The sequence below is a fragment of the Hevea brasiliensis genome, chromosome 13, assembly GCF_030052815.1.
Source record: "Hevea brasiliensis isolate MT/VB/25A 57/8 chromosome 13, ASM3005281v1, whole genome shotgun sequence".
Lineage (NCBI taxonomy): Eukaryota > Viridiplantae > Streptophyta > Magnoliopsida > Malpighiales > Euphorbiaceae > Hevea > Hevea brasiliensis.
In genome coordinates, this window is record NC_079505.1 from 50607456 (window position 1) to 50679544 (window position 72089).

A 72089-nucleotide genomic window follows, 5' to 3' on the forward strand; every position below is an offset into this window, starting at 1 on the left:
TTAAGTAGTTACCGGTGAATTTCTAGCTAATAGCTCTTTTCTCTCTCTCTCTTTTTTTTTTTTTTAATTTTTAATTTTATATTTTCTTCAAATAACTCTTAGTTTTATGTCTGTTTGATAGGATTTTGAGAATTAGTTCCTCTGATACACCTTTGCTGGTAGATTTGGAGTGTTTGGTTTCCCTTAGAGGGGTTGTGTTGATGTTTTGACTCTATATAAAAGTGTCTCTCCTTGTTGTAAATTTTGTTTTGTTGAATCTCCTTAATTACTTGTAGATTTATGTCCGTTTTGGAATAAATATTGGATATAGAGGATTATAGTAAGAGGTGAATATCCTTTTTTTAGCAAGTGATTTAAATTTGAATGTCCTCTGATTCACTCATAAAAGGACTTTTAAATAAAATGTCATATAATGGCTTACCACTGAGTGGAATGGAGCAAATTTCCTACTGTTTGACCAAGTACAAGTTTTATACTTTGTCATATTATACTTTGTCAACTCGATTAAAATCATTAAATTATCTTTTATCTTATTTTTTGTACAAATAATAATCACAGTGACAGACTCACATAGGGGCAAGGGCGCCAAATTTCCAAAATTTCTCCATATATATAATACTTGCATCTTTCCATGTTCATATATTTAATTTTTAAGGTTTATATTGAATGTATTTTATAAGATTTTTAATAGTATGAGGACTAGTATCTCTGTTTCATATTGTTCTTCATTTTCAATAAATCTTTTATTTTACCTTTTCAAAACAATTTTGAAACTATCATTTGGTTCATAATAAAAAAAAAAAAAAAAAGAATGATCATAAGGTTTTATTATATTTTCTATAATCATGTGTCTCCAAATATTTAGGGAAAAATAAAATAATTTATATAAAAAACTAATTATTAATTTAATACTCAACATAATGTATATTCTAGTATATTTTCTCCTTCCTTTTCTGTTTTTTATTTTTTTCTAATAATAAATCTGTCCTATCAATAGACATTAAGTGTGTGTGCTATCTTTTTAGTAGAATTTTGTTGTGCTTCTCTTCTTTGATAAAGTTAATCCTCCTTGTTGAGGAGTTTTTATGTGTTGTTATTGATGTGTTATTTTACTTATTTTTGGATAAGAGTGCTCTAAAGGGGGCAAATCATTCTTTTAGCAAGAAGTCTAAATTTAGAGATTCTCTTATGAGACTTGTGAAAGATTATGGAGTTAAAAAGTCAAGTGCACAGTCTGTTAATTTTCAATTTTTTAAATTCTTTATATTATTTTTTTAATATAAATATTTAGTTTCTTTTATGAAAAATATTGGTTAAACTATAATTTAATTTTTGATATTTGACAAGACTTACAATTTATGTCTCTGAAATCTAATAAGCCTGCCACTTAGTTCTTGTCAATAAAATTTTAATTAAGTTATCGTTACCCAAATGCTTTTAACTCTATTTTTAATCTAAAAATAATTTAGTTTTTCAAGTTATATATATATTAAAATAATAATGATATAAAGAAAATTTTATAAAATTATAAAAAGCTTATTTATAAATAGTTATAATATTTAAAGATTAATTTTTAAGATATATGAATAATTTTGTAATTAACTAAAAATTTTAAAGACTTTAAAGTAATTAATCCATATTTTAATAATTTAAATTAAAAATTTTTCAATTTAATAAGATTCATATTTTAAAAATATAAGAATTAAATTATTAATAAAACAAAATCTAAAAAATTAAATTATTAAAATAATAAAACCTTAAGGACTAAATTATTTTTAAATTAAAAATAATGATAAAGATATATTTACTATTTTTACTAAAATTAATGGTAGTTTAACAAAATTAACTTAACAAAATTCTAACAACATAAACTAAATTATAAGTTTTATCAAATTTTAAAAATTAAATTACTTAATTTTGAATATATAAAGATTAAGTTATAAGTTCGGTAAAACCTAAATACAAAATTATAGTTCATCCAAAGATATAATATATTAGATTATATTTCACTTTTTGTATTCTATTTTCGATTAATGAACCACCTTTCTTTTTTATAAAAAAATAGTTTTTGTTAAATGATTTGGATTTCTATTTTAGAGCGAAAGGTCATTTTTCTTTATGACTCATTTCAAGAAAAATATTTTATATTAACAAATTTCATGCATTTTCTAACATTTAAAATTATAGAATATTTTTTCTAGAATAATATATATATTTTTTAAAGTTAAAAATAGTACATGGGAAATTATCTTATCTTTTTAAATATCATATACAAAAACTATGTTATACATATATAGCCTTAGAACTTTATTATTATTATTATTATTATTATTATTATTATTATTATTATTATTATTGATCTCAACTAAAACTGAGACAATCTAAAAGCAAGTCTAATACCATTAAACTAAAGGCCATTAATAAATATATTATTTTCCACTTTTGTTAATAAAGCCTTTTATTGCCATAATAATTTGAGTGAAAAATGGTAAAATATAATTGAGGTGAAAATTCTGTTGAAATATTATAATTTGTTGTTTGGAAAAAGAAAAGAAAATTGACTTTTATTTGTTGATCTTGGCACCCTCTTTCAGAATTTCAAATTTACAAAAAAAAAAATGATAAATAAATTAAAAAAAAAAACAACAGTGTTTATTGCTAGTTACAGAAAATGGCATTCCTTGTATAAATCAAATACAGGAATTATAAGTCCTAGCCAGTAGCACTGGAGTCTATTAGGAATGTGAAGTCTCAAGTTTAACTTTCAATGTGATCTAAATGAATAAAAAAACTGTATTCAAGTATAGAAGGCCTAATATTATGAGCAACTATCAAATAAGACATGTTTCAAATGTTACTATATAAAATGAATTCATTCCAAAACCAATCATAGAAAGAATAAAGAGAATCTTTTCTCCAATGCCCAGAAAGAAATACAAAGATGCTTTACACCTGCCAGTTTCTATGAGAAAATGCTCGCAAACAATGTAAAGATCTCAATGAACAAGCTGAAGATATAGGTGGTCATATAACATTATGAACAGGTCAATTTAAAATGCTGAGTAGATGGGTAACAAAGAAATTAGCCAAAAGCATTATTACAAGGTTAATTTTGAAAGAATATTTCAATGAAAGAATCTGCTACTCCACAATTTTTCCTCCATAGTTAGACTCGGTCTATCCAAAAAAGAAATGGAAAATGCCAGACCAATATCCAGCCAACTGAGAGAAAAATCAATTAGTCACATGTGTAAATAAAGATTTGAAAACATTACTAGTTAGTCCTTGCATTTAACGAAGCTAACTATTTAGTCCTACTTTGAAAAATACACTACTTAGTTCCCCTATATTTAGTCTATGAACTGCTTAGTCCCTCCCATCAACTCTTTTGTTAGTCAAGTTAGTCAAAGTTAAGAGAATAGTCCTAGATAAAGACTAAATAGTTGATGGATTTAAAATTACAGAGATTAAATAGTTGTATTATTCAAATTACAGAGATTAAATAGTTGAGTTGAAAAAAAATTGCTTTAAAATAACGCAAGGGACTAAACATTTCACGAACTAAAAAATAGAGAGTAAATAGTGCATTTTTTAAAATAGAAGGACTAAGTAATTAGTTTCATTAAAATGCATGGATTAAATAGTAATTTTCCCTAAACATTTAACACAAGTGTTTGTGTGTTTGTGCGTTAGAATCTCATGTAAGCATGCCCTATTAAGTAAATGCTAAAGGAATGATTAACTGTACCTGATCCAGTATACTTTTCCCAGTGCCACCTTCAATTACCAAGCCTGCCGTGAGACCAATCATTGCCCATGCACCATTAATTGCCTCAATTTGATGTCGTCTCTAATGTAAAATAAAACATTGTTAGCGACAAATTTTTGGAGTCAGCATTGTTGTTGATGTACATTAAAAGTTGACCTAAGCATTTCAAAATTAAATTACAATAACAATACTTCTTTGGCAGGAGGGAAAAACAAACAGAAGAAACATCAGGTACTTGGACAATTATCTGCAGCTGAACCCTGCTTGGGGATAAAAATATCATCTATGTATTATGGACCAGTTATTCCAGGTCTATACCATCTTCTACCCATGTTTAATGTCTCATTTAGTTTCGCTTCTTCTCCTTCAGTTGAGGTGTGTGCGCGTCTGTGTTTTGGGGGCCTGGGATCAACAGGACAGATCAATGGCTCCCATGGCACCATTCCCAGCAAAGTTTAACGAAACCTCCAACCTCATTTATTATCATCTCTTGGCACTCGGCCGATTCAACCCACTCGTCATTTTTCTTTTTCAAATTCTCCTCCCAGTTTGACTTGACCTCATCCAATTGCTGATGCAACCAACTGAAACAGTCCTCTCTTCACGTTGGTGAGACAGATCCTCAATAGATGCCATGGCTGGAGCAGGAGGTGACATTCTCGCTAATGTCACTTGAACGAGGACAGGAGAAGCAGGGCAGGCTGGGCTTCCTCTCTTCCATCCCGACAAGGTTGGTGCCATAGAGGAGCCTCCAATGCCTCCTCCCCCCTCTTCTCCACTTACAAACCACCCACCACACCCCCACCCACCACAACCCAACCCACACCCAACACCCCCCCCTCCTCTTCTCTCCTTCCTTTTTCTTCTCTTGAGACCTCAAACAAGATGTCAGATCCTCTTTTGGGCACCACTAGGTCTTAACAAAATAGATAAAGACTTAACTCACTTCCAAAAGCTAACTTATGGGAGAAAGAGTACCTAAGGCCTTATAAGGAGCATATTACCTTTATCCCAAATCAATGTGAGATATTAAAAAACCCCTTACGCTCAGGATCAAAACTTGGAGCATGAAACATATGGAAGGCCCAAATATTAATTGGGAAGACTCTGATGCCATCTTCAAAAAAGAGGCTAGGTTTAATTCACCCTCAAAAGTTAACTCAAAGGGGGAGAAGTATCCAAAACCTTATGAGGGGTACATTACCCCTATCCCAAACCAATGTGGAATATTAACACTAGGCTGAACAACATTTGGGCCGGCTATAGAAGTGACCATCAAAAGATGTGATGCTCTAGTAGCCTGATATTCCACATTGGGACTAACACCCTGGCCCTCTACAATAGAGGGATCGACTCCTCCAATAGCAGGAACAGTAGCCAAATTCAATTCCTTCATAAGGGATCCGGTCAAATTACCTACATAAGTCCTTACTAAGCCTTGAAAATTAATCCTTTGGGACTCCTACATCAGGGCAAGCCCCTTAATTAGCCCAAGTTGCCCATGGGCTACAACAATGGCCTCTTCAATAGAAATCCCAAATTTTAATAATGGTTCTGTTGGTCTAGTACCACATCAAACAAGAAATAGAAAACACCACGTTAGCATGAAAAGAAAAGAAAAACAAATCAATAAAAACCTTTTAATGATTTTTATACTACTCTCAACAAGGGAATCACCCTTTGATAGATCATATGCGTTGTACCCAATTCCAGCACATATAAAGAAAACCACATCTGACAATTCGCCAATGGTTAACAATGGCACCACATTTACGTTAGTGGGAGTCAAAACCAAAACCCCAATAAATGTTTTGATCGTTAGAAAACAATCAAACCCTTTAAAAATAAAATAATAAAATAATAAAAAATAAAAAATAAAAATTCCAATCTTTGTGGAATTAGGCAACCCACAAGTCTCCTATGCTCTCGATAGCTAAAGTTATAAAATTCCCTAATCTTTTCATATGAAAAGCTAAAGACACGAACCAATGGTCTCACATGACAACGAAGGCATAGATTTTCAAACACTGAGAAAATGGAGATTGCGTTAGGAGAAATAGTAAGAGGACAACAACAATAAGCATAAAAACGTTAGCATGAAAAGGAGTTGGTGTAAGCCAAGTGCTTTACGAAAAGTACAAGATCATTTTTGTCACTTCTTTCTAAAGTGTAAGTGGAAGAATGAACATCTACTTCCAACTCTTATTAGTGGAAGATTTGACGGAACTATTAGGGGAAAGGGAATACCTAGCAACTATTTTGCATGGGTTGTCAATATGTACCTTATAGAAAAACTTAGATAAATATTTTGAGAGTGACATGAAGGAAAATGAAAAGAAATATAAACCTTAAACCAGTTTAGGAGAAAAAGGAAACAACAATGTACCTTTAAGATGAGAAGAAAAGTCTCAAAGAAGGGAACAATCTTGCGAAAGCAAAAACATTTGCAGAAAACCCTTGTCAAATCACAAGAGATGGTGATGAAAAAAGGAAACAAAAGGGAGCAGCAATCCTCATACATCAACTGCCTTGAGATCCAATGGATATGGTTATTAGTGAAAAGATACATATCGGTCAACGACAGAGATTTGCCATTGGAATTCAAGAAGCTTCCTTTGACATGAAAAAGCCATGCACACTCTACGAGGCATCTCAACAAATGAAAGTGCATCCCATGTTTAATCATTCCAACTGTCTTATAGGAAGGACTAATGAAGAGGCCCCTCCACCTTCTTAACAGAAGGATTGGTGATTCAAAGATAAATGAAATCAGTGAGAAAGATTCTGAAATTTAGAATTAGCAACCGGCCTCACGTGGTCCGACCTACAACAATAATGGTTTGTTTTAAGCCCTAGACTACTCAGCAAAATCTTCTCTACATCATAAACCATTTGTCTTGACACCAAAGAACTCCCATTGAGTTCTCCCATGAGAAATTCAATCATGGTCCCTCTAAAGTTTTGATTCTTAAATTGAACCTTAGAGGGGTACACATAATATGATCTAAAATAAGTCAACCCATAAGATACTATCATATGAACACATACCCTTACCCACCGACCTATATGAATGCCCGAATGTCTAATTTTAGAGCTTTTAAGATTAATGACCCGACTAACCCAATACGATTAAAGGCTGCTAGGCTTGAGGTTAAATTAGCAAGATACCAATGACAGAACCTGAGTTTGACTACTATTTGAATAAGAATCTAACAAGGCATTAACCTCTATGGCATAAAGCATCCATGGTTTTCCTACGGAGTCCCTCTTACAACAAAACATCCATCTGTTCGTTAACTTGACTAGTCTAATGCGAGACCGAAATCAGTCAAAACCATGGTTCACTTAAGCCGCGATTGAACTAGACTAAAATTGGCCGGTTCAATTCCAGGCCAAAATCGAATTTTTTTCACTTAAAAAATTTTAAAAAAAATTGAACCAATGGATTGATTAAAACCGAATCACATCGAAACCATGGAAGAACCTTAGGTATTGGTCCAAGTTCATACCCCAATGAACCGAAATTGTTAGTTTTAGGTTGGTTTCAAACCATAACAAGCCCATGGCCAGGCTTGGCTATTATAGGGGGTACTCCAGGCATAAATACTATCTCTTTCGACAGCTCAAAGCTTAAACCATTTGTAAAACTCATTATTACACATATTCTTAATCAGATAGCTTCTTATTGTTATAAATAGGAAGAACCAAGAATCAACCGGCAAAAGGGAGGGGGGGTGGTGTTGCTAGATCCATAATCTAGTATCAAACACTAAATTCTCTTAGGTCATGGAACTAACTCCATCTCTCTACAAGTCACTAACTTGTGCATCTAAGATTCATCAATGGGGAACCATCCACCTTGTTGTAACCTTTTCCTGTCTTATAGGTACCATTTGGCAATCATCTATAGAGCATCCACATTTTCAACTCATATCTATTATTATTATTATTATTATTATTATTATTATTATTAGAACTTTAACTTCATACCAACCGCACTTAATTGTTACCCTTAACATTTTAACCTCAATCATTTACTCTCTTAAATTACTCCCTTAAATATCACTCCTTTTCACCCACATCCTGCTACCTCCACAACAAACACACCCCATATAAGAATGCTGAGAAAAATTTTGAAAAACTACAGGGAGTTTTTTTAATTAGTTCCAATGTTGAGAGAAAAAAATCAACAATTAGTTATCAACAACAGCTAGTGATACCAAATAAGCAGGACAAATCATTTACACTAAGCATCTTAAAATGATAAGAAATTTCATTGACCTTGAGTTTCTCTTTAGCTTTTATCTCTCGCATCTGAATGGCAGCTAATCGCTTAGCTTCCAGAGGATCAACCATGATTACCTGATCTTTTGAATCTCCTTCACCTGACACCTGTATGATACACCAAAAAAATAAAAAAAGAAATGGCAATGTTGTTAATTATGAATTTGTATCACAAATAAGAATTTCCACCTTGTTAACTTTAAAGAAAGCATTTGACAAATCATGAATCTGTATATTGAAAATGACTAATTGACATTATTAAAAGAAAGTGTTGGATGGGAAACATAAAAATAAAAAGAAAAAATTTTGAACACATAAAGTACAAGGGGATTAAAAGGGTGTTTTGTTTGGTTACTTACTTTTAATTTTTGACTTAAAATATTTTTTAACTTATAAGTCAAATTAAAAATAAGATGGTAAAATCACTTAAAAATAACTTTTAAGTAGTTTAAATATTTGGTTAAAAGATGGTTAAAAGTAATTGAATTAGTTAAAATGACCCAAAAAGATAAGTAATTAAGTGTTTTAGTTGTAAATATGAGGATAATATTGATATTTTTAAAAATTATTAGAATAATATAGCCTTTTACTTGGCCATAGAATAATTTTAAAATAAGTTGACAAGTCATAAGTAAGATATCCTTACTTATGACTTTCGACTTATTTTAAGTAGAATTTTTAATTTATAAGTCAAATCAAACACTAATTTATTTATGAATTTCTACTTATAATTAGGTTTGCCAAACTTATAAACCAATCAAACATCCTCTAAGTAACAAAGGAAACAAATAATATGCCCAAAAATGTAGGCATGCAAGTTGCATGTCTGAATTTTTATAAGATTCAACCAAAGTTACTTCCACTCTTTTTCCCTGAAGTACCCATATTGGACATGGATGCGTACAGCATTTTCATGCTTAAAATAGTGTGGAAGACTGAAATTTAGGTAAATAGGCAAGTTTGAGGTCTGGACATGTATCCAGATAAGACACTTATATCCAAGTCCAATTAACATCAATTGAATGCAAATAACATAGTATAGCATGTAACAATTCACTAATTTGAATTAAATGCATACAGTTTTCATTGCCACATTCACATGCAATCTCTCAATTTTGATGCCCATAAGATAGACCTAATATCTAAGTCAATCATTTGACCAACATAGCTGCCAAAGTGATGCGCACCAAACATGATATTGCATTAAAAGTTTCTGAGAAAGCAAAAATATGCTTTGCTACATTGAGGCAAAGAATTTTTTTAAAAAGTTGGTATCTAAATTGCATCTCACTTATCCATAAATGGAGAGGGAAAGAAGAGGAAACATGGAGAGAGAAGTATCAGTTAAATGCCAGTTTCCTACCAAAGCATGAAAGAATTTATTAGTCTCTTAAAGACACTGACTTTCTAGGCTTTGTGGTATACAAAAGCCAATTAATCACCAATAACAAAGGTCAGTATTTCAATGCACAAATTGCATGTCATGGTGCTTGATTAAAACTAGACATGTTCATCATGGAAACAAGCAAACGGAAAGACATAAGTTGCTATAATCTGGAAACCAGTGATTCTTTAGCCTTCTGACTTAAATTATAGCTACTTTTATCATTCCTTGCACAGTGACAATAGACTTCTCAAAGTATCCAATAGAATATAGATTGAGAAGAGTCCAGTTCTGCTATAGAAACTCAGACAAGGAGAGCAACAAACAGCCCTCAAACAGAAGAGCTCTTAGAACCAACAAATAATGCCCGAGTCCAGTTCCACTATAGTAACTCAGACAAGGACAGCAACAAACAGCCCTCAAAAAGAAGAGCTCTTAGAACCTACAAATAATGCCCTCAGGAGTCAGGAATTATGCATAAAGCCCTTGCTGAAAGTAAATTTAGACTTTAGAGGAATGCTTTTCAAATGGACAACCAGCATAGATTTTTGCCCTTATGCATGTATTAGAGGGGGATATAACATTGGTTTAAAATATAATCATTGGGTATGACTACTGAAATGGTGTAGAAAGTCCTATAGGATTCAGCAAAAAGGGTTGTTGAAGAATAATAAAAGACAGCAGGGTGTGCTTTTACTAAATATCAATGAAGAATACTTTTGAGTTCCTCTTCTGAAGATTTTGATACGTAGAAAATTGTCTGACCATGGAATTTCAGTTATATATAAATCATGAAGTCAGGGTTGCTAGGACATGCAGCTGTCAGAGTCAAATAACAGCTCTTTCTTGGTTGCACTGGTCAGAGTTAACAGGAAGATTTTAATGCATATTTTCAATGTGCAGTACTTTTCCATATTATGTTTTAGTTAAAATGCAAAACGCATTAACAAGAATGTGAAATTTAATGTGGATTGGCGACATACCCACCTCATAAAATCCACTATCAAACAAAATTATAATCTTCTCAAATAGTTCTTATTCACAAATTGAAACCCCAACTCACTAAATGGTGCTTTTCCTTTCACAAATTCCATTACGAACATGCACAAACTTTAGGCCAATCCGTGTATTTATGGTATGTTAAGACTTCAAATTTCAAAAGGTAAGTGTAAGCTTCCTCAACTAAAAGACTACTGAAATCCTTCCCCACAACCCCCCCCACCACAACAACAACCCAAAAAAAAAAAATGTCAGCAGCATCAGAGATCCAATTTCTTAAACATTTGACCTTCAAAGTAAGCTAAAAATCAAGCAGAAGTTATCTTTGAGAATTACACTTCAACAAGATTTTACGGATAAATTATATTTGCACTGTCATTCAATGTTGTTGAAGACCATTACAGAAACGTCACACCAACAATCCACAACTGAGCTAAGGCAAAAAGCTGAAAAAAGGGTCTAAACTACATAGTCCAGTCTCTTCCTATAGATATTTGGAAAAATGACTATATCAATATATTATGCATCAGCATAAGCAATTCGAGCCATATCAAATTAGAGATATCAAAACTTTGAGATTGTGTAATGCCACAAGGCACTTGTTGACTAAATCATCAATCACATACCTAAAAAGACCTTTGATTATAATCAAACCACACATACTGCCATTACAAATGAAGAGGCCTTGGTTTTGAGCATACATTAGGATTTGCCAAGATTCTGAAAGCTTGGCTCTTGGTTCTTCTGGTAACTGAGCAGCTGTCTTTGTCCCTGTTGAATCCCCACCTGAAAACAAATATTGGTTTAGAACATCACACTAAAAAGCAAAAGCAACCCATTCAACTAGGGGGATAGTGGAGTTGAATAAATACACTATATTGCTTGAACTTGCAAAAAAAAAAAAAAAAAAAAAACAAAGAAAAAAAAGAAAAACTACTCGAGGCTCAAAACTTGATTCAACCTAGCTCAACCTTTATTTGTTTATTTATTTATTATTATTATTAATTTTTTTTTTTTGTACTTGAAGTTCACATGAATCCTTGATATGATATGAAAATCAAATTCAATTATTACTAAAAATTCAAGTAAAACTCAAATAAACTCTAATGAGTTTGAATTAGCTATAATTTTATACATTTAGGGAGAAATAGCATATATCATTTATTATTATACCATATCAAAATTTCAAAATTATATGAAAAACTAGTTAGGCATGGTTTGAGTGGCAAATCACATTACTTGAACTTGGCACTACTTGTTACTCGAATTAAATCCCATTTTAATAAGGGCCCATATAGTTGATTATGTTGCTTTACACATCAAAATTAACTGACCAATTTAATTTTGCAATTCAATCATTTGTATTTTGCACTTTCATTTTGTAAATTCCCAATGTGGGACAGGTATTCCCAATAAAATTCCAGTAATAGAAAACTAGCTTGACTTTTTATTCCCCTACACTCAAACACTCTGTTTTAGCACAGATAACCGCTTCATTCAACCCATTTTCGTTTCTGACCACATAAGCAAATCAAAACAGCTATATCAATCAAATAATAAAAGCGTACCCCTAACTCAGTATTTTCCTCTTGCGATAGAGTTTCCCAGCAACAAAGCAGACGCATAAAGAAAATTCAAGTAAATAAACAAGAAAACTAAAAAAAATATATATGAAAGAACAAGAGTACATGGACAAATGGTATGCGAGATTGAGAGTTGGTTCTTACTTGAGGATAGTCGCTGAGCGATGAAGATTAAGGGAAAGAGATGTGTATTGAGAGGAGAGAAGGAGATTTCCATTGATGGGTAGCAGAGAAGATGCGGGAACCATTTACGCGGCTCTCTGCTAAATTGTGAGTTCTTGCTTCCTTCGCTATCTGTAATGTGTGGTTGTGAGATGCTTCTTTTATTTGGACATAAAAGTCATTTGCTTGGCAATAATCTCTTTATTTTGGATTTGGTGGTAAAGCAATCTTCTAACAATTTTTTATGAATTTTCCGAAGGCTCTAAATATTTTTATTTTTTTATGAGAAATTAAAAAATTAAATAATTTGTCTTAAATAAATTTACCTTTTAAAAAATAAAAAAATATTATTTAATTTTTATATTTTAATAAAATTAATATTTGATTCTTGTATTTTAAAAGAGATATTATTTAATCTCTGTAAAAAATTTTATTAAATTATTTAGTTCTTAAATTAAATTTTTTATTAGTTAATATTGGTCAATTTATTATTTAATCTCTTTATTTTAATAAAATTAATTAATTAATCCTTATATTTTAAAAAACATATTAATTAGTATTTGTAATTTGACTTTATTAACTATTTAATTTCATAATTATTTTTTTATACTTAAACTATCATAATTTTCTTAGCTTCATTTTTTTTCTTATTATTTTTTATTTCTCTCTTTATATTTTTTTCTCTACACTCACACCTTTTCCTCATTTATTCTCTATTTGTTTTCATCTATCAATCAAAATAACGTAAGCTGTCTACACAAAAAAGTTAATTAGTTTCTTTAAATTTTTAAATAATTAAGAAAAATTATTTCTAAGTAGAAAAATATAAAAATGATGTCCAAATAATTAAAATTTTTTAAAAAATATAAATTAAGATTTAATCTCTACGTAGCATAATTTTTATTTTTATTTAAGAATATATTTTTTAAAATACATGAATTAACTAATTAGTTTTATTAATATAGAATGATTAAATAGTCATACTTTTCAAAATACACAGATCAATTAATTAATTTTCTTAAAAAAAAAGAATTAAATAATAATATGAATAGTATGGGTAATGAAAAATTTAATGAAGTGACTAAATAGTTTAATGAAAATTTTTACAGAGACTAAATAGTGTATTTTTTTAAAATACAATGATCAAATAATTAGTTTTATTAAAATACAATGATTAAAAAATAATTTTTTAAAAAAAATAAAAAAAATAATTTTTTAGACTTTTATGATTTTATTAAAATATAAATTTACTTGTATATATGATATAAAAATATATTATTAATTTAATATTATAATTAAACAATAAAAAATATTTTCATGAAAAATATTTTTTAAAAAATTATTTCAAAGGTGCTAACAGCTTAATGGATTGTAATTAACTTAAAATTAACAATTTTAATTTAAGAGTAAATCACCATCATTATATAGTTTATTAAAATTAATTATTTAATTTTTATTTTCTTAAAACTCAAATTAAATGTACTCGTATTTTATAAAATTAAATTATTTAATTTTTCTATCAATAAATATATTAATTAATTTATTTTAATTTTAAAAATTTATATCATTTGTAATTTTAACTGTCCATATTATTTAATCCATTAAAGCAAGTTAATTAATATTTTCTTCCACATAAATCTAATAGAAGGAATAAAGAACTTAATTTTACAAAATACAATAACGTTTCATCGGGTTTTAAAAATATAAGAATTAAATAATTAATTTTAATAAAATAAGGACATGATAATAATTTATCTTAATTTAAAGTTCAAAAAATAAAAATCATGAAGTTTCTCTCAATTTTGATTTTCATCATGTTTTAATTTTACTTTGATTTCAATTTGACAAATTTAAGATTAAAATTATTTTTTAATTTTTTAAAATAACAATTTAATTTTGAACCAAATCATATAACTTAGGTCTCATTTAATCTATTTTGATTAAGGATCTATTTAACATTATTGCTAAAATTATTATTAAGAAAAATACATTTTTAAATATATTAATTAAAAAATATTAAAAAATAATTTAAAATTAAATTTAATAACTTTTAATTTATTACACTAAAATAATAAAATAATTATTTATAAATATTTTTTTTATAAAATTTAAAATATTACTTTTATTTAAAAAAATAATTTCAACCATCTAAACAAATAATAAAACATTTTAATCAATTTCAATTTTCAATTAGATTCATTCAATTATAATTTCAATTTGACCCCTAATAGAGTCTATATATCTCTTTTATATTGAAATCATTTGCAGGCCATTTTTTTCCTATTGCGAACAGCAATGAACGAACAAAAAGAAAAGGTGATGTGCAGCATCTGCACGAAGAGCTTCGGCCTTGCAGTCTGGCACACGTCTACGAAACAGCAAAGGACCGTCAGCCCATTCAGAAAATTGTACTTAGTGACCAATCATAATATATTAATAAAATATTTTTAATAAAAATAATATAAAATATCAAATTATAAAAATTATTTATTTATTAAAAAAATTATAATAAAATCTCTACAACAAATATAAATATTATAAAATTATATTTTTTATTATTATATAATTTTATAATATAAATTATGTTATTTAAAAAAAATAATATCAAAATATTTTGTCAAATTTTTATATAAAATTCATAGATTTAAAAGTCAAAAAATAAATATAAACTACAAATAACTAAATTATATCACATGATAGAATAAGATTAAAAAAATAATAATCATTAAAATTTTAAAAAATGAAAAATTAGAGTTTAGTAAAATAATAAAATTTATCATATATATATATATATCAATCCAAATTTGCATGGAAGTTGAAATCACTAATTTTATCTATTTATAAATGTGTAAATAAAATAATTTTTTAATTAAAATGAAATAAAAGAGAGAAAGCAAAATGAGAGGAATAACAAAGAAAATGATATTTATAGAAATTATTAAAGCAAAAAAAAAAAATCTCATCTAATTTAAAATTGTTTGATAGGAAATTACCAGACAAACTTTTATTTAATTTTCATCAAATAACAACTATCAATAAAAATTTTAAATAATTAAATTTTAATTGAACTTTTGTTCTTATTAATAACAACTAAATAATTTTAATATTTCAATTTAAATAATAAAATATAAATCACTAGAGACCATAAAAATTTTCAAGGGGCCAATTAATAAAAATAAAACTTTATTGCAATTATTTATTTTTTCATAAATATTTATAAAGGTTATTGCAAATTTTTGGAGATTACATAATGTAAAAACAAAATTTATTATGTTTATAAAATAATTTTAAAAATGTTTTGGGGGGCCAAGGCCACCCCTAACCCCCTATGTCTCTGCCCTTGAGGACAACAGCCATTAAGTGAGCAAAAATAGCCAAAGAATGGGCTACCTTATTCACTTTGCAACACCCAAACTCAATACGATAAGAAGAGAATTGCAGCATACTCAAATGAATGTAATCAACTAGCACCCAACATAGGTGCTATAGATTGGATGATAGACACAAGATCCTTGGAGTTAGATACAATAAGCAACTCTTGGAAACCATGTTGACGAGCCAAGTCCACACCTAACAACATAACCAGACCCTTTGCAAATGAAATATCATAAGCACTATCAAGCTATTTACTTATTGTGAGCAAAACACCACCAACTGCATCCCTAAAAACACAACCCAATCCTGTAAAGTTAGCATTAAAAGCCACAGACGCATCTATATTTAGTTTAACTCCTGAACCAAGAGGAACCCAATGCACATTCACTCTAGTAACACCCAACCCCCTCTCTTCATGGTTTCATAAAAGCTCATATCACATTTTCTGAGCTAGAGAAGCCAATTTCAAGGGTCCTTTATTAACTTTCCTAAACACCATGCTATTCCTGTCATGCCAAACACACCACATTAATGTCTCAAAAAAACACCAAGTCATCCCTATCATTAGATTGAGCTATGCAACAAACAATTCCAGGCTAGACTCTTGAGTGAAGCAATCAACCCGAGCACCTAAAGGCAAAGCAAATCAAAACGGCTCTAACCCATGGGCAATCACAAAACACATGTAGTGTTGTCTCTAGGGTATAATTACACCTACGACAAAACTTAAATAAACTACAACCTCTCTTAACCAATAACATTAGAAGGAAGACCCCTAGTTAACAGACGCCACACAAAGGTCTTAACCCATGAAAAAACATTTAACTTCCACATAAAGCCCCACCTATCTTGATGCAACCTAGGAGATGGCATGGAAGGGGCACTCAAAGAAAGTGAGCAAGCAACATAATACCCTAAGTAAATAGTATATAGCCCATTACGCACCATGGGCCAAAAAAGACAATCTAAATGCGAGAGATGGCATCCTGCTCTTCTGCCAAAACACTAAGCAAAGAAAAGGAAAATTCCACATCATTTAATATGGAAAATTAGTTATAAAACCTTAGCTTCCAAAAAGTGAACATGACTGTAACACCCTCACATTGGATAATTTCGTACATTCTGCTGTTTCGGTGACTAAGGTCTGTCCAGACAGCTAGAATGTTGAGAACCATAATTAAATTATAGAGAGAAGTCATAAACTAAATTGATAAAGATCAAAAGAAGTTAGATAAAAATAAGAGAAATAAATGAGCCGAAGGTCCCGGCAATGGGTAACCGACCCGAGAAGTGATTGTGAGCTCAGTTGTAACCCTATATTCGTATGGGACCCCATGAAAATCTTTAGTTAAGGGATAATTGCAAAATTATTGGGAACTAGAAAATCATGGAAATAAAAAGGGAACAAGCACAAATAAGCAAACCAGAACTTTAGGACTCATCGGGCATTATAGAAAAGATGGACTATACCCGATAAGGGGCATTTTGGTCAATTCACTTCAAAAGGTGACTTTTGACCTAAATATCCATTAAAATGTATGAGATTAAATTATTGAAAAAGAATTAGAAATATAGATGTGTATAGAAAAGAAAAGGAAAGAAGGGGAAAAATTCAATTTTAATTACCTTTATGATATAAGCAAGACATCATTGTGACATAATTAAAATTATAATTTTTATTTATGGAATTTTAGGGATAAATATCATATTAAGAGATAAAAAAATTTAAAAGAAAACAATTGTCTTCTTCCCCACAAAGACTTGGACGGCACATGTAACACCCTCCCGATAGCACTCCGTACATTCTACTGTTCCGGTGACCGGTGCTGGTTCGGACAGCTAGAACGTCCGGAAAAATATTTAAACTAAAGTCAGGAACCATAATTAACTCAAATATTAATAAGAAAAATTTAGTAAAAATTTTAGAAACAAAATACAACCAAGTCAAATGAGCCGGTGCCCAAGCGATGGGTAACCCAGAGGGAAGTTGCGGTTTCTCGCAACGAGGAGCCCTAGACCCGGGGAAAAATTCATAAAATAATTTTTGAGACTCCAGAGAAGGGTCATTGAGGTTCCTATGGCATTAGAATGCTAAGAAAATATTTAAAAAAATTTTATAATCGGTACAGACAATTTTGACCCGTTAAGCCAAACGGAGGGCATTTTGGTCATTTTGCCTTCAGAGACGATTTTTGGCCGACTTGTCCAGTTGAGTAAATAATTATTATGACATAAAATATGAATTAATGTTGATGAAAAATTAATTTGAAGTTAGTAGAAGAGAAAAGAAAAGAAAATACAATAAAATGTCAATTATGACATATTATGAGGTCATTTAAAATTGTCCACCAATCACAATTAAGTAACCATCAAATTAACTAATAAAAAGAGTCAAAAGAGACCAAAGAATTAAAAAGCAAACAGCAGCCCTTCTTCTCCTTCAAAAACGTTTTTTCACCTCCTCCCTCACTCCTCCATTAACAAACTTTCTAAAGCTTCAATTTCCATGCTTTCCTCACCCCAAAACCCTAAGTCCCTTCACTAAAAACTTGTCTCTACCTCTTGGGAAGTGTTTGGCAGCCTAGAAAGGGAAAGAAAGTGGAGATTAATTTGGGAAAATTCTGCCCTACAAGAGGTTAGTGCACATATATACTTAAAACTCTTTAATCCCATGCTAGAGACTTGAAACAAGTATGAATTTGTAACTTAAATGAATAAAAGTTATGTGTATGTCCACCATGATTTTTGACCCTAAAGAAGGAACATGATTGAGTGTCTTGATGGACTTAGAGTGAACTAGAGAGTATGTTTAAAATATATATATATATATATATATATATATATATATATATATATATATATATATATATATATATATATATATATATATATATATATATATATATATATATATATATATATATATATATATATATATGAATGAAAGTGATTAATTAAGGTAAGTTGTGAAAATTCATAATGGGAATTAGGGTTTTAAGGGTGAAAATTGGACTTGGCATTTGAATTGATTAATGGACATTCTAGTGGTCAATTAGTGACCATTTAAGGCAAGTTAATCATAATTTTAAGTGAGTTAATGCATGGCAAAGTGAATGTGTAGGCTGCCTAAAGACAATGCGAGGTGATCAAATTTCAGTCCACTTGGACTGCCATATCTTTGGCTGTGTTGGTCCAATTGGTGTTTGGACAATTGGACATGAGACTAGGCTTATAATGGCACATTTTTGCTGAAGAAACCATGCCCAAAAGACCAAAGCAAGTGGACCAAAAGTTGGCCCCAATCCGGATACCCTGCAACAGCACCTGTAGAAATGACCAAATGAACAGTAACTGTTCATTTGGCCATAACTCACTATAGATAAGGTCAATTGACCTGACATTTTTACAGTAACAAGTTAAGACATAGACAAACAACTTTTATGAAGAAACCTACCCCAAATTATGACCAGAACCTAACCCAAATGGCAGTGGCATTCACTGTTCATGTTACTGTAGATATGGTAATTTCTGCAGAATGGAAATCCGGCCAGCTGTGGTTTTTGGACCATATCTGAAGTTACAAAACTCCAAATGGAGTGATTCAAAAAACGAAATTCAACTAGACAAAATAAGGAACAACTTTCATGTTTGCCATTTCTTCAAATTCCCACTGCAACAGTGCCCAATGGAACAGTAAAGTTGGGCTACAAAAACTGAAAATTCTGCCCTCTTGGTTTTAAACTTAGAAATGGTAATGGCAATCAATTCCAACAAGTTTTAAATACAAAATGTGGTATGTTTGGGGTGTTAAAACCAATACACCTATTTTCTATGCAAAAGTCAACTTTTTGTTGACAAATAAAGTGAATAGTGACATCAAAAGTTGAAATTTACAAATTGAAGAATTTTAAAGTATCAAATGCCCTAGTATACCTAACAAGATTGGTTTGGATAGTTTGGCATGCCAATAGGGTATTGTTTTAGCAGTACTGCGAAAGGAAAGGCTTTATGCCTGTATTCATGGCTTTATGCCCGTATTCATGGCTTTTATGCCCATATTCATGACTTTTATGCCGATTATGTGATATCATGGCTTTTTAGCCATACTGACTGCATACGTGGTTGACGTTCTGCGTCCCATGGTATGACGGCCCGAGGCACCGCGGTGTCCAGTGCCAACGACCCGTTACCGATCCGATCGTCAAGATAGGTTACTTGGGCAACCAAATGAATGGAAAAGTATAACTGTGAACTGATTATTAAAGAAAATACGAAAATTAAGTATCAGAAATGATTACAAAAATACAAAGAAGTTCAAGATCATGAAAAAAAAAAATTAACGAAATGCATGAAAAAGTTAATATCATAAAACATGATTAGCCCTCGACTAAACAATAAGTTAGTAATTACTCATTTCTTATGAACACAATAGCAAGGAAATTATTATTTTTATTTGCATATTATATTTTCTTGTATTATTGGCACCACTAAGCTTTATGCTTAGCGCGTCGCTTTTGCAACGCGTAGATACTGAAGATTTGGACAGAGGGCCCAGTAGACCACAGATTCGGTAAGGCAGTTCACAGTTCTGCATAGTGTCCGTGTCACCTCACCGTCTACAGTGCATTGGTAGGACACTAGGTGTCATTTTGGTATTTTGTAATTGATTTTATTTTCTCATGTGTAAATGAACTTATGAAATGTAATTTGATGTTCATGTAAATAATGAGAATTGTGTTTATAAATGGAAAAGTGAATGTTTATCTGTAATTTATATATGATTATCACATGTGATGAATGATTGAGAAACGAATGGTTGAAAAATATTGAGATTTTGATATTGGAGTTTGTGAATAGATGAATATGATTATTAGAAGTGTTTTTCATAGGTTTCGAAGAACTGTTTTCTCCATTTTTAGCCAGTCACTGGGATTTTCTTTAAAATTTTCTAACCTCAAATAAATTACAATTTCAATAAATGAATTATATTTCACAAGTTATATTCAAAACTACGATAAAAATGAATTAAGATAAGATAGGGTGCTCCAAGAATGTAGCACACTTTGCTCGCTACTGTAGTCGGGTGAGGTGTCACATTTAGTGGTATCGAGCACGGTTTAGGCGTTCGGGCCTAGATTGAGTCCATACCATGCATTGCATTTGTAAGAGTCGAGGTGACACTAATGCAGATCTGTTTGTCTTTCTTATTTTGAATAGGATATGGACCCTTCATCACGAGAGCGATCGATGAGGAAGTGGAGAGTCATGCTCCACTGCGGCAGTGAGGCGGGGGTAGGGAGAACCTACTCCACCGGCTCAAGCGAGCACCTTTCGGCCTCCACGAGCCATGTTCGACAAATGGCCGATTTCTTTAGACAAATGGCCGGGTAATGCGGCACCACCACCACTCCACAGTAAATCACACTGGAAGGCTAAGAAAGTTTGGGCGGTGGACTTCTATGGTAAGAGAAGATGATTCATTGCGGTAGAAAATTGGTTGAGCAGGCAGTCTAAAACAACTCCATTGCACTCCAGAGCAAAACTTGGAATCTCTGTATCTCTGCTGCAAGACGATGCATATGAATGGTGGGACAACGTGTCGATGAAGTGCAACGGAAGTCAGAATTGGGACTTCTTTCTCTCCGAATTCAAGAAGAAATATGTGGGTATTGTATACCTGGAAGAGAGTTTATTAACCTGAGGCAGAGACAGCTGTCGGTGGCCGAATATGAGAAGGAATTTGTTCGATTAAGCCGCTATGGAAGGGAGATAGTCCCTAATGAAGCTAAAAGATGTAAGAGATTTGAAGAGGGACTAAATGACAACATCAAGATCCAGCTCACTGCCCTGGGAATCACAGAATTTACCAAGTTAGTGGAAGCTGCATTAAAAGTGGAGAAAGTGAGAATAAATGAACAAAATAGGAAAGACAGGCAGCGTAAGAGGGAATTTGGAACAGGACAGTCAGGTATACCAACTGATAGTAAGAAGTTTAAGGGTTCTAGTTCACAAGATCAGACACAGGGCCACAGAGGCTAGATTGGAATATCTATAGCTAGTTCCCCGGGCACAATAACAAGAGGATCAACCCCAATGCCTGAATGTATGCATTGTGGTAGAAGACACAGAGGGGAGTGTCGACTGTTAACTGGAGAGTGTTTCAAGTGTGGGGCTACGGATCATTTCATAAGAGATTGCCCTCAGAGGAGTGGTTCAATAGCTCCGGTACAAGTTGATAGACTTTCCCCTATAGTTCAAAGGGGTAAAAAATCGGATAGAGCAGAAACGGCTGACATTACACAGAAGATTGTTTCTGAGACAGTTGAAAAGCCCGAAGTCATGGTGGCACCACAAGTATATGCTATGGAAGCTCAGGAAGAGCCAAACCCAGACACTGATGAGGCGATACAAGGAAGTGAAGAAACAAGGAGGTAGTAACTCCCCGATTACTTAAGTCAGGTAAATTTCGAGGACGAAATTTAAATTAGAGGGGAAGAGTTGTAACACCCTCCCGATAGCACTCCGTACATTCTACTGTTCCGGTGACCGGTGTCGGTCCGGACAGCTAGAACGTCCGGAAAAATATTTAAACTAAAGTCAGGAACCATAATTAACTCAAATATTAATAAGAAAAATTTAGTAAAAATTTTAGAAATAAAATACAACCAAGTCAAATGAGCCGGTGCCCAAGCGATGGGTAACCCAGAGGGAAGTTGCGATTCTCGCAACGAGGAGCCCTAGACCCGGGGGGAAAATTTTAAAATTATTTTTGAGACTCCAGAGAAGCGTCATTAAGGTTCCTATGGCATTAGAATGCCAAGAAAATATTTAGAAAAATTTTACAATCAGACAGAGACAATTTTGACCGTTAAGCCAAACGGAGGGCTTTTTGGTCATTTCGCCTTCAGAGTCGATTTTTGGCCGACTTGTCCATTTTATTATATAATTATTATGAAATAAAATATGAATTAATGTTGATGAAAAATTAATTTGAAGTTAGTAGAAGAGAAAAGAAAAGAAAATACAATAAAATGCCAATTATGACATATTATGAGGTCATTTAAAATTGTCCACCAATCACAATTAAGTAACCATCAAATTAACTAATAAAAAGAGTCAAAAGAGACCAAAGAATTAAATAGCAAACAGCAGCCCTTCTTCTCCTTCAAAAACGTTTTTCACCTCCTCCTCACTCCTCCATTAACAAACTTTCTAAAGCTTCAATTTCCATGCTTTCCTCACCCCAAAACCCTAAGTCCCTTCACTAAAAACTTGTCTCTACCTCTTGGGAAGTGTTTGGCAGCCTAGAAAGGGAAAGAAAGTGGAGATTAATTTGGGAAAATTCTGCCCTACAAGAGGTTAGTGCACATATATACTTAAAACTCTTTAATCCCATGCTAGAGACTTGAAACAAGTATGAATTTGTAACTTAAATGAATAAAAGTTATGTGTATGTCCACCATGATTTTTGGCAGCCCTAAAGAAGGAACATGATTGAGTGTCTTGATGGACTTAGAGTGAACTAGAGAGTATGTTTAATATATATATATATATATATATATATATATATATATATATATATATATATATAAGGAATGAAAGTGATTAATTAAGGTAAGTTGTGAAAATTCATAATGGGAATTAGGGTTTTAAGGGTGAAAATTGGACTTGGCATTTGAATTGATTAATGGACATTCTAGTGGTCAATTAGTGACCATTTAAGGCAAGTTAATCATAATTTTAAGTGAGTTAATGCATGGCAAAGTGAATGTGTAGGCTGCCTAAAGGCAAAGAGGTGATCAAATTACAGTCCACTTGGACTGCCATATCTTTGGCTGTGTTGGTCCAATTGGTGTTTGGACAATTGGACATGAGACTAGGCTTATAATGGCACATTTTTGCTGAAGAAACCATGCCCAAAAGACCAAAGAAAGTGGACCAAAAGTTGGCCCCAATCCGGATACTCACACCTGCAGAAATGACCAAATGAACAGTAACTGTTCATTTGGCCATAACTCACTATAGATAAGGTCAATTGACCTGAGATTTTTACAGCAACAAGTTAAGACATAGACAAACAACTTTCATGAAGAAACCTACCCCAAATTATGACCAGAACCTAACCCAAATGGCAGTGGCAATCACTGTTCATGTTACTGTAGATATGGTAATTTCTGCAGAATGGAAATCCGGCCAGCTGTGGTTTTTGGACTATATCTGAAGCTACAAAACTCCAAATGGAGTGATTCAAAAAAAGAAATTCAACTAGACAAAATAAGGAACAACTTTCATGTTTGCCATTTCTTCAAATTCTCACTGCAACAGTGCCCAATGGAACAGTAAAGTTGGGCTACAAAAACTGAAAATTCTGCCCTCTTGGTTTTAAACTTAGAAATGGTAATGGCAATCAATTCCAACAAGTTTTAAATACAAAATGTGGTATGTTTGGGGTGTTAAAACCAATACACCTATTTTCTATGTAAAAGTCAACTTTTTGTTGACAAATGAAGTGAATAGTGACATCAAAAGTTGAAATTTACAAATTGAAGAATTTTAAAGTATCAAATGCCCTAGTATACCTAACAAGATTGGTTTGGATAGTTTGGCATGCCAATAGGGTATTGTTTTAGCAGTACTGCGAAAGGAAAGGCTTTATGCCTGTATTCATGGCTTTATGCCCGTATTCACGGCTTTTATGCCCATATTCATGGCTTTTATGCCGATTATGTGATATCATGGCTTTTTAGCCATACTGACTGCATACGTGGTTGACGTTCTGCGTCCCATGGTATGATGGCCCGAGGCACCGCGGTGTCCAGTGCCAACGACCCGTTATCCAGTCCAGTCGTCCAGTATAGGTTACTTGGGCAGCCAAATGAATGGAAAAGTATAACTGTGAACTGATTATTAAAGAAAATACGAAAATTAAGTATCAGGAATGATTACAAAAATACAAAGAAGTTCAAGATCATGAAAAAAAAAAAATTAACGAAATGCATGAAGAAGTTAATATCATAAAACATGATTAGCCCTCGACTAAACAATAAGTTAGTAATTACTCATTTCTTATGAACACAATAGCAAGGAAATTATTATTTTTATTTGCATATTATATTTTCTTGTATTATTGGCACCACTAAGCTTTATGCTTAGCGCCGCTTTACGCAGCGTAGTGCGAAGATTTGGACAGAGGGCCCAGTAGACCACAGATTCGGTAAGGCAGTTCACAGTTCTGCATAGTGTCCGTGTCACCTCACCGTCTACAGTGTATTGGTAGGACACTAGGTGTCATTTTGGTATTTTGTAATTGATTTTATTTTCTCATGTGTAAATGAACTTATGAAATGTAATTTGATGTTCATGTAAATAATGAGAATTGTGTTTATAAATGGAAAAGTGAATGTTTATCTGTAATTTATATATGATTATCACATGTGATGAATGATTGAGAAACGAATAGTTGAAAAATATTGAGATTTTGATATTGGAGTTTGTGAATAGATGAATATGATTATTAGAAGTGTTTTTCACAGGTTTCGAAGAACTGTTTTCTCCATTTTTAGCCGGTACTCCGCCGGATTTTCTTTAAAATTTTCGAAACCTCAAATAAATTACAATTTCAATAAATGAATTATATTTCACAGGTTATATTCAAAACTACGATAAAAATGAATTAAGATAAGATAGGGTGCTCCGGCACCGAATGTAGCACACTTTGCTCGGCTACACTGTAGTCGAGTGAGGGGTGTCACAGCACACTTATCTCTTTCTCTTTTTTCTTTTCATTTCCTCCATTGATGAATATCCAAAGCTCCAAAAAACCTTGAACATGACCTTGGTAGAAAGATTGGGAGCAAGAACAAAATAAAAAAAGTGAAGATTTGAAGGGCACATAATAGGCTCAATAAGGTGAGTCACTTTTCCAACTTAAGTTGATGTGTACTCATAGAAATAAGATTGAATAAGTGGGAATAACATGAGAAATTAAAAATTTTGCATGATTAGAAGAGTAGAGAATTTCGGCTAGCATGGGAGGTTAGGGTTTTCATATGTTTTAAATGAATTGAACATGATTCCTAGTTTAGAAGATGATGTATGCTTGATTGGTGTATTAAAATTGTATGAGTTGCATGAAATTGGGAAGATGGAGAAATTAGGGTTTATGAAAATTATAGTTTTATGATAGGTTACTAAATTGATGGTAGAAATAATAAATTAAGGTCATATGATGTGCCATGAATGTGTATTAATGTTCAATTGAGGAATGGAATTAATGGATTGATGGTGTGCCATATGCTGGAATTCTGGACAGCTTGAGTCTAGTCCACTTAGATGATTATAAGTTGAGTTATATAACTTCAATTGGTGTGAAGCCAATTGGATATGAAACTTAGGATATAAGGATAAATTTTTATTGAAGACACCTTGTCCAAAAACTTACTATAGGTTTCCCTAAAATTTGCTTGAATTCGGAATTGGTGTTTTGGACCTGACCAGAAATGACAAAATGAACAGTACATCTTCAATTAGGCATAACTTACTCTAGACACCTCCAAATTAGGTGATTCTTAAACCAATGGAAACTTGAAACATATTAGAACGCTTCTTATGAAGATTATAAACCCAAATTATGAACCTAACTTGGTCAAATTGCTAAGCAAAGTTAGTCCATCAAATCTGCCTAATTCTAGACTAACCTAGAAATCTTGGACAAATGGCCATCCGACTAGTTTTGGCAAAAATGCCATAACTTAGGCTAACCTAGAGATTCTGAAGCCAAAATGTTCATAACACATAGAACTACAATTTTTGTGTTTTGACCAGAACCCATATCCTAAGGTAACTTAGGGATATTGTTAGGACAATTCAAGAACTCTAATTCTGGAATTCCTGGCTTTGGAGTGATTGGCCAATTGACACCCGGATAGTAATTAAAACCATAACTTTCACTAGAAAATCCGAAATAGGATGAACCAAAATGATTTGGAAACCTAAGAATTAGGGCTACAACTTTGGTTTAGAAACCCTACTCAAATTCTGAGTGTAAGGACTTCAAATGTGAATTGCAAAACCTGATCTGAAACCTGGAATTATGGAGTTGTAGGGTTTATGAGTCCAGGTTGATTAAATTACCCTAACTCACCCTATATAGCCTCAAATTTAGAAATTCTTGAACCTGTGTAACCGTGAGACACAGGGGAACAACTCATATGAAGAACACCAAGCTAAATTATGACCATAACTAGTCCAATTTGCTTGACAAATCTGAGTTCCAGAATCTGCCCTGTTCTGGAACAGTATTGACTACTAGACTAGTACTTAATTAATTGACTACAACTAGAGCTACAAAACTCCAAATTAAGTGATTCAAATTGGAAGCAAAACTTAACACATAGAGGAACAACTTTCATTTATATCATATCACTAAATTATGACTAGAACTAGATTGAAATTGGGTTCAAAAGTCAGGGCATAAAACTATCCAGAACCCAAACCCCTGAAATTACATAAGTAACTTAGGCATTCATTTAATTAGTTATTAGAGATAATTGGGATAAGAATTGAGACATTTCCATTGTGTATTTTCAATGGAAAAAGAAGCCTCCTAAAGAGGGGAAAAGTTGAACTAAGTAAGAGGAGTATAAAGAAGTTTGTTCACAACTATTCTCTTTTTCTATGTTTTATATTTGGATTTGACTTGAATGAAATTTATATGTATGAGTACTGTTTTTATTCTGTAATTGTGAACTTTAAAATGTGGAATTGACTTTATATGATTCAAATATGATTACTTTTATGCACTTAAAAATTTTATACATTGTTTTGAATATTGTGAATTGTAAAATGTATTTACTTGATTTGTAATGAGATTCTTTGAACGGAAATTATTTTGAATATGTTTTGAAATCACAATTAGGATGGCAATGTGATTGTGTTCCTCATTAGCTTGTCTAATGGGATGATATTTATTGCGATCTCCTCCATTCGTGGGGTTGAGTTTTCCCTCTCTGGCTGAAGTGTTGAGGTGTGTGCCAGTTGAGGAAGGATTGAATGAGTACTCATATTTGCTAACTAGCCCGTGTGTTCCCCTTTAGCCTTTGGCTATTGGGAGGATTGGCTTTGTAGTGGTGTACAACCCAACATTGTTTTAGTGTCATGCTTTGAATTGTGCGAATGTTTTCAACACCCTGAAATTGTGCATATTTTGCTAAAAAGGTAATTGAAACAAATGCTTGAAAATATTATATTGTTTTCTTGGATTAAGAAAAATGTGAATATTTTAAATGCTTTATTAGGATTTGGTAAATTGTGAATATTTGATCAAAATGTTATTCAAGCAACTGATTTGTATGATTGAAAATATTGACCTAGATTTTATGAATTATGAAGAATTATTGATATTTCAAGCTCTTTGTTATGATTTGTCAAAGTATATTTTATATTGAGTTTTAAATTATTAGTTGTGGACCACTGAGTTCACCACTCAGCGATAGCTTTATATGCTGTCGCAGGTGAAAGAGAAGATAGAGCAGCTGAGTGAGATCTCTTGAAGGGCTGTGATTTAATTAGCTGCGGGTATATTATAGGTATACCCTTCGTAATTTCTTTTTGATGTATTTTGTATCTATTTGTACGTTTGGACAAACATTGAGCAGTTGTATAAAAAGCTCTGTAATAAAAATTTTGAGATTGTAATTAGTGTAATATTATTTTAAGATTTTATTTACATGTAAATTTTTGTACTATTAATTTTGTTACCTCAATGTATGCAAATGTTTAAATTTCTTTCTGAATCTTGTAAACAATGAATTATTTTCTTATGATGAATTTTGTTGAGGCTGAACTAAGATGATACAATGTTTGATTGAGTTGAATTATGGATTATATATTTTTAAAAATTGATTTTCACAGGTCTAGAAGAACTGTTTTTATCTAATTATAGCCGTAACTACGTGGACTGCAAAATTTTAAAAATGCCTATTTATTTCTAAATAAATTTTATGACTTGTACTTGAATTGAAAACACCTAAATTAAATTTTTATCACCATGCTAAACTCTAAAATGAAATTGTTTTGCCAAAATCTCTTGTAATATATTTAATGGATTACCGGTAGGCAAAGTTTGATAATTTATTAGGTATGCTACGGAATCATGCCACATCTTACGGAAGGGTAAGGTGTGATAATGACAAACCAAAGGGCATCCACACAATAAGTCAGGAAGCTAATTATTTGACCAAACTTTTATATTCTCACTAGTACCAACTCTCCATCGAAGACGTTTGAGTAAAACCTCACGACTAGCAAGAATAGAGTGCCAAATGAAACTAGGCCGAGCATCCCTCTTAGCATTCATGAAGGAACCATCAAGTAAATACTTGGCCTTAAAGACCCAATCATAGAGGGAAGAAGGATTCTGAAGAATTCACCATCCTTGCTTGGCTAGAGGGCAATATTAAATGAGTGAAGATCACAAAGACCCAACTCACTATCCTTCTTAAGAGAACATAGCTTTTCCCAAGACAACCAATGAATTTTCCATTTATCATCACCCTCACCCCACCAAAAGGATACTACAAGATGATGAATCTCCTTACATAACCTAATAGGCATCATAAAGCAACTCATAATATAGCTCGAAATAGACTACACGATCGATTTGATGAGTAATTCCTTACCAACCTGAGTAATAACCTTTCCTTCTAGCACTTGACCTTTTCCAGACCCTATCTTTTAAGAAAGAAAATATTTCCCTCTTAGATCGCCCAATCATTACAGGTAACCCTAAATAGCATTGATGGAAATCAACCAATTGAACTACAAGGAGAGTTTTGAGAGAATTACAAACATTCAGTAAAACTCCATAATTAAAAGAGATTGTTGACTTCTTAAAATTAACTTGTTGACTCGATGCCACTCCATAGGAATGAATAATGTGCTTGAGCATTTAACATTTACTGGTACTTGCTCATGAAAAAATAATGCAATCATCTACAAAAAATAGATGAGAGACAAATGGGCTAGACTAACAACCCAAACCCATAAATAGAATTATCATTCATAACTTTTCTATAACAATGCAGAGAAACCCTCAGACTAGAGAAAAAATAAGTAAGGGGATAGAGGGCCACCTTGGCGAAGACCACGACCAGGTTGAAGGAAGCCTGATAGCTTGCAATTGATAAAAAATGAAAAAGAAGTTGAAGAAACGCAGGTCATAACTCCACTAGAAAGCTCATCTTAAGCATCACCTGTTTGAGATACGGCCATTCCACCATATCATACACCTTACTCATATCCAATTTTAGTGCCAAATACCCTTTTTACCCTTTAAATTGAGCTTTTAAGGAGTGAAAGTCCTCAAACACAGTCAAAACATTATTGTTAATTAATCCGCCTTTAATAAAAGCACTTTGAGTCTCACTAATCATTTGAGGAAAAACTCGTTTCATTCTATTCACTAACTTTTTCAACATTAATTTATACAATGCATTGTATAAACTAATCAGTCATAAATCTTTCATAGAAACAAGATTTTTTACCTTAAAAATTAAAGTTAAGAAAGTGTGGTTAACATTTGGGGGCATAATCCCCAAATTAAGAAATGCCAGGATGGACTGCACCACCTTTCCCCCATAATTTCCCAATACTTAAGATAAAATAGCACTGCCATGCCATCAGGGCTAGATGCCTTATCAAGATGCATCTCTTGCAATGCTGCAAGCACTTCTTTCCTTCTATTTCTAGAAGTAACTTAATCAATTGGAATTAAGACCTGAATCAATAGCATCAATAGCTTCATTAGACAACAATGGACTTAAGCTCACAAAATGATTTGAACAATAGGAAGACACAACCTGATAAATATTGGCTTCCCCCTCATACCAAATGCCATTATCATCACGAAGGCGGCTAATGGTATTATGTCGTTTCCTTTCTGACACTTTTCTAATGAAAAAAAAAATTAGTATTTCGATCACCCTCCTAAAGCCAGACAGTATGGGATTGTTGTGTCCACATAACCTCCTTAACTCTAAACTTATCATCCACACATTTCTGCTTTGCTTTGATAGCCTAGCGATTAGCAGTAGTCCGAGCAAGACTTTGCAAAGCATCAAGATCAGTTTTTCGGGCCTGAATATTGTACCCCTCATGACCATAGGAAACAAAATTACATTGCTTTAACTTAGATGCACAAGCCACCAATTTGTCTATAATGCTAGCAACACCACCACCCCAAGTTGACTGAATGATAGCCTCACAAAGGTCATCATCCACCCATATATCTTGAAACCTAAAAGGATGGTTGATACGCGTCCGTAAGTGCACAAAATTTCACATGTAATACAATGAAGAGTAAGATATCATTCCCACGAGGATTGTTTTAATTACCAAGATTTATATTAATTTTACTAATATCTAAACTATTAAATTGGATTAAATTTAAGAAATTAAAATTTAACTAAAAATGAAATTAACTCAAATTGGAAATAAACTCAATTGGGTTTAAAACTAATTAAAAAGTGCCTAGGGATATTGATTTCACTTGACCTAATAATTAATCTTAATTAATTTTATCTAATAATCAATTTTAATTACTCTTATAAGGGTAAATAATCAAAAGCATTTAATAATCCCTTCTAGGTATCATCAAACATTTTAATTAAAGAATTAATCCTTATTTTTCAATAGAGAACTACTCAATTAATTAGCGCATTAAGAGAAAAATTATTTCAATAAAAACCCATAGACCCAATCTTAGTTTCCACTTTTAATTGAAGTCTATGATAGTTGTTATTAAATTTAATTCATAATTATGTTTTTCAACCATAGATTATATATCTAACATTATTCAAGTATTTGGCCAAGATAATCAAAAGTATTAAACTCAAAAATAATAACTATTAGCAAAGTAGAAAAAATTAGATTAAAATTTAGACATTAAATCAAGTCAAGCTACATCAAATCCCTAGCCAAAAAAATCTAGCTACTCACAATGTCAAAACTAAAAGCAACCTTAACAAAATTGTGTTTAAACATAGCAATAACAATTTAATCTCTAAACAAAATTTAAGGGAAAGAAAACAGAAGAAAAACTCTAGAAGCTTGAAGACTTGATGAGAAAATCTTACTCAGTCTCCTCAAATTCTTCCTCCTAAGCCTTTCTCCAGCTCAAAATTCTTAACTCTCTAGTGTCTAAATCTTTTTTTTTTTCAAAGAAAATCATCCTTATTTTTTCTCTAGCAGCCCATTTTCCAACAACTCCCTCTTTTGGATTATTCTCTCACTCTTAATGAGGTATCAAAAGTCTATTGGGTGAAAAACACCCACAAAAGACCATCTCACCCCCAAAAATGAGATTCGCATGGTTAGCTGTGGGAATGAAGAGTTTACATGGCTTCTTGTGGGATGGTAATAGGGCACATGGTCATCTATGAGATAGCCTCTTACACGCATGGTTGGCCATGAGAAGATCTTTTGAGGGTATTTTTCATCCAATAGACTTTTTACACCTCATCAAGAGTGGGAGAATAATTCAAAAGAGAGAGTTATTGGAAAATGGGTTACTGGACAAAAGAGGAAGAACAGTTTCTTTGAAAAAAAAAAATATATATCCAAACACTAGATAGTTGAGAATTTTGAGCTGGAAAAAGGCTTGGGTGGAACAATTTAAGGAGATTAGAGCAAGAGTTTCTCATTAAGTCTTCAAGTTTTTAATTTTTCTTCTCTTTGCTTTCCCTTAAATTTTGTTTAGAGATTAAATTGTTATTGCTATGTTTAAATATAATTTTGTTAAGGTTGTTTTTAGTTTTGACATTACGAGTGACTAGATTTTTTTAGCTAGGGATTTGATGCAGCTTGACTTGATGTAATCTTTAAATTTAGATCTAATTTTCTCTACTTTACTAATAGTTATTATTTGTGAGTTTAATGCTTCTAAGTATGTTGGACAAATACTTGAATTATGTTAGATTTATAATCTATGGTTGAAAAACATGATTATGAATTTAGTTTAATAACAATTATCATAGATTTCAATTAAGAGTGAAAATTAAGATTGGGTCTGTGGAGTTTTGTTGAAATAATTTTTCTCTTAATGCTCTAATTAATTGAGTAATTCTCTATTGAAAAATAGGGATTAATTTTTAAATTAGAAGGTCTGATGATGCTCTGAAGGGATTATTAAATACTTTTAATTATTTAACCTTGCAACAGTAGTTAAAATTGATTATTAGATAAAATTAATTGAGATTAATTTTGGGTCAAGTGAAATCAATATCCCTAGCTACTTTTTAATAGGTTTTAAACCCAACTGAGTTTATTTCTAATTTCAGTTATTTTCATTTTTAGTTAAATTTTAATTTCTTGAATTCAATCTAATTTGAGATTCTAGATATTATTAAAATTGACATAAATCTTGATAATTAAAGACAATCCTCATGGAAATGATATCTTACTCATCATTGTATTACTTATTTGATTTCGTGCACTTGCAGACGCATATCAAGTTTTTAGCGCCGTTACTGGGGATTGGTGCTTTAATATCAAAATAATTAATTTTACTAGTAATCTAGACATTTTTTCTAAAATTTTATTCTTCTATATTATTATCTTATTTTTCTTATGAGATACTTCATGATGTTTTATTGACAAGTAATCACAAGTTTAGCTTAATAGCACTTGGAGCCATTTTATGCCACTTGGGGAAGGATCAATGATATGATAAAGCGATTCTCTTGTCACAATCTTTCAAATCGATCTCCCACTCTTTGTTCTTATAATGGACTAGATGATACAACAAGAAGTTAGGTGGATAATGGAGAATGGGCAATTGATGGTCATCTTTTACACAAAAGCCATGAGGAAATAACTCAATTATTGAATGATATGGCTGATTTTGACTACCATTGGCATTGAGATCCTTCACTATAAGGTTGGAGTCACCAATGCCCTCCATATATCTCTTAGGCTATTGATACAGACCATTCATTTAAGCATCAAGAAGAGAAGAGTTCGACACTTGAAGAGATAATTGCTCGAATCGAAAAAGGAGTTAAACAAAAATTGATTTTGGATTTTGATGAAAATCAATTGGTGAAACAAGATTTGGAGAATGAGGAATCTTTTCGTGAATATCTACTTCAATTTGAAAAGAAGAATTCAATGTTTGAAGAGATAATAGCTCAGTTGCAAGAAATAACGAGAAAAAAAAATTTATGTGCGAGGATAATGAAAATGTATTAGTGAAACAAAGTTTGGATAATGAAAGCACTTCATGGGAAAATGAGCATCAATTGGAAGAGAAGATTTCAAGACTTAAAGAGTGTGTGCTTAATTGGAAAATTTTGATAATCAATCTAAAGCAGAGAATGAGACTTTTGATAGTCCAATGGTGCATAATGAGGTCCTACTCTATGATGATGAGTCAAATACTAAATGTGCGAAGAGTAAGTTGACATGAAGAATTTTCATAGGAATTACAACCTCTAAAAGAGATATGCCCTAAAGTGAAGGTTAAGTTATCAGAAGAATTTTCATATGCAGAAGAGCCACAAATAAAGTTTATGGATGAGGGAAAATGTGAGACCTTAGATTTGAGCTCATTGATGGTTCTAATTAGGGGTGTGCAGTTTTCGGTTTTAACCGAAAAACCGAACTGAACCGATTAATTCGGTTCAATCGGTTCGGTTTTAAAATTTAATCGGTTCGGTTCGGTTTATAATTTTGATAATTTCGATTAATCGGTTCGGTTCGGTTATTTTCATAAAAAAATAAAAAAAACCGAACCGAACCGAAATTATTAATATATATAGGAAATAAAAAAAATCGAATCGAACCGAACCAAAATTAAAGAAAACCGAACCGAACCTAAAGATTTTTGAGTTTTGATTTCCAATTTTTTTTGTTTTTATGTTTTTATTATTTAGATTTAATGTTAAAAATATGAAATTTTATAAATTTCGGTTTGATCGGTTTAAAACCGAACCGAACCGAACCGAAATTTATCGGTTCGATTCGGTTCGGTTTTCTCTTATCAATCGGTTCGGTTCGATTTTTAAAATTTTCAATTTTCGGTTTTCAGTTTTTTCGGTTCGGAACCGAACCGACCATTTGCACACCCCTAGTTCTAATAGATATACCACTAAAGGGGATTTATCTCCCACTGACATTGCCTTCACCACGCTATGTCCTTGTTGAGCTAAAGGAAAAATTGGAGTACTCTTCCCAAGCATATCAGCCCAAGCCGAGTGTTATTCATGCTATGTGCATAATTTTTTCAAATATGACCAATTTTGAGGATGTCTCAAACCAAGATCCAGGAGTAGTGTTACATGATAACTACTATAGGTAGAGGCTGCTTTTTAATAAGCAATTATCTAAGTGGTCAAGCTAAAGACCTAATACAAGTGCTTCTTGGGTGGCAATCAAAACAAAAAATTTTGATATCCCTTGATTTTGCTATTTCTTTCACATTTTGTTTATATTTAGTGTGATGGCTTAATTTAGTTTAATTGTTTTCCCAAATTTTGATTAGCATTGTGTTTCATTGGATGTAAGCACATAGAAAGGAAAAAGAATACTTGAGATGCACAAAAAATGAGTAGAAGGTTAAGTTTGGTGGAGCAAGGGACAAGGCACGCATCAAAGGGGAGTGACCCTAATCTTTTACTGCCTTGATAAAAATTCATTGTGTTTATGATTAAGTCATTGGAAATCAAATTCTTGATTTTGAAGTGATATGTTTGATTTTCATATTATTACAATTTAATGCATATATTGTGTTTGATGGATTTTGTGAAGTGAAATTATGCTATTTTTTTAGGCAAATGTAAGGAAAATACAAATTTTGGTGAGTGGTTTTGTTTTAGTGTCATATTGCATTAGATCCCAAATTTGCATTGAATGAAGTAATTTTTTTTTTCAGAAGTAGTAAACTTCATGGCTAGGAAGTAGTTAGTCATGGTAGCCATGGAACTCATTATCTAAAAAGGTTTGAAGTTAATTTGCAAAAGAAAAATTTTTTCATGAGAAACAATAAAGGTCATGGCTTCATGTGAGTTTGTAAGAAATTTCATGGTTAGACATGAGCTTTTCTATTCAAATGTGATTAAAACTTGTTATATTTTTCTTCATGGGGTAGCAGAGGCCTTGGTTAGGTGTGAGAATGCTCCTAGGCACATGCTTCGCCATGAACCATTTCATTCCAAGCCATGAGATTCACATTTTTCATTTCATGTATGGTGCGTGTTTATGGGTAGCAAGTCACATGGCTAGGTGTGAAAATCACCCTAATGCGCATGGCCAGCCATGCACCTCTCCATGCTTGTCCATGAGCAAATTGTCACTCTAAACCATGTATGTCCTCTTCATTTTGCAATTGTTCTTTTGTTTTCTTGTGTTTTGATTGGTCTATGTCACTTCACCTTAAGTTATGTGATTTTATTTTGTCTTATTATGCATACTTTTGGTCAAACAACTTCTTTTCTCCTCAAGACCAACACACTTTTCTTTCTTCCCTCATACACATTTTCACTTACTCAATTGTAGGTCAACTCTTGTACTTCCATATCTATGGCATAGGCTTTCTTGTTAGTCATTGAGGGCAATGTCTTTGATAAGTTTGGGGGTATATATTTTATTTTATTTTATTATTTTGTTTTATTTTATTTTATTTTATTTTGGTACATAATTTTTTTTGTTTTGTTTTATAAAATATGATTGCAATATTGATTAAGAAATTCAAAAGAAAGTAATTTTGGCCATTGTTATTTTTAATTATTTCAATATGAGTTTGAAAGTAAAATCTGTGGTTTAGTTATTTTATATTTGTGATGTGCTTAATGGGATTTGATACAATTAATCATTAATTTTGTTTCGCCAACCTTGCATATTTATTTATTTTGTCTATGGAAAAGAAATGTGGATAGTGTGTTTAGGAGATAATAATAATAATAATAATAATAATAATAATAATAATAATAATAATAATAATAATAATAATTTTTTAATGTGATAATTAATTAATTATTGTGAGTGGAGCATACTTTAATCTTAATTGATATTCCTTTTTTTTGAAGTATATAGTTGTACAAAAAAAAGAGCAATAAAATAAAATTATACAGTCTACTCTGCTGGTTCGAGTTGTAAGTATCTAGGAACATTCATGAGTCCTATGTTTGTTTTTTAGTCAAACAGTAGCTTGGATTATGAGTATGCAAAGCACATTGAATTTGTGATTGCTGAGCAACTGGGTACCTTCATGACCAATGTTGGTATTCACATAAAAAGGCAAATGACGATATAAGGAAGAGTGCCAAAATGCTGTTCATAACCAAAAAGTGTAAATAAATAAAGAAATAAGGAGGGAATTGAAAATTATGGTTTTTGCATATTTTAATTCATTATGATTAGTTGACTTTCATTTTTATTTTGTTTTGTTTGTGCTTTTTGAATCTTCTAAGAATACTATCTCATAGTGGAAATAGACTGATGAAATTGCATGTCTAGTTGGAGTACAGAGTTTAATTACTTTACTGAAAATTTAATGGAAGTAAAATGATTATTAATTGTATAGAGTTTCATTTGAGTATGAATAGGTTGAAATGATTAAACTATAGAATTTAATTTTTGAATTTTTGATTGAGGTGATTAAATTATAGCATTTGGGTAGAATTGTTTTTTTTCTGATTTGATTTATCAAAATTTGCAACATGTTTATTTTGGGTTTTATCAATCTCTCATTTGTGCTTTATATGTTCTTTTGCTTAGGGACAAGCAAAAACTCAAGTTTGAAGGTATTTGATGTGTAGTATTTTTATAGAGTTAAGTGTATTAATTCATGTAAATATTTAGTCTTTTAATTAATTTTAATTACATTTTTATAGTTTTATTTAGCTAAAACTTAATTTCTTTCTTTTTAATTGATATTTGTTCTTTTTTGAAAAAATTATAAAGATTGGTGAAAATTGGAGAGAAGTCTTAAATTGGATAAAAGATCTCACCCCCAGCCATGAGATTCACATGGTCAGCTGTGGGATTGAAGAGTTCACATGGCTTATTGTGGGATGGTAATAAGGAATATGTGAGATTCACAAGGTCCATTTCAAAATGCATGATAAAGCAACCATCATAGATAAAGCAACCATCAATAATCAGCTGGATGGAAAACTTATGCATTAAATGCCAAGCAACATACATAGCTTTTGACAAACCATTGATGCTCATTGGCTTCTGAGAAACCACCCTACCCACAAGACAGTGTTTAGAATGACTAATTGACATAGGGGTATCTACCACATTAGTCATTGACTCTTCTTCATCAATCAACTTGAATCTCTCCCACAATCGTTCCAGATCAATAGCCATAATTACAATCAAAAAGAGCAAATAGAAAACAACATGAGAAAGATGAATCCAATAGCAAAAACAATAAAACATTAATTAAAACAAAATCTCATGATGAAAAAGTGAAACCCTAGCAAGTTTCCTAGCATGGTCAGGAAACCTACTCTCACGTAAAATGAGAGAAAATTTATTTTTAGGCCTTCTTTATCTTACATTTATGTTTGGAATAAAAAAATCAAAAATGCATAATTCATTTGTATACTTTAAAATTCATTTGTATATGAATTTTTATATTTGATTTGCCACAACTTAAAACATAAAATTAAAAGGAATTCCTTTTTTACCATTCAATAAGTTATTTATTGAGAGATAAGTTAAAGAAAATAAAATAGAATCACTTAAAAGTTCCTTTTAGATAGGTGTGCATTTGAAATAGTAGAAAATTGTACTTTAAATGAAAAATTGGAAACTTTAAACATAATATTAAATTCAAATACCTATCATTTGTGAAGTCTAAAATAATTTACAAATTTTTAAAAATAAATTTATATCAATATACTAAGAACATTACACTTTTTATAATATCTTAAAATTTTGTCAAACATCATAGAAAATTAATTTGAAAATTTTGGAAATTTTTAATGTAGGTTTCATAATTTTTCAAGCATAAAAAGTATTTAATAAAATTTCAAAGTTTAAGCAAAAATATATGAAAATTTTATCACCAGTTTAACCATCCAACTGATGCACTGTACAGGGGAGACAATCACCATTACAAAATATTTTTATATTACCAATGGGGTTTTTCGTTAGTGATTATGTCATACTTTATCTTTCCGTAAGGCATAACGTGATCCCGTAGTATACCTAATGAATTACCAAACTTCGCTTACCGATTACCCATTAAATATACTATAAGGGATTTTAAAACAATTTTAATTCATTTTTAAAATGGTGGGTAATATTGAATAATTATTCAAACCATTAATTGAAGTTTAGGTCATAAATTAAATTTTTGATTAAATTAGGATTTTCGAAAATTTTACAGAAATTTCAGCAGAGTGCCTGTTAAAAATGGAGAAAACAGTTCTTCAAAACCTGAAAAGAAAACACTTCCAATGTACTTTTCTTAACCACAACTCCACAAATGCTCAATTCAACACAAACTCAATGCATTTTCAATATCCATCAATTTTATTTAATATATTCACTATACATACAAAAGTCTTAATTTTATAGAAAAAAAACAAAAATAATATAATTACATACTTAACTGTACAACTACTCGACTAGTTCAATAGTGTATGAACAAAAATATTTGCATCAAACTAAGTTACAAGGGTATAAATAATATACCCGTACAAGATCCTCAAAATTTGCTCCCATGTCACTATAGCAGCTCACTCTGCTGCTTTGTCCTTTCCTCTATCTACAATAGCAAATAAAGGCTATCACTGAGTAATTATACTCAGTAGTACACAACTAAGAAAATTCAAACTCATTACAAAGCATAGTATCTCAAAGCATAACAAATCAAAATTTTCATAATCAATAAAATGTTTGGAAAATCTCAAGTTAATCTAAATAATTTATTTCAAACCACATTTCATAAATCACAAAGTCAAGGTGTTGCCAAGAACACACAGTTTAGACCATGATACAAAATTTCACCATCAATGCCATGTTGTACACCACGATATAGCAAATCACCTCACTAACCATTATTAATGAGGGAAGGGCTAGCTAGCTAATGAGTACTCATATAGTCTTACCCCACTAACCGTTATTAATGGGAGACATAAGCAATTTTAACTACCAATCTCCAAATATGTTACTACTGGGGAGTTCCGAGCAGGACTGTCATGCTAACTGTGGTTTAAAAATAATTTTATAAAATTTCCATTCAACCAATTGCATTTCAATTCACATAACATAGATCATTTAATAAAATATCCCTTATCAGGTTGGCAACACATAATTCATAAAAATTTGAGGAAAAATCACAATTGCAACCAAATCATTTATAATTACAATTCATTCAACTCATTTTCAAATTTAAAATTAATTGAATAAAATTAGTTGTGTATAAACCTCTAATGAGTCACTTCTCTGCCTTGACTCACTTTTTCTTATCATTTTTGGTCACTTTTTTTACTGAAATATACAATTTAAAGTATTTAAGTAATCATTCAAATCGCTTCTAATAATAATTCCAACAATTAAACTTTGCATTTTCACTTTACTTATATAGTCTCTAAGTTGAGTTCTTTATATTTGGTATATTTATGGTTACTATTCATTTGACTAATTGGGTAAAATATTGACTTTCTCATACTTAATAGGTATGTTAATTCTAATTATCCCCACATACCACATTTTGGGTCCTAAATTTGTTGGCATTGATTGCCATTCTCAATTCAAAGCTCATTGGAAGAAATTCCAAAAATTTAGATTTTGTCTCCTAAGTTTACTGTTCTATTGGACCAATCTACAGTAAAATTTGGCTAAACTTTCTTTATAAAAGTTGTTCCTTAATGTCTTAGCTTTAATTCTCTTTTTGAATAACTCTATTTGGAGTTTTGTAGCTCAAGTTATGCAATTTTTACTAAGACTGGCCGGATTAGTCAAAACCCAGAAATTCTGGGCAAATTTAGGTCTGGCAGATTTGGTGACCTAAGTTTGGTTGGCAATTTGACTAAGTTATGGCCAGAATTTGGATTTGTATTCTTCATGAAAGTTATTCTACTATGTCTAAGCTTTCCAATGGTATAAAAATCAGGTCATTTGGACTTTTTTACACTAAGTTATGACCATTTGAACATGTACTGTTTATATGGTTAATTTTGTTCAGTGGCAGGATACCTAATCCAGTTTAACCAAATTTTACACCAACTTGTGGTCAGTTTTAGGGCAAGGTTTCATGAAAATTGTTGCTTTGGGTCTTAATTTTCATCTCCAATTGGCCTCACACCAATTGGAGCAATAGAATTTCAGTTATGGCCATTTGAGCGGACCAAGGTCAAGCTGTCCAGATTTGGACATTATCACATTCATACTTCAATTCATTCCATGCATTCACACTCATAAACACACCAATTAACCAATTTAAGCATCAATTATATCAATTGGCATCAATTCACTAAAGTCCCCAAAATTTTCCCAATTTTCCAATTGTCAAGAATCCTAATTTTCTCAATTACCACAATTCTTAAAATTAAAGTTTACTAATCATCTCTACTTACTTAATTGAGCTTGTATACAAGATTAATTGAATTAAAGCACATCATTTTCCCTAATTCCCCATGGTTGCCGAAAATTCTAGGATTCCCTTACTCTACTAATTCTTTAATTTTTGAATTACTTTATGCATTTCTTAACCTAACATCAAGAATTAATGAAGGAAGAAAGGTGAATTTGAACTAACCTCTTTGTTGAATTTCCAAAGCTTCCAACTCTTCAATTTTCCTCTTCTATTTTGCTCCCAAATAATTTACCAAGGTCTAGGGATAAATTTTAGTGTAGGGATTTAGGGAATTTATGGAAGAATTTAGAGAAATTCAAGCTTCAAGATCTTAAAAATGGTGGAAGAAAGAAAGTGAGAGAGAGCAAGAGAGAGAGAGGATGGCAAAGGGGTTGAAGACGACACTATTTTTCTTTTTTTTTTTTTTTCATTTATCCCTTTATATACTTATCTCAAAAAATAATTTAATTAAATTAAAATTTTTTATTGTGTCATGCTTATACAATGATGATGTCATAAAGCTTTTTAAATTTAAAATTTTTCCTTTTCTTTCATTCTCCTCTTCAATTTAAATCTATTTTTCATAATTTTAATTTCCTACATTTTTAACAGATATTTAGGCCAAAAGTCACCTCTAAGGGTGAATTGACCAAATTGTCCCTTACCGGTTTGATCCATTTTTCCAATAGCATTAAATTACTTTCGGAACTCTGGTTTAATTATTGTAAGCTGGTTCTCTATTCTTTTTTGTGGTTTTCATAATACCATTAGCTTCACAATAATTCTTAGGCCAGAGGTGCCATAAGGTGCCACTTGAAAATATGACAATGACTGAGCTCGCAGTCACTTCTCGGTTCGATCACCCATCGTTATGGCCTCAGCTCATTTAACCCATTATGCTTTGTTTTCTTCATTTCCATTTTAACTTCATGTAGTTGTTGTAAATTTTCATTCATAGCTTTTCTAGGTGACTTAAATATGGTTTTACTCATCCCAACTGTCCGGGCAGATACTGGACACCAGAACAGTGGACTATACGGAACTACTGAACATAGGGGTGTGTCACAAATTATATTGCTAGATTACTAACAGACTAAGTCGTTTCTATTTGTTTTACCAATAAATTCTCTAATATGTTTGTAAATCGTATGAAAAAAAATAATACGTAGATTTTACCAATAAATTTAACAATCTATTAGTAATACATATGGAAATCTAGTTGGTAAACACATTTAACAAAAAAAAAAATATTTATTTTTAACAAATTATCCCTATATTAAAAAATGTAGTCTAACATAAATAACATTTTGTTACATATAAATATTACATATTAAAATCATTCACAAATTACAAACTTGTATATGAAAAATATTCAAATGGCACATGAATATTCAAATAAACAATAGATATTATTGCGTTCATCATGTTTAGAGGAAGCATGTTGATCTTGAGTAGTAAATTGAGAGGATTATGAGAACATTGAATGCAACATCATCATTATCTCCCCCATCTGACACATCTCTTATGGTCTATGGTCCTCTCTTTCCTACAACTCCCTTAATCCCTACTCTCATTGTTGTTCTCTCTCTTAGATCTCTTGTTGTTGCTGGTAGCTCTATCTCCTCTAGCTTTTATTGTTGTTATTGCTTTTCTTCTTTAATTCAGCTATAGTTTTCCATAGCTCTTGAAGCTCCTACTCCAATAACTCCAACTTTTGGCAAGATGATATCAATGGAGATCCATGAGAGGACTAAAGGAGAAATGTAGAAGCCTGGGAGCCTACTCCATACACTCTGTGCTTCTTCTCCCATTTATGGTCTCATAAAATAATTATGCCTCGTCCATAATTGGAGGCTCATTGTACCTCTCTTGTGGCTAAGATGCATGTTCTTTAAGCTTAATATGCCAATCCTGCACATTAAAACAAATAGTTAAATTATGATGTAAAAACAATTATCATACTCTGGATGCAACCAAAGACATAATTGGGACACATGCCAAAAAATATAATTTATACTTACATGAATGGGTCTATGTTTACAATCGATGAACTCAAAGGCCCACTTCCTCTTATGAGTAAAAAATTTAGCTATTAGAAAAGAGGTTTGCTCTTAAAAGGGGAGGTTAGTCTGAGGTTTTATCCCTTATTTTGAGTTTGTGTCCATGCAGTTTCAATAGTTTCTAGCTCTCTTCGAGTTTTTTCACCTCCCACTTTCAATCTCTTCCTTTACTATCCTTAACTACATAGACATATCTTTCACCTACTACCACTAACTGCCTTAATACCTATCCTAACCCAAGCGCATTCAGCTGAAGCTAATGTATCATAGTTGGTTAATAAAGCACAATAACTTAACTACTTTGAGTCTATCATATAACTTACCTCAGAACCAATTAATAGTGCACAACTACAAAAGCCCTTGCTAGTTGGGAAGGTAATCTCAATATAGACTTTTAGTGCAAACACAGTGAAAGCAATGTTGAACAAAGCATGGAATACAAAAAGAGGGTTTCATGTCACTACCGAGAGAACGAATACCTATTCTTTCTTTTGAACATGAAATTGATGTGAATTTTTTTTTTTAGGAAAATATACCTTAGTCTTTTCACAAGCAACTTATTTATTTGCGGTAATGGCCATCAAATGTACCTCCTCTGATTTTCTTTTTTTTAGGGTAAAGCGCTCATCTCTGCCAATTGACTGTGGCCTCCAAGCATGGGAAGGACCTTCCCTAGCTTGATATGGTCTTTCCCCATTGATGGGTTGGGATGTATATACTTTTAAGTGTCTCTTTCGGTTATAGATCTAGTGCAACAATGGTAAGGGTTTCATCAGGATCTACTTATGGTTGCTTGCTTTTTTTATGCATTAGATGAGTCTGAGTTTGGTATGTCCCTAATAAACTCATTTTATATAGATATTTTAGGGTAGTTTTGTATCCATTTTGCCCTTTTAATTTAGTAATTTTATGATTTTAATCTTATTTTAGTTAATTTGCTAATTTTAGTTTCATTAAATTTGATTTTTAGATTTTTGATGTTTTAAATAGGTTTTAATATGGTTTAAAGGCAAAAAAAGTACATATGGGAGAAATTCAAGGTGATTTGAAAGCTCAAAGTTGTAACACCCTCCCGGTAGCAACTCCGTACATTCTACTGTTCCGGTGACCGGTGTCGGTCCGGACAGCTAGAACATCCAGAAAAATATTTAAACGAAAGTCAGGAACCATAATTAACTCAAATATTAATAAGAAAAATTTAGTAAAAATTTTAGAAATAAAATACAATCAAGTTAAACGAGCCGGTGCCCTAGCGATGGGTAACCGGAGGGAAGTTGCGGTTCTCGCAACGAGGAGCCCTAGACCCGGGGGAAAAATTATAAAATAATTTTTGGGACTCCAGAGAAGGGTAATTGAGGTTCCCATGGCATTAGAATGCCAAGAAAATACCTAGAAAAATTTTTCAATCGGTACAGACGATTTTGACCCGTTAAGCCAAACGGAGGGCATTTTGGTCATTTCGCCTTCCGAGGTGATTTTTGGCCGACTTGTCCAGTTGAGTAAATAATTAATATGACATAAAATATGAAGAAATATTGCAAAAAATTAAATTGAAATGTGGTAGAAAAGAAAAGAAAAGTAAAATAAAAAATTAAGCAAATTATGACCTATTATGATGTCACTCACTTACCTCCAACCAATCAAATTTCAACAAGCATATTTAAAACAAATAAAATGAGATAAATTCCAATAAAATTCAGTTGTCTTCTACCTTAACCCAAACCAGCCGAAAATGCCTCTCTCACCTCCATAAACATTTTCTTTTTTCTCTCTTTCATTCCCATGAATTCTCACCATTAAAACCTAAATTGCCTTCATAAAAAAAAAAATTGTCTACACCTCTTGGGGAAGTGTTTGGTTACTAAGAAAAGTTAAGAAAGTAAAGGAAAATTTCAGATTTGATGAGAAAAAATTCTGCTCACTAAGAGGTTAGTGCTATCTTTCTCCATCTTCCTTTGGATATTCATGTTAAAACATTAAGTTAGGCTAAGAGATTGAGAGATTTGAAGGGAATTATGCATACTAGGGTAGAGGTAAATTTTGGCAGCCTATTGGGAGTGAGGATTTGATTGTTTTCATGGGCTTAGAGTGGAATAGAAATGGTGTTTGAAGTGTATATACATATTGATAATGAATTAATGTGCTTAACTAATGCATCTTGTGTAAATTCATAATGGGGATTAGGGTTTTGGGAGTGAAAATGTGATTTGGCTTAGGGAATTGTTAGAGAACTTGTTAATGGTCAATTAGTGACTATTTTAGGTATGTTGAACACAATTTGGACTGAAAAATGGTAGGGCAAAGTCAAGGTATAAACTGCCCTAGGACAGCAGCATAGGGACTGAAAATTCAGTCCCTTTGCACTGCCATAACTTGGGCTGTGCTTGTCCAATTGATGTTTGGCCAATTGGACATGAAACTAGGCTTATAATGGCACATTTTTGCTGAAGAAACCATGCCCAAAAGACCAAAGCAAAAGGGTCAAAACTCAGCCACAATCCGGAACCCTGAATCTGCCTCTGCAGAATTTGACCAAATGAATAGTAACTGTTCATTTGGCCATAAGTCACTGTAGATTTGGTCAATTGGTCTGAAATTTTTACAGCAACAAGTTAAGACATAGACAAACAACTTTCATGAAGGAACCTACCCCAAATTATGGCCAGAACCCATTCAACCAAGTGACTCAAGTCACTGTTCATGCACTGTAGATATGGTAAATTTCTGCAGACTGCATATCCAGAAAGCTTGGGTTTTTGAGCCATATCTGGAGCTACAAAACTCCAAATGGAGTGATTCAAAAAAGAAAATTCAACTAGACAAAATAAGGAACAACTTTCATGTTTTGCATTTCTTCAAATTCCAACAGTAACAGTGTCCAATGGAACAGTGAAGTTGACTCACCAAAACTGAAATTTTCTGCTTGTGTGGGTTACACTTTGAAATTTCATTAACACTTAATGCCAACAAGTTTTAAACACCAAATGTGGTATGTTGGGAGTGCCAAAGGCAATGTACATATTTTTATTCCAAAAGTCAACATTTTTGTTGACCAATGATGAATAGTAACACCAAAAAAGTTGAAATTCACAAATTGACGAATTTAAGAGTTTCAAATGCCCTAGTATACCTAACAAGATTGGTTTGGATAGTTTGGCATGCCAATAGGGTTCAGTTAGCAGTACTGCACATGGCAAAAATGCCATTCTGTGATTTCATGGCTTTTAGCCATTCTGACTTTGTATTGAGACTTGGCCTTGTGCCTAAGATTATTTACAATTGTTAGTGCTCACTGCACACCGAGATGCATATGTGACCGATGGTGTGACGGCCCGAGGTACTAGGTACCCAGTGCCAGTTTACCCGTTATCCAGTCCAGTCGTCTAGTGTAGGTTACTTGGGGCAACAAAATGAATAAAAGTGGACAAATTAACTGATATACAAATACCAAACAAATAAAGCATATACATTCACACACATTTATTTTCTTGCTATTTTCTTTTATTATATTATTGCACCACTAAGCATTATTGCTTAGCGCGTTGCTTTTACCACGCGTAGGTACTGGAGACCCCGATCGTGAGCCCAGTAGACCACAGACTGGGTGAGTCCATCCGACAGTTCTGCTCAGTGTCCGTGTCACCTCACTACCTGCAGTGCATTGGTAGGGTACTAGGTGTCATTTTGTCATTTTGATATTTTGTAGCAGATTTTTACTTTTTCATATGTATTTAAACTCATGTAATATATTTTGATGTTCATGTAAATAATGAAGGTTATGACTATGAATGCAAGATTTGAGCATGTATTTATTGCTTGTATATGAGAAATGGATGTTGAGAAATGAAAAGATTATTGAGAATTTGCTATTGAGAAATATTATTGAGATTTTGAATATTGGAGTTTGAGATGATGGAATAAAAATATTGGAAGTGTTTTTAACAGGTTTCGAAGAACGGTTTTCTCCATTTTTAGCCGGTACTCCGCAGGATTTTCTTTAAAATTTTCGGAACCTTAAATGAATGATACTTTTGATAAATGGCTTAAATAAATTGTATTTCATAAATTATATGCAAAAGCATGATATAAATCAACTGAGGAATATTAGAGTGTGCCGATATACCGTGTGGCATTACTTACTCGGGTATACTGTACACGGGTAAGGGGTGTCACAAAAGTGGTGAGAAAAATGAAGAAAATCTCCTAAGGAAGCAAACCAGCTGAGATTTTCAAGGACCTCAACGAAAGATTTATACCTTTTGTCTTTATCCTTTTAGTTACTACTTTTAGGGCAAAACTTTAGGAGGTATATAAACATCATATTCTCACTTTTACCATGAGGAGAAAGAGAAAGAGAAAAATTCAGAAAAGAGAAAAGGAAGGAAGAATGCCTTCTTTGGAAGAAGACCACTAGCAGAGTGATGTTTTTTAGCTTCTATTTTCAGAGATTTGGATTCTCTTCTTCTGGGTTCTTTTATTTTTAGTCTTATTTTCATGTTTTCTTTATTTCGTATTTTCTACTTGTAAATACAAACATGAGTGAGTAGATACTTAAGATTTTAGAATTGGATGTAATAACTTAAGTTTTATTTGTGGATTTTGACTGGTTTTAACCAGATTTTAATATATATATATATATATATAAGTTTTGATTCATATTTTGTGTGCTTTATTTACATACCCATTGTTGATAACCTTTGGGTTTTATTCTTAATCTTAGATTAAAAGACCGAGGGGTAAAAATTTATGATAGATAATCAAGATAATGAACTTAATCACTTGGTATTAGAAATAAACTAGTAGGTTAAGAGGAATTTTAAGTTGATTAAAGTACTTAAAGGGTTTTGGATAATTAAACATTGCATGAGAATGGGGTTTAATTTCTTTTAAAACGCTCTTTAGTTTACTTAAAAGAGAAATTAAAGGAAATCAGAATCAACTTCCTTCAAACTTATATTTCCCTTAAACTTGCTTCTGCCTATCCAAATCCCAATAAAATTTACTTCATGAACCTCAACTCTGGAAATAACTTAGCCATTAATTAATTTTTTCTTTATTTACTTGCTGGTAATTTAATAAATTAGCATTCTATTTAGGAATTAAATTGCTTGCTTTATTATTATTTCCTCATATTTCAATTTAAATTACTGCATATCATCCTTTAATTTTGGTTAGCCCAAATAATTGAAACTTTTATTTCCTCATATTTCAATTTAAATTACTGCATATCATCCTTTAATTTTGGTTAGCCCAAATAATCGAAACTTTTATAGTTTGGTACTCAAACATCAAATCTCTGTGGGACAATATCTTTTCTTTACTACTTGAATAAACCGTATACTTGCAGATTTATCGAACAAAGTTTTTGGTGCCGTTGTCGGGGATTTGATTTTGTATGATATTAGACAATTGATCATTTGGTTGATTTGGGTATTTTATTTTTTATTTTTTAATTTTTGTTTACAATTTTACTTTGAGATTTTCTTTATTTGGTTTTTTAGGTACTTATCTTTTATATGAGAAGAATAAGAAGTGAGGAAATTGATTTAATTTTTGATCTTGAAATTGAGAAGACAGCAAAAGCTTTGAGAGCAGAATCAAAAAGAAGAAAAGCTGAAATTAGAATTCAAAGACAATAAGAAGAACAATAAGAGATTGAAGCTATGGTAAATAACAACAATAATAACATATTAGTTAAGGATCATGCTTTTCCTAGTTTTGGTGATTTTCGGCTAAGTATTACAAGGCCTAGAGTGGAAGCAAACAACTTTGAATTGAAGCCGTCACTTTGTCAAATGGTTCAACAAGCACAGCTTGGGGTAGGTCGTACTAAAAGTCCACTTGTGCACCTTGCATAGTTTCTTGAGATTTGTGACATGCTAAAGATAAATGGAGTGTCAGATGATGCTATCTCTTTGAGATTATTTCCTTTCTCTTTGAAGCATCGTGCTAGGGAGTGGTTGCATTCATTACCTCTAGGGTCTATAACTACTTGGGATGAGTTGTCATAAGCCTTCTTGGCTCAATACGTTCCTCCTAGCAAGATTGGAAAATTGAGGAATGAATTAACTTCTTTCAGACCAAGGGATGATGAGAGTCTCTATGAAGCATGGGAGAGATACAAGGATCTTTAAAGGAGATGCCCACATCATGGAATCCCTAAATGGATGTTAGTTTAGCATTTCTATAATGGTGTTTCTCCAGTTATTAGAAGTACAATTGATGCATCTTCTGGAGGTGAACTTATGGAGAGATCACAAGATGAAGCTTATTTAACATTGGATAAAATTGCTTATAAGGGCGCTGTGAAAGGAATGAAGTGATGGTATTTATGAGTTATATGCCATGAGTATGTTTAATGGCAAATTTGATGCTTTGACAAGGAAAATGGATAAATTAAGCATGAAGATTGATGCTTCAGTTAGAGGAACTAGTCATACAGAGGATGTTGGTATAGAAATGTGAATTGTATCAATGATTTTGTTTCTTATGGGCAAGAGTTTGGCAATGAGCAAGTTGATTTTGTTGGGAATTATAATCAGAGGCCAGTTGATAATCCTTTTTCTGCTACATGTAATTTGGCATGGAGGAACCACCCTAATTTTTCCTAGGGAGGTAGACAAGGGCAACAATAGCAGAATTATCAATAACCTACTAATTTTCAACAGCAGCACAATTTTCAGCAAAACAAAGTATCGCCTAGATTTCCATCACAAAGGAATTAAAATGCACCCGTTTCACAATCACCAGTTTAGTTTTCAGACCAAGATTTAGTTTTAAAGTCTATGATGGAGAATTTCTTATCTGCTCAATAAAAACAAGGAGAAATGATTCAATAATTAACTTCAAAGATAGATCAACTCACTACTCATAACAGGATGTTAAAAAATCAAATAGCTCAGCAAGCAAGTTCTTCTAGTAAAGCACAAGAGAAACTTGCAAGCCAAATAAAGAATTCTAGAGAACATTACAAGGCAGTTATCCTAACGAGTGGGAAAATTGTGGGAAAAGAAAACAAAAATGAGGTGGAAGAAGAAAAGAAGAAAGAAGATGAAGACAAGAATGAGTCTACTTCAGTTCATAATGAAGTCAGTGAGAAAGTAAGTAAGAAGAAAGAAGCTGAGAAAAAAGTTGAAGTGAAGTATGTGCCTCTACCACCATACAAGCCACCATTGCCATATCTTTAGAGGTTTCTGAAAGCAAAGCTAGATAAGCAGTTTGAGAAATTTCTAAAGGTTTTGAAGAAGTTATACATCAATATTCTATTTATAGATGCAATTTCTCAAATGCCCTCATATGCCAAGTTTTTGAAGGAAATTTTGTCAAATAAGAGGAGGCTACAAGATTATGAAACTGTGGCATTCACAGAAGAGTGTAGTGCTCTCTTGCAAAATAAGCTCCCACCAAAGTTGAAAGATCCAGGAAGTTTTTATATTCCTTGCCACATTGAAGATACTAGCATCGGCAAAATATAATGTGATCTTGGAGCTAGTGTGAGCTTGATGCTACTATCCATTTGTGAGAAGTTAAAGGTTAGGGAATTGAAGCCAACAACCATCTCTTTGCAACTAGCTGATATATTTATTAAATATCAAGTGGGAATTTTGGAGAATGTGCCCTTAAATGTTAGAAAATTTTCATTCCTATAGATTTTATGGTTCTTGAATGAAAGAGGATGTTCACATTCCTATCATTCTAGGAAGGCCATTTTTAGCCACAACTGGTGTTATCATAAAATTTGAAGAATGGTATATTGACATTAAGAGTTGGAGATGATGAGGTGGAGTTCAATTTGAATCAAGTTGTAAAGAACATCATGAAGTTGATTCTTGTCTAAGGATAGATGTCACTGATGAAATTGTAGAAGAAGAGTTTAGAAAAAGGTAACCTAAAAACACTTTGGAGAATTGTTTGGTGCATAGTAAGACAACAAAAGATGAAAATCCTGAAGTTATAGTTTTTGCTCAAATTTTGGAAGCTACTCAAGAAGTTACAAGAGATCAAGTGTTGCAAGTTGAAGAATTGAAGCATGAAATTGCACAACCACCTTTGCTAGATGAGAAGGAAGCACCATCAGTAGATCTCAAACCACTTCCATTTACACTATGATATGCTTTTCTTGGACCTAATTCTACTTATCCTATCATCATTAGTGAAAGCTTGAGTGATGTACAAGTTGAGAAGTAGTTAAGAGAATTGAGAGCACATAGAAAAGTTATTGGTTACACCATTGATGATATCAAGGGTATAAGCCCTATATTGTGCATGCATAAAATCCTTTTACAAGATAATTTCAAAGCCACCATAGAACATCAAAGAAGGTTAAATCCTAATATGAAAGAGTTGGTGAAGAAGGAAGTTTTGAAATTGCTTGATACTGGGATTATTTATCCCATTTCTGACAGCAGTTGGGTTAGCCCAATTCATGTAGTCCCTAAGAAAGGAGGTGTGACTGTTGTAAAAAATGTAAATAATGAGTTGATACCAACTAAAATAGTCACAGGTTAGAGGATGTGTATAGATTATAGGAAGCTTAATAGTGCTAGAAGGAAAGATCATTTTCCTTTGTTTTTTATTGACCAAATGTTAGAGAGGTTAGCAAAACATTCATATTTTTATTATTCTGGTTTTTTTCAAATCCCAATACATCCTACTGATCAAGAGAAGGCCACATTTCCATGTCCATATGATACATTTGCATATAGAAGAATGCCTTTTGACCTATGTAATTCTCCAGCTACTTTTTAGCGGTGTATGATGGCTATTTTTTCTGATTTTATTGAGGAAATTATGGAAGTTTTTATGGATGACTTTTCTGTACATGGTTTTTGTTTTGATGATTGTCTATTTAACCTCTCTAAAGTGCTTAAAAGATGTAAAGAAATAAATTTGGTGCTAAATTAAGAATAATGTCATTTCATGGTGCAAAAAGTCATTGTTCTTAAACATTTGGTGTCAAATAGAGGAATTGAAATGGACAAAGCCTAGATAGAAGTAATTCAGAATATGCCTCCACCAACTTCAGTGAAGGGAATAAGAAGTTTTCTTGGGCATGCTAGTTTTTAATGGCGGTTTATAAAGGATTTCTCAAAAATTGCTAAACCTCTTGCTAATTTATTAAATCATGATGCTCTTTTTAGTTTTGACCAAGCTTGTCTTGATTCTTTTAACAGGTTGAAGGAAGCTTTAACAACAACACCTACTATGCAACCTCTGGATTAGTCACTTCCATTTGAGGTTATGTGTGATACTAGTGACTTTGCTGTGGCAGCTGTTCTTGGTCAGAAGAAGGAGAAGAGGTCTTACGCAATATATTATCCTAGTAAAACTTTAGATAATTCTCAAGTGAATTATACCACTACTGAGAAAAATTTTTTAGCTGTGGTGTTTACTGTGGAAAAGTTTAGGTCATATTTGGTTTGATTGAAGGTGATGGTTTATATAGGCCATGCTACCATAAGGTATTTGTTGAATAAAAAGGAAGCCAAGCCAAGATTGATAAGATGGATTTTATTGCTTCAGGAGTTTGATTTAGAAATAAAAGATAAGAAAGGAGCTAAAAATGTTGTAGCAGACCATTTATCAAGGATTAAGCATAAGAGCAAAGATGGAATTGAAGAAGAATTGCCAATTGATGAATTTTTCTCAAATGAGCAATTGTTGGTTATTATTGATGCATTGCCATGGTTTGAAGATTTCGTTAACTATTTGTCATGTGGAGTTCTCCCACCAGATTTAAGCTATCAATAGAGGAAGAAATTTTTGCATGATGTGAAATTCTATACATCGGAAGAGCCATTGTTATTTAAGAGATGTAATGATGGCCTAGTTAGAAGGTGTGTGCCTAAAGAGGAAATAGAAAACATTTTAGAGCATTGTCACTCTTCTGACTATAAAGGTCATTTTAGTGTGAATAAAATAGTGACTAAAGTGCTTTAAGCTGGATTTTATTGGCCACATATGTTTAAAATTGTGAGATAATTTATTTTGAGATGTGATAGATGTCAGAGAGTGGGTAATATTTTAAGGAGAAATGAAATGCCACAATAAGGAATTTTAGAGATTGAGTTGTTTGATGTTTGGAGTATAGACTTCATAGGTCTATTCCCATCCTATTTTGGAAATAAGTATATTTTGGTAGGTGTGGATTATGTGTCAAAATAGGCTAAGGCAATTGCTTGCCCTGCAAATGATGCAAGGGTAGTAGTGAAATTTCTAAAGAAATTTATTTTTACTAGATTTGGAGCCCCAAGAGCTATAATCAGTGATGGTGGATCTCATTTCTGCAATAAATAGTTTGAAAATCTTTTGAAGAAGTATGGGGTCACCCATATTAGACCAATGGGCGAGTTAACCAATGGGCAAGTTAAAGTATCTAATAATAAAGTAAAGAGAATTTTGGAGAAAACTATTAATCATTCAAGGAAGGATTGGTCATTAAGATTAGACGATGCATTATGGGCATACAGGACAACTTATAAGACACCCATTGGAAGTATACTTTTTAGGTTAGTCTATGGGAAATCATGTCATTTGCCGGTTGAGCGGGAACACAAAGCATATTTGGCAATCTGAACTTTGAATTTTGACTTAAAAAGTGCTGGAGAGAAAAGATTGCTTCAATTAAATGAACTTGAAGAGATAAGGTTGGATGCCTATGAGAATGCTAGAATTTACAAGAAGAGGACTAAATTTTAGCATGACAAGCATATTAAAAGAAGGAGTTTAAAAAGGGGGACTTGGTTTTATTATATAATTCTAGACTTAGACTCTTTCCTGGGAAGTTGAAATAAAGGTGGTGTAACACCCTCACTTTAGCTAGTCTGTGCATTCTACTGTTCTGGTGACCAATATCTGACTGGACAGCTAGAATGTCTAGAATTATATTTAGACTAGAGTGAGGAGTCATAAATAATTCAAATAAGTGTAAGAAAAATTAAAGAAAAATTTTAGAAATGAAATACAACAAAGTTAAATGAGCAGGTGCCCCGGTGATGGGTGACCCTAACGGGAAGTTGCTGTCTTCATAGCCAGCAGTCCTAAACCCGAGGGAAATCCCATAAAATAATTTATGGGATGTCAGAGAAGAGTTACAACGCCCTAGGTAGCATTAGAATGTCAAGAAAAGGTTAGGAGAATTTTTTTGATCGGTACAGACAGTTTTGGCTCCTTAAGCCAAACGAATGGCATTTTGGTCATTTCGTCTTCAGAGAAGATTTTTGGCCGACTTGTCCAATTAAGTAAATAATTATTATGACATAAAATATGAATTATTGCTAAAAATTAAATTGAAAATGAGTAGAAAAGAAAAGAAAAGAAAATGAATTAAATGGACTTATGACATCACTATGATGTCATTAAAAAATCTCTACCCAATCACATTGTGACACATACTTAAAAATCTTATTAAAAGAGATAAAAATGAGTAAAATGAGAAAACCAATTCTGATCATTGTCTTCCTCAACTAGCTGCACCACCATGGAAGAGTTCTTCTTCCATTTTTCAAGCTTCCAAGTTTGAATTCCCACCCTTTCTCACCATAAAAACCCTAGATCACTTAAATGAAAATTGATCCCACACCTTGAGGAAGATAGTGGCAGCCAAGAAGTAAAAGGAAATTGAAGTTTAAGCAAGGGCAAGTTGGACACAAGTGAGTTTAGTGCTAGTTATCCCTTTTCTCTCTTTTGATTCATTATTAAGAGCATAAATTGAGTTAGGAATTGCAAAGAATTGAAATAAAATCCATGTGCATGGATACCATGAATTTCGGCAGCCTTATGGGGGAAGTAGTTTTGATTGTTTTGATGGATTTGAATGGTTTATAAATGGTGTTGGATGTGTATAAATCAATTAGAAATTGATTAGTATGCCTAATGTGACATGTGTTGTGTAAATATTGAATTGGAGCTAGGGTTTAATATAAAAATTAGGAATTTAATGATATGTGGATAAATTGTTGATGTTGAGACCAATTATAGACTAATTAAAGTGCATGGAATGTGAATTATGGATGGTAGTAGTGTGGGAAGGTGGTATTGAGAGTATTGTTCATGTGCAGGGAATTCTAGACCTATGAGTCCAGTGTGTTTAAATGAGCATAAGTAGAGCTAAACAGCTCCAATTAGTGTGAGGCTAATCGGAGATAAAATTTAAGACCTTAAGCCACATTTTTTGTGAAGAAACCATGCCCAGAAAACCAACCTAAGTTGCCCTAAAAATTGACCTAATTCGGATAATATACATACTGCCCTGGAAAATTGACCAAATGAACAGTATCTGTTCAATCTGTTCATTTGGCTATAACTCAGTGTAGAAATATCCAAATGACCTGAAATTTATATCAATGGAAAGATTAGACAATTTAGAAAAACTTTATTGAAGAACACAAATTCAAATTCTGAGCTTAACCAATTCAAATTGCTAGTCTAAATTAGGACACCAAATATGGCAAAATCAAAATTGCCTAGAAAATCTGGGTAAAGACCAATCCGGCCAATTATGATAAATTGACCATAACTTGAGCTACAAAACTCCAAATGGAGTGATTCAAAAAGGAAATTAAAGAAGACACATAAAGGAACAACTTTGATGAAGAAAAGTTTGCCAAATTCTTACTGTAGCTTAGACCAATGGAACAGTAAACATAGGACACAAAAACTAAATTTTTGAAAATACTTCTAGAAGGCTTTGATTTGCAATTGGCAATCAATGCCAACAAACTTAGAACCCAAAATGTGGTATAAATATGTATCAAACATTTGTGTACATATTATGAATTAAAAAGTCAACCTTTGAAGGGAAATGGTCAAGTGAATAGTAACTACCAAAAACTTAAGTTGCTAATGGGGTCAATGGTACCCCACTTAAAGGATTTAATGTATACCTAAATTATGAGAATAGGTAGATGGGAATTGTATTCTCATCACAAATAGAACTTAGGAGACATTGTTAATATATTTTGAAATGTGGTTTGGAAATCAATATAAATGAAAATGTTGAACCTAGGGACATGTAAAATGATGTAATAAATTAGATAAGGAATTATAAAGGAAAAATAGATGATATAATTGATAAATTGTGAATTGTATAAATAATATTCATGAATATATGCATTAGATGAAAATAAGTCTAGATATTGTATTTCCACTAGGAAATAAAGTTTAGAATGTTACAATAAATATATATAATGGAATATATAATGAAATAATAGACCCATTAATATTAAATGGTACATGAGAGAAAATAAGGGGAATTATAAATACCTAATAAGTAAAGATATCTTTTGAATTAAAAATGATAATTCATATAAATTTTGAAATAAATAAATGAATCACATGTGTGAATAGGACTTGAGTTCTCATTAGGAAAGAAAGGAAGAATATTTTGAATACAATGGTACATGAGAACCATTGTTGTGAATTGTGATCAAAATGAAGGATAAAATGAATGTATAAATTATGAGAAATGCATAAATTATGTATAATTGTGATTTAGAAAATTTATGTTCCCACTGGGAACAGAATTAAGTGATATAAATTATAATTAAAACTTATAATGAATTAATGATATACTAATACATATTAACACTTAATGGTACTTATGTGTCCATGTATCGCCTACACATGTGTGTCAGATTGGATAGATTGGCATGCCAATAGGATATTGTTTTAGTAGTACTGCGAAAGACTTTATACCTGTATTCATGGCTTTATGCTCGCACTCATGGCTTTTATGCCCGATTATATGTTATCATGGCTTTTAGCCATACTGATAAGTTATCATGGTTTTTTAGCCATACTGACTGCATATGTGGTTGACGTTCCGCGTCCCATGGTATGACAGCCTGAGGCACCGTGGTGTCCAGTGCCAATGACCCGTTATCCAGTTTAGTCAGCCTATCATAGGTTACCTGGGCAGTGTAAATTATTGAAATTATTTAAGAATATTAGTAATTAAAAACATTAGAAAGTATTAAATGAAATGTGAAAAAGAGATTAGCAATAGAAAATAACAAAAATACAATTTACAGAATCATAGAGAGACTTCAAATACAATACTCTTAGAATAAAATATATATTGAATATTATTACTGTAAGGCTATAAACTCAGTACTTCAAAAGAGGAACGAATTAGCATATAAGATAGTTAATATTAGAAATATCATACCAAGTTTAATTGATACCCGATGATCTAAATTATACTTTAGAATTATACTTCAGTCTTTCTTATTTGTATATATTTTTCTTGTTATATTATTGCACCACTAAGCAGCAATGCTTAGTGCGATGGATTTGTTTCCTCGCGTAGGTACATTGACTGAGATTTTTGGAGTCCAGATCTGCAGAAGTGTTAGAAGTGCTCAAGGTTGTCACCTCCTCAGCAATGCATGTAGATAGAGCTCACAAAAGTTATTTTATGTATTTATAATTAGTTATTAATTGTAATGTAAATTATGGTATTGTAATTAATTTATACTTCATGTAAATTGTGAATTTATGAAATTAGCTTGTAAACTATGTAAATTATGAAGTTTGAGAATTTTGATACATAAATTGACTATGAATGGATATGTATGCAAATGAGTTGCAAGAATTGGATGTGTGATGAGTTGATTATGAAAATAACTGATGAGATTTTATTGTGAAAATATTATTGAAATATCAAGCTGGTGAATAGTGAAAAACTCCAAATGGTAATAGAAATAGGGAAAACTCCGCAGGTTTCTCCATAGAAAAATAATTGATATTAAAATATAACGAGAACAAAATTTTTAAAGAAATAAAGTAAGATAAAATAGGGTGCTCTGGCACCGAGTATGACTTGCCTTGCACGGCTACACTGTAGTCGGGTGAGGGGTGTTACAGGTGGTCTGGTCCTTTCATGGTTATGAAGGTTTATCCTTATGGAGCTGTGGATATTTGGAGTGAGAATTTAGGTCCTTTTAAAGTTAATGGTCAAAGGCTCAAGATTTATGTCATAGGGCAATCAATTGAGAAGGGAAAAAGTTCTTTCCTTGATGATACACCACTTCACTGAGTTTAGAAGGGTCAAGCTAATGACCTAAAATTAGAGCTCTTTGGGAGGCACCCCAAATTTTTTTATTTATTATTATTTTAATTTCCTTTTGTTTTCTTTTATTTTATACCCCATTGAACTCAAATTTGACATAAAATTTCTTTTTTGCAGGTTGATGGTGAATTTTAGGCAATTGTGTCTATTAGATTGAAGAATTATATGTTTGAGAAGTTTCTGAGCTTTTTCTTTATTTACTATGTTGCATGTTGTTTTTAACAAGTTAAAATCTAAACTAATTTGAGCTTCATATTTGTTACAGCAATATAGTAATGTGGAAGGTTGGTGCTGTTTCAAAATTTTGAGAAAATTGGTGAGACAAATATGAAATCTCATGGTAAACAGTAGCAATGTGTTATTGATTTTAACTTTTGGTCATTAATATTGATGTGTTACACTGAGATTGAGATATTTGTAGTTGAAAATTTTATGAGATCTTTATGCCAAAATTCTGCAGTATTTTTTTTATGTGAATAGTGTTTATAGCAAAATTTTTATTCATATTTCATGTGTTTTCAATGATGAGTTTGGGGCATATTAGTGTTAATTCTTGTACTGTGATTTTTATTGTGAACATTAGCTAGGTGATATTTTAGTTGGTGTTCGGTGGTTAAATGAATTTTATTTATTTTTAGTGATTAATCAGGTCTTGTTTTAGTTGTGAGTGATATTTTTGTGCTAAATTGTATTTTGGTTCTGGTTTAAGGTTGTTTGAGGTCATGTTTTCGAGTTGTACATTAGGTCATATAGCACTAGGTTCAGCATGATGCATGCTAGGGGTAGTGTTCCCATTAGAACCCATTTTTCATGCTCTAAATTGTTAAAAATGCAAAACCTATCGAGACTTTCAGAGGGCATGACATGCCTCATGTAACACCACATGTTAAATTTTCTAGGACCACACGGGGCATGCCATTTTTCCCTTTATTTCAACATGCCTCATGTCACTCATCTCTTACCCCGCAACACGAAGCATGTTACCCTACATTCAATTCCACATGCCTCATGTCAAGCCTTTAGAATAAAACCTTTAACCCTCGTTTCTTTCATTTCATTTTGCTTTTTAAGCCACACGACCCAAGTTTCACTGTTCCTCCTAAGGTGCACACCAAACAAGCCTCTTCTCACATACCCAAACACTGAGCTCTTCTAAAGACAGTGGTTCTTCAATTACAACACCAACTTCCACACCAACTCATGCTTCACTCGAGATACCCATTTTGACCCCAAATCCCCAATCTCCCAACACAAACCCTAATCCACCACCTCGCCAATCCTCTCTTTCCACCTTTGCTATCAATACTATAGCCAAATAACCCACATCCACTTCCAAGAAATAACCTAAATCTGCCCCTTCTCATGTGTATGAGTCACGAAAAAGGGAAAACCTAATCTCTAGCCCTCTTACTACACAAAAATAGCCTAGGGTTGCCTCTTCACACCCTGTTAGTGCTAGGACTCGTTCTGCTACACACGCACCCATTTCTCCTCAGGTGTCTTCTGCTCTAATTAGGGTTCAATCACCTCAACACCAATCACCAGCAGTATCTCAGTCTGCCCCAATAATTCCTTTAGTTGCTAAAAGGTAAATACCTCATATCCATAGACTTTTAGAGATGATAATATGAGGAAAAAGTATGAGATACTGCCAAAGAAGAAAATTGTAGCAATTAAGTACATTAATGAACAACATCTTAGAGAAATAAGCCTTTATGATTCTGTCAGTGAATATTTAGAAAATGTAGGTTGGGGTTATTTTGTTAAAATTTGAGAACCTACATCTAAGGAACTAACACTTGAATTTTTAAGCTCGCTAGAATTGGATTTCCAGCCCAAGAAAAATAGCCATAAGGATGTTTTATCTTTTAGATGCTTGGGTTAGGATAGAGAGCTTGAACCTGCTCAGTTAAATGTAATATTGGGTTTTAGTGATGATGGTGCAAAAGAAATAGAATGGCAGAGGACCATTTATAACCCATCCTTATTTTGGAAATCAATTGCACCATATGGGAGACATTACAACCCTAGTTTTGACAAAGCTTCAGCCATTACAGACCCTGCACTTAGGTATTTGTAAAGGTTCATGTCATACACTATCTTAGGCAGGGGACATAGCAATGGGGTTGTTAGGAAAAATGACTTATTCTTTTTATGGTGTATGAAAGAAAAGAAAAAGATAAATGGTTCTTATTTTCTATGTTCTCATATAGAGCATATAGTGTCTAAGCACACAGCTGGGAGTATAGTTCTTGGAGGGATAGTGATTGTGATTGCAAAGTCATTTGGTTTTACCCTTGAACAATTTAGTATGGTGTTTATGGTTAGTCATTTCTTTTTGGATTGGACCATGATGACTCAGATGAAAATTTGCATGAAGAGAGGTGATTCATATGTGCTAGTAGATGCTGAGGGGAGTGTTGGTGCTGGTGTACAGCAACAGCAGTCACAGGGTGATTACATTACAAGACAGCAAGCTGATATTAGGCCCTCAGGATGCCAACCACCACCTGCTGTTGGCCAATTAGAACTATTTTCTTTTCTTAAAAATTTGGAAGCTAAAGTTAAAAGAATGAGTGATGCACAGTAGCCCTATACCTGATGCCCCATCCCAATCCAGTTTTGATATTTTGGCTACGTTGAAAGCTTTAGAGGATAATGTTGACAAATTTGGGCAACAACAGATTAAACATGAGAAAAAAAAAAGTTTTCCTCATTCAAGAAGAAGAAAAGAAAACATGACAAGTTGGTAGCCTCTTTTAATTAGCTGTACAAATGGAGCTAAGATATTTTTGATGAGATTAAGGCCATGATAGAAAACTTGGACACAGCTTTTGAAAAATCTGATAAGCCATCACCAGAACCATGAATAGTAACTGAGCCAGTGCAGCCATAAGATGCAGTAGACTAGCCAGCTTTAGATGTAGTCCCACCATTGATGGACTAGCAGTTTTAGAATTTTGTCTTCATTTATAGTTTTTGGAACTTTAGCTTTAAGTTGTTTTATTTGTTTCTTTCAGAACACTTTCTGTTTTTAGTTGTTTACTTTTTAGTTTGTTGGGACTTTTAAATATTTTCTCTATTAGTGAATGATTGTAACTTTAATTTTTATTTATGTTTGTTGGTTGAATTTTGAGTGTTTAGCTTATTTGCTGTTTCTGTTTTTTTTTTGCTGTTTCATGCTCTTTATTTCTAAATTAAAGTTCTTGCTGATTTAGTGATTTTCTTTAATCTTAGTTTGTATTGACTACTGAATTGGCATTATTGTTATTGCCTTTTGATAGTCATTTAACTAGATTATTGAAATTATAGTAGCTTATTTTTTGTTTGCACATGGAAATTCACCATCTAAGGTAACATCTAAACATTAATATGCCCCATGTCGAAAGTGCTTTAGTTCAACACGCCTCATGTTTTTGTTCAACATACTTATAATTAACATGCCTCATGCAAATCTCCCAACTACTTCACACTAGGCATGTTACATTCCACATGGTAACTCCTTATCACTTTTTCTGGATTTATATCTTTTTGAGATACCATTTATTTATTTAATTTACACTTTGCCAATTCATTTTAAGCCAATGAAGACATTATCTAATTTGAGTTTTAGGGAGGGTAAAATTTTTATAAAATTTTTTTGATCCTTTTCATTTGCATTAATTAAATTGCATTCCATTTCATTTATACACTTAGTTGCTTAGTTCACATACACCTATACCATGTAAATACATACACACATGCATGTAGTTGTTTGATAAGTGCATAATTTATTAATTTTACTTCTATCACATTTAGTGTTTTTAGTGTGTTTTTATGTTTAATTCAGTTGGTTAAAATATATTTATCATTTAGGCATATTTTTAGATAGTTGTGGAATAATTGTGTTAAATGGAGAAATTTTCAGCGTTTGATCTTTGCTGAATTTTTCAAGTATTTCTAAAGTTATGGGTCTCCAAATTGAGTGTTGTTTAATCCATTGAAAAGCTAAGATAAAGCACTACAAAAGATAAAGAGGGACCAAAGCCCAAATCAGTCTTTAAGGTTGACAAAATGAGCTATGGATCTATTGAAGAAGCCCAGACTTGATGTGCCATGACCAGTTTTGGTATTTATTTTGTATCTAGAGTTTCAGATGTCCAAATGAAGCAAGCCTAAGCCCAATTGAACCTTAAGAGCCACCTCTACAACTTCTATGAAGGGCTGGATGCGAGATGAGGCCATTTTAATTGTCAAAAATAGCAATGAAGTCGTTACTATGAGCTGGACCATCTATCTGAACCAGTCTCGATTTTTAGGCCATAACTTGGACTATAGACCTCAGATTTGGGCAAATGAGTACCCGTTAGAAAGTTAAGAAACAGGGCTACAACTTTCCTGAAGAGGGCAGAGGCAGATTCGGAAAGAAAGTCACTGAAAATCGGCCTTGATTCCAAAAATGTGAATGCAGTCTGAAAATCTGCCTTTTTGAATTTTAAAACTTTTCCTAGTTTAGTTCCTATCTTTGGGATTAGGTTTTTTTACTATAAATACGTCTTTGGGCAGCAGCTAAAAGCAATCCAATTCAAACATTCGTTCTCTATAAAAGACCTTCGTTCTCCATTCTCTTTTTAGATTTCTTCTTTATTTTTCTTTATTTTCTGTAAGCCATGAACATGAGTGGCTAAGTTTTTAATTCAGTTCAAGGGATTCAAGTTCTTTTGCTTGATTTGTGAGACCAGGTTCTTAATTTAATTTATATCTTTTTGAAATATCTATTGTTTTCTGATTTCATTGTCTTTGATCTATTGAATGATTTGCTAAAAAGGCCTATTAGTTAATTGTTTGATGTGATCAATTGCTAGTGCATCTTCATAATCCGTAATTGTTGTGTAAGATTGGACATGAGTAGCAATTAGGTTTTATTGATTATGATCCCAATTTTCGATAATAACCTAAGAAAATAATAGAGTGAATTAAATGATTTATGCTTCATAAATTATTGTTTAGCTTAACTACTTCCTATTCTTAAAGCAGTTATTAATTTGATGAGGATTGCTTAATACTAATTCAGTTAATAATTAGAGTCAACAAGAGTGCTGGGCTCTAATTGATGAGTATAGGGAAGTCAGGTGTTTACCTCACTGTTTGGTAAATCTACGTTAAGTATTCAATAAGATATAATTATATTTCTTTTATCTATGATCAAATCAATGCATTGGAATGCGAATTACCTTGGACTGAAGTTTGTTTAATTGGAGAGTTTCATATTTTTAAATTTTAATTTTGGGTTTTTTGTTTCTTCTTTGGATTGTGAATTAACCCTCCCAACCTTTGTTTCTTTTTTCCATTATACAAGCGCACGGAATTTAATTATTCAGTCTCTAGGGTTCTACCTAGATTCACCACTTACTGTAGAAAATATTTCATACTTGGTGATTTCAGTTAATTTAATTTCTAGTGGATTCGACACCCATCATTGTCATAGATTACATATAATTTTATTTAATTTTTGCATTCATTTTAGAAATCATGCATAGCATAGAATAAATTTTTACCTAATTCTTTGAAGATTGAGAATTATTTTGAAAAGCAATTGAGTTTGCCTGTAGACGGGTTTGATGGATTGAAAGTTCCAGATTAGTATAAGGTTATAAGATTCTTACTTAGGTTTATATCCTCTTAGCCAAGGACTACCCAATTAATTACATTGAGTTTTGAGTGCTTAGAGAAAACTCTAGGGTAAAAAGTAGCTAATTGTGTCTCACCAATCCTAGAACAAGCCTTCTAAACCTTTCGAGGTGAAATCTTAGCATTCACTTGAAAAGAGAAATGATTTAGGCATTCTTTGGATTTTAAACCCACATTTTAGCCTTAACCAACCTCACTTTAAATTTCCCTTTGGAGCCAATATGAGCCCTTATTTATACCCTTTATTTCCTTGGTATCCATAATTTACTTAGCCATAAACCTAAATACTACCTCCCCTTCGTGAGAATGATTATTTAAATAATAGATGCCCTATATCTAAAAAATAAAATAAAATAAAATAAAAAATAGAAAAAATAATAATAATTGAGTGGGAGAATCAATTAAAGTAAATTTGCTAGCAATTATATCATGTCATGAAAAATTATTTTACCACCCATGCACAAAGAAATGAGTTTGGGAGTGAATTAATGAGAGACAAATGAAATTCAAATTCAATATTATTTATATAGTCCCTCTAAGAGCTTCAAAATTGTATGCTAGCATTGGTAATTCATTATAAATTTCTTTGTCCCATTTGATTCATATAAAAATATATATAAAAAAAAAATAAAATAAAATATTTGTGTATCTTGATTTTTTTTAATAATTTGATTATTTTCATATTTTGTTTCCCTTATACTTTTTCTTTGTTAGCCAAATCATTACCCCTTAGCCCCATTACGACCCTTAAAAGTCTTTTTGATCTTTTGATAGTGTTTTGTAACATTAGTGGAGATTGAAATAGTTGGTTTACCTATGGGATTGGGAATATTATTTATCTATTTTCATCTCATTTGAGACACATTAGTTTATGGATTGCTTTAGAGCCTATTTGGGCGTGATTTCTCTTTGTAATTGATTGGTTTGGGATTGATGAGATGGATAATTGACCCAAGGCTAAGTGGTGATAACTTTGGTGAGAATTGAATTCCTTGTATCTTGAAGGTGGGTATATAGTTTGTTGGTGACTAGGGATAAGCTTTAGAGCTTAGATGAGTGATTTTCGTGAATCTAAGGAGAGGTACCCTAATTGCATTTAATTATTTTTAATTTACTTGAGCATAAACAAAGGTTTGAGTTTGGGGGAGTTTGATAAACTCGTTTTACATAGGTATTTTAGGGTAGTTTTGCATCCATTTTGCCCTTTTTAATTTAGTAATTTTATGATTTTAATCTTATTTTAGTTAATTTAATAATTTTAGTTTCATTATGTTTAATTTTTGGACTTTTGATGTTTTTAATAGGTTTTAATATGGTTTAAAGACACAAAGGTACCTATAGGAGAAATTCAAGGTGATTTGGAAGCTTAAAATGGTGAGAAAAATGAAAAAAATTCACTTAAGGAAGCAAACCAGCCAAGATTTTCAAAGACCTCAACATGCCCTGTGTTGAAAGGCATGTAAAGAAGAGTCAGTGAGCAAAAATCAACATGAGGCATGTTAGATTCAACACTGGGTCGGGCAGTTAGAATTTGGGAACCAAAACTCTCCGAAAGTTTTAGGGACCTTAACATACCCCATGTAGCTGGTTAGCATAGAACCTAAAGCTCCTATTTTGAACCAACATTAGGCATGTTGGAAATCATTGAATTCAACATGAGGCATGTTGGAAGACATTGGTAGACTTACTGACCCAAAAAAATTCTCTCACTCACACCTTTTATACATTTTTTTTTTATCCTTTTAGAGACTACTTTTAGGGTAAAACTTTAGGAGTTATATAAGCATCATATTCTTACTTTTACCATGAGGAGAAAGAGAGAGAAAAATTCAAAAAAGAGAAAAGGAAGGAAGAATGCCATCTTTAGAAGAAGACCACCAGCAGAGTGACGTTTTTCAGCTTCTATTTTCAAAGATTTGTATTCTCTTCTTTGGGTTCTTTTATTTTTAGTCTTACTTTCATATTTTCTTACTTTATTTCATATTTTCTACTTATAAATACAAACATGAGTGAGTAGATACTAAAGATTTCAGAGTTGGGTATAATGGCTTAAGTTTTATTTGTGGATTTGGACTAGTTTTAATCAGATTTTAATATATAAAAGTTTTGATTCATATCTTGTGTGCTTTATTTGCTTACCCATTGTTGGCATCCTTTGGATTTTATTCTTAATCTTAGATTGAAGGACCGAGAGGTGGAAATCTATTACAAATAATCAAGATAATGAACTTAATCACCTGGTATTGGAAATAAACTAGTAAGAATTTTAAGTTGATTAAAGTGGTTAAAGGGTTTTGGATAATTAAACATCGCATGAGAATGGGGTTTATTTTTTTTTAAAACACTCTTTAGTTTACTTGAAAGAGCAATTAAAGGAAATCAGAATCAACTTCCTTCAAATTTGTATTTCCCTTAAACTTGGTTTTCCCTATCCAAATCCAAATGAAATTTACTTCATGAACCTCAACTTTGGAATTAACTTGGCCATTAATTAATTTAGTCTTTATTTACTTGCTGGTAATTTAGTAAATTAGCATTTTGTTTAGGAATTAAATTGCTTGCTTTATTATTATTTCCTCATATTTCAATTTAAATTACTGCATCTCATCCTTGAATTTTTGATACACCTTATTGTTAGCCTAAATAATCGAAACTTTTATAGTTTGATACTCAAACATCAAATCTCTGTGGAACGATATCTTTTCTTTACATAACATGATTAATTTTTTTATCATCGTAAATAAATACTTTTTAAATAATTACTCAATTTTAGATATAAAAAGTTACAGTTTGATTTTGGTTATAAAAAAAGCTATTATTTTCCATGTGGAAAACAATTGAAAAAAAAAAACAATTTTTGTTATAAAGGAAAATAAAGAAAAACAACTTAAAATTATTTTTCAAAATTTTCAAATCTTAACTAAATTTTGAAAAATTGATATATAAACACGAAACTCTATTTTTTAGTTTTCTTAGAATATTTTTCTAAAAAATTACCTTAATTTTTTACAAGTGAACAAGGTTACAACTATGAATTAAATTCATGCAATTGCTGATCAAATTACTGAACCTTCTAGCCCATACTTCTTCATACAAATGAGAATTTAGAGTTGGTGTCACGGGCAGAGCCAGAAAGTTGAGTTAGTGGGTCAAAAAATTTTATTTCACTCAATTTAAAGAAAAATATTATATATAAAATAAACTTTTCATTGAGAAAAAAAAAATAATGCATGTAAAATTTTAATATATAATAGTAGTAAATTTTTAATATATAATAGTAATTGAATTGAAAAAGAAAATGTTTTCATAAAATTATAAATTTTTGTTATAATATTAAATTTACATTTGTTTTTTATGAGTTTTTTTTTTATTTATAGCTTGCTTTTTAAAAAAAAAATTGACTCAAAGATCATGAAGAATGAAGAAATTACTTCTTTTTAAATATAATCGCATTGCAATTTTTGTGAAAGAGAACTTTTGTTTCAAAAAAAATTATTTTCGTTTATTTTAATTGCCGTCAAGTTTTTTAATAGGACGAATTAAATTTTTAAATTAGAACGATGTGAATAATCCTTATCAGTTAAAATTTGATACATATATCAATATTTAAAAAAAAAAAAAATTGTGTGCACTCTATTCATGTAGAAGAGTATGGTGAGTGGGGTCAATTATTTATCATTTATCACTCTAAGTGAGTCTCAATTAAAGAGTTGACTCTTCGATACATATGTAATATTTAAAAAAAAAAAATTAAGTGGGGTCAATTGACTCCACACAGGTGGACGTGGCTCCGCCCTTGGTTGTTGTTGGTCTCTCCAGTTTTGATAGGATCGAATAATCATTCATGGGCAAGTGCAGCCATGAAAATGGCACTTCTCTCCAAGAACAAGCTAAAGTTCGTTGATGGTTCATGTCCTCAACCTATTATCATAGATCCTCTGTATTTGGCATGGGAAAAGTGCAACGCCATGGTGCTTTCTTGGATCACAAGATCGCTATCACCAACAATTGCACAGTATAATTTGGATAGACAAATCATGTTACGTGTACAATGCTCTTATGGATCCTTTTTCTTAGGGTGATATACTTCGAATCCCAGATCTAAGGAGGAGATATATGCCTTCAAACAAGGTTCAGTTTCAAAGTATTTTGCTAAGTTGAAAATCCTTTGGGATGCATTGGTTAATTTCAGACCAATCCCTAATTGCTCCTGTGCAATTCCTTGTTCATGTGGTGTAATGGCAACTATATATAAGAGCTTTCGGTATGTAATTCGTTTCTTGAAAGGGTTGAATGATAAGCTTGCAACTGTCAGATCTCCAATTATGCTTCTTGAGGTGAGCCCCTACCATTTATCAATAAGGTTTTCTCCTTGGGAATTCAACAAGAGAGGCAGATGTCTAATGACCTTAATCCCAAGGTGTTTGCCAATAAGTCTTCCTAATTCAAGCACTCACAAGAACTCCGGCTGAGAACAATTTCATAATACTGATAAGGATTATTCATCTAATAATACCAAAGATTGTTATGATACCGTGAATACATGTTACAAGAAACATGGTTTTCCTCTTGGTTATAAATTTTGAAAATCGTCTACTTCAGTGAATGCCTCCATCTAGTTTTACGTGTTACTTCTTCCAAACCATCTTAAGTATGCAGATTGCAAAAGTCCCTTTATGGATTTTGTTATAACAAGCACGTAAATCTAAGGTCACACACAAATCGCACAATCATACAGTATTGAAAAGAGAAGAAGAATAACATATATACTTCAACCCTAAGGTCTACATCCACAGGTAAGACAAGAGAAAAAGTTTAAAAAGAACAAGATATAATCAATCAGAACTCTAAGTGTGTTTTTCGAATATCTCACAACTCTACCGTAAATGGTAGAATATTATTTATACTGCTAAATACTGCAGAGGCATTGCCCCTGCACCACCCCTAAGAAAATCAGTAGTGGGCTTCGAGCCTAGGTTTATCCTCCACTATCACACCACAGATATCACTTTTTATTTTCAATACCGTTGCAACTCTAAACTTTTGGGTACTGTCACAATTTGGATATATGAAAAACTTATCAAAAAATTCAAAGCCACAAAAATAACATATTTAAACAAGCAAGTCGACAGTGGTTTGCAAAGCTCTCCACAGCCTTAATTTCTTGTTGTTATAGTCAATTAAAGTTTTATTACTCCTTGTTTTTCAGACATGCGGAGATGCTTTTACTGCCATACTTGTTTATGTCAATGATGTAATTCTTAGAGGAAATGATATCTCAGAAAATCATCGCATAAAACAGTTTCTTGATGATTCTTTCGAGATTAAAGACCTTGGTGATCTTAAATTTTTCCCTGGCTTAGAGATTCTCGATCTTATAGTGGTATTTCTTTGTGCCAAAGCAAGTATGCTCTTGAGCTATTATCAGATGCAAGCTTTCTAGCATCTAAACCAGCTACAACACCAATGGATAGTACACTCAAGCTTCAACAAAGCCAAGGAGATGCTATTCCAGGTAACTCAGAACATCGCAGCCTTGGCAGGTACTCTGTTGTACCTCACTACTACAAGAACAGATATTTCATCGCAGTATAATTAAAAATTTAAGTCAGTTCCTTTCTTCCCCTACATCTGTGCATATGAAATCTGCTCATCGTGTTCTGATATACATTAAAGGTTTACCAGGACAAGGGCTTTTCTTTCGAGCTAAGACTGATCTGCAGTTGAAGGCTTGTAGTGATTTAGATTGGGCTGGGTGTGTTGACTCAAGGAGGTCAGATACTGGATTTTGTGTTCTTCGTGGTGAGTCCTTACTCTGTTGGCAATCCAAGAAATTGAGTAGAGTCTCCAAATCTCCATCTGAAGCTGAATATACAGCTTTAGCAGCCACAACTTGTGAGATTCAGTGGCTATTGTACCCGTTGAAGGATCTTCATGTTCCACATTCTAAACCAGCACTCATTTATTGTGATAATCAATCCGCACTCCGTATTGCCGCCAATCCCACTTTTCATCAACTAGCTGACATATACACTAAACCCCTCAGTTATGCTCCATTTTGACTGATTTTGCTTAAACTTTGCAGGGTATCACCGGATTTAAATCAACATAAGGAGAATGGTTGAAAGGCAGAAACATTATCGAGGAAGATTCAAGTCTTGAATTTGAGAAATTTTTTGCACAGGATGAAAAATTGATATATTTGTTTTAAGACTTATAATCCTTTCTGACTAATTTATTTGTTATTGTCAAGAAAATGCACGTCAGCTACTCCATGGATTGATTATTCCTAAACGAGTCATAAAGGGTACAATGAACATACCTTGTCTCCACAACAACTATAAATTAGTTTTATTATAATATTTGAATGGGACACTAAAAGAACCTGCCTCTTATGTCAATAAGTTTTCATTCAATAATATTAACATAGTCTCTAAAACTGTAAATTTAAAAATTCAAACTCTAATTAAAACCTAATTAAAAAAAAAAAACTTCCCTCCTTCCATGCTTGACAATGACAAGAGTGCATCTGTTCGCAGCACTACAATTGTATTTGCAATTATCTAAACTTGTGAAAAGATGATCTAAGATTCAATTATCTAATTATATTTGAACAAGAAAGAATATCATTGTATTAACGTACTCGAGAGAAATCTAGATTAGCTCCATTGCTATATTTGCAGGTGAAGATTATGACTATTACAATACACTTTTGAATCTTTGCCTTTTTGTGTCGAATTTTTCACTTGTGTCAAAAGATATAATTCAGCAACGATTTAATCCAAAAGTGCAGGCTCCCAGGTGACTGTGGATTCCACACGCTAGGCCTAGGCAAGGACCTAGCATTCCTGAAATGGTACAGAGAAGGAAAGCTCGTCCACAGCAGGTAGCCGGTGGCTGAAAAGAGGAAAAGAGGATAAATTCAACATTCTTTTGGCTTGTCTTAGATTTTCTAGTTGTTAATTAGTTAAACTCTACCTTGAGTAAGTGATAACAAGCCCCATAAATCTATACAAGATAACTATTCATGTCAACGCTTGGAAACAAAGGGGATAAGTACAAAATTCAAATCTGATTTAAATAGTCATTTAGATTGCCACTCTGCAATTCGGATTTGAGACATAAGTCATGCAATATTTAGAGAACCAGTGAGGAATTGAGAAGAAGCATTAGAAGAACTTCAATTTGCTGTTCACATACTAGTTTTGCCTTTTGTAAACAATTTGCAAAACTATTTATAAAGCATTTGGCCTTTTCAAGAATCCAGCAAACAATCAATTAAAGAAAGCCATTTTTTTTTTCTGCAGCATTCTTAGATATTGGGAGCTGAATCCTATGCCACCTATATATGCTACATCACTGCAGCTGTCTTAGACATTTTTTTCAGTTTGCTTTAATTTGCTGTCTGGTTTGCACTCCCAGTTATATATATATAGCACATCGAATCTCCTAAAGTTTAACTGATATTTCCACAAGATAAAACCAACAATTTTGAAGCAAAACCAAAAAGGATATATATATATATATATATATATATATATATATATATATATATGTGTGTGTGTGTGTGTGTGTGTGTGTGTGTGTGTGTGTGTGTGTGTGTGTGTGTGTGTGTGTGTGTGTGTGTATAAAACCCTCACTGAAAAGGATGCAAGAAACATGCTGTGGATAAACAGTCAAGTTGTGAAGTAAGACTCACTTGGCCTGTAGGTAAACATACATCTATAAAAACGTTGTATGCAGAGTTTAGAGAGTTCATATATTTTGTATCTTCTCGCTTTCACTGTGAGTGCAACGGAGAAGATGGAAATTCCATGCCGCTTTCGCTTTGATCCTACAGAAGAACAACTTGTCTTCTGTTATCCTCAAAGCAAGATAGAGGGAAAACCACTACCTCCTGGCATAGTGGCATAATGTGATCTTTATGGAGACAAGAATCCGCGGGACTTATTTGATCAGAACAAGACTGAGTATGTATCCACTAAGTTGAAGAAGAAAAGCCGAGCAGGAATTGACAGAAGGGCTGGTTCAGGGACTTGGTAAAGTCGTTCTATAAACCATGCCCTAATGGTAAAGATTTTGTTTTAACTTGAAGTCAACAATGCTTCAGAAAACAACAAAGATGGACATTACTTGATGATGGAG

At 32.2% G+C, this 72089-nt stretch overlaps 1 protein-coding gene and 1 non-coding gene across 2 annotated transcripts; both read right to left on the reverse strand.

The window, feature by feature from the left end:
- Positions 1-2836: 2836 nt before the first annotated feature.
- Positions 2837-12328, reverse strand: LOC110669135 (uncharacterized). Its single transcript, XM_021830634.2, has 5 exons — positions 12164-12328; positions 11138-11222; positions 8051-8161; positions 3749-3850; positions 2837-3222 (listed from the first exon to the last, which is right to left on the reverse strand). Exons 1-5 carry the CDS (start codon positions 12265-12267, stop codon positions 3178-3180), a joined length of 447 nt encoding a protein of 148 aa, XP_021686326.2. The 5' UTR covers positions 12268-12328; the 3' UTR covers positions 2837-3177.
- Positions 12329-49254: 36926 nt separating this feature from the next.
- Positions 49255-49361, reverse strand: LOC131172435 (small nucleolar RNA R71). Its single transcript, XR_009142912.1, has one exon. It is a non-coding gene; the product is annotated as a small nucleolar RNA R71 (small nucleolar RNA).
- Between the last annotated feature and the right edge of the window lie 22728 nt (positions 49362-72089).

Coding starts and splice junctions, on each gene's coding strand:
- LOC110669135 (XM_021830634.2), bottom strand. CDS start 12,267: ATGGTTCCCGCATCTTCTCTGCTACCCATCAATGGAAATCTCCTTCTC. Junction 11,223..12,163: donor CGCTCAGCGACTATCCTCAA/GTAAGAACCAAC, acceptor ATTTGTTTTCAG/GTGGGGATTCAACAGGGACA. Junction 8,162..11,137: donor GAATCTTGGCAAATCCTAAT/GTATGCTCAAAA, acceptor TGTATCATACAG/GTGTCAGGTGAAGGAGATTC.